Genomic DNA, 72,089 nt, shown 5'->3' on the forward strand with positions numbered 1-72,089 from the left:
TGCTCACAACTTCCCTGGCACATGAGGAATCTCCAACCTCATGCTCAACTTCTTGCCCAGATTCTTCTCCACAATATCTATCCCAAGCCTCCATGCAAGGGATTAGTACCAAGAAAAATCTCTCTCCTTCTCTACGCAATTGTTTCTTCTACTTCGATAAACTGGTCCAACATTCTTTTCGACCTTTTTATTCGTTATAAAAAATTCCAGCCTCTTCTTTTCGGGTGTTTTATAACGCCCATTTTAAAATACTTCAAAGTACCCCTTCAAAACGAAGTTATCCTTCATCCCTCTCAGGTCCTCGATGCTACTTCCTTCAATCTCAGGTCCCTGCACCTGCCCGGCTCTGATGAAGATGCTCCAACATCCAACAACTTATCTTTTAGACTGTACTAGCTGTATTTTTTTCGGTCTGTAATAACTTTTAATTAATTCTGGTCTGTAATAACTTTACATTTTTTTTGGTATGTAATAACTCTGCTTACTTTGATCCCCTCCTTTTTGTCTATGACAAAGGGGGAGAAAAATCCTGTCTCCATTATTGGAGAAAAATACTCTCTTTTACATTTTTTTCAATAGTTTTATGATATTATTATTTCTATGCATAATGTCTTTTTGACAGGGAGAGCATATTTTGTCATCATAAAAAAGGGAGAGAATGTTGAGAAACTCTGTTTTGATGTCACACAATATGATACACTGTCTTATTTGATTTCATATGATATGATAATATGTCTTATTGAAAATGTTATATAATGACTGGATATGTTTTGCCATATATCTAACGAGTATTTGATGCAAGGATATCTCACTCAAAAAGGATGGAGACCTCTTGTTCAAGTACAACTATGATGCAATCATACTCCTTGAAGAAAAAGCTTGTTGAGCCATGCACTCCTAAAGACCATCTAAAAGAGATCGGCTTCCATAAGTTGAAGATTTTTTTCTTTAGAGTAATTTGTAACAGAACCTTCAGAAGGATGCATATTGCATATTACATACTCACTCATAAAAGTTATTTCATAAAAGTATACGATAGTTTCAAAAAGCTCCTTTTTGAAAACAAATAATTGTACCTTCTTACAACCCTTTATGAAAAAGGTATTTTGACATGATTTCAAAATGTAATAATTATACCTTACATCATATACAAGACAACATGAAAAGAAATGATTTCAAATATAGGAAAAAGACAAAACATGAAATCGGCTACACAAAGAAAACAAATATAATATTGGTTTTGAAAAGACTCTAGTTACCTTCTTTAAAGAAATGATTTCAAATATAGGAAAAAGACAAAACATGAAATCGGCTACACAAAGAAAACAAATATAATATTGGTTTTGAAAAGACTCTAGTTACCTTCTTTAAAAAAATGATTTCAAAAATAGGAAAAAGACAAAACATGAAATCGGCTACACAAAGAAAACAAATATAATATTGGTTTTGAAAAGACTCTAGTTGCCTTCTTTAAAGAAATGATTTCAAAGATAGGAAAAAGACAAAACATGAAATCGGCTACACAAAGAAAACAAATATAATATTGGTTTTGAAAAGACTCTAGTTACCTTTTTACAAACTCATAGAATGTCGACTTACTTGAAGTCATCATTCTCTTTGTATAGCATTAAATACCTTCTGTAAAGAATCCTTGTTAAATATCCTTCTCAAGAATGTCGACTTACTTATAGTCTTCATTCTCTCTGTAGACTTTGAAAAATACAACATAAAGAAAACTCTTGACATGACTATGTACAAATAAATATCTCAAAGCATTTATTGTACTTACACTCATTTAAAGTAAAGAAGTACCTATGTACCACAAATCATTAATTAGGATAAAGACAAAACTACATGACAGCCTACAATCCAACGTTCAATGTACTATTGTAAGAAACAGACTTTTTACATAAAATATGTATTACCTAAAATATTACAACGACTAGTGTACCCTATATTTTACTTTTATGGAAAAAAGACTTTCTCGAATTTCTCTAAAGATGTTTTTTGAAATGACATGACATTTCACATCTCAAAAATGCTACGATTTCAAAAAGCCAACGACTATTTTTTTAAGCTATAAAAACACACTCAAATGAACTATTCAAAATAGAAGGGAATGGAATAGACAAGTGAGCTTACAACGAGAAAAATACCTATTCGATATTTGAAAGAGAACCTAGAAAAAAAAAGAGAAAAAGAAAGAGAAAAAGTCAAAATAACTCTTTGACAAAGAGTATCTTCTGAGTGACAAATAGAACATTCTGAGAATCCTTCATTCGTGCATTCATATCATCCTGAAGGTTCTATAGGAAGTATTGTAACTGTCTGTTATTCACTGTATTCCTTCTTTATTGAAAGAAGTAGACCTCTGAGAAAGAGGGTGTTGCCCTTCTCTGTTGAGAGAAGAAGACCTCTGTGTAAGAGGGTGTTGTCCTTCTCTGTTGAGAGAAGAAGACCTCTGTGGAAGAGGGTGTGCCCCTTCTCTATTGAGAGAAGAAGACCTCTGAGGAAGAGGGTGTTGTACTATTTATCCGGTGACTCAGATGTTATAGTGGAAAGCTCAAGTGGTTTGCTTGGGGACTGGATGTAGGTCAGGGTTTTGACCGAACCAATATAAATCCTGTGTTTATTGTGTTGTGCCTTATTGCTTTATTTTTTTATTATATCAACTTGCATCATATTTCACTATTCACCCCCCCCCCTCTAGTGGAATTTCAGGGCTGAGCCCCATTCGCCTCTTCCACTCATTCGCTTTCTGTTTTGGGGCGTCTAAAAATTTCTGGATGCACCTTTGCTTTGAGTGACCCCAGGCCAACCACAAACGGGTTAGTCTGGGCACCCTCTCTTTTCACGGTTGAGCTGGTGTTATCCTTGGGTCGAACCCATGTTGGGTTCGTGGGAGTCGGACACCCCAGCTTGCCTTGACACTGTCTGGACCGAATGTGGTCCAGACCTGTCAAAGGTGTGTCTATAGCTTGTTCGGTTGGGACATTTTTTTTTTCCTTGGTTCAGCGTGAACCCTGGTCGAACCCACCTAACCGTATGGGTATGGCTCGGTTTGCTTCTAGCCTGGCATGGTCTGGACCAAGCATGGTCCAGACCTGTCAAAGATCCCAACTTGTTCAGTCGACGTCATGCCCTGCACGCCCTTTCCTTTTGGGTTTCGGTTTCGGACCTTGCTGCAGTCGTGCAGTGATTGGGCTGCAGCTGGGTGCAGGCAGTAGGTCTGCACCCTACCTCCTTGTGGTGCTGGCCGAATGCCATCTGGGTCTGGACGCACGGTCCAGACCGTGCTCAGCGTGAGCACATCCTCCATGGTCTGGACCAATCAGTCAAGACCTGGACCGGCTTGAGTAGCTGAGTCATGTTGGGTCTGGACGCCCCGTCCAGACTCCTTTCTTTTGCGGGTTTTAGCTTGGAGCGTAGTGGGACTATACAGTCCAGACCTGGGGCTGGTTTGCATTGGCTGAGCCCCAGTCGTGGCCTCCCCTAGACCGGACCCCATTTGGTCCAGGGTTTGGGCCTTGCCGTTGCGGGACAGCATAGTTGCTGTCCCAATTTTTCCTTCATTTCGGCCCTTGCTGGACTGCATGACAGCATAGCTGTTGTCTACCTTTCGGGTTTGCAGCGTTGCTCGAACCGGGTCTGTTGCGTGTGCTTTTGCTTCACGGCTCTGAATGGTCGGTGGTGGAGTGGGTTCGCTTTTGGCTACTTTAAACCAGTTTGATAGAAGTCCTTCCTTTTGCCGCATTCTTAGCAACCTCTGAGCTGCAGCCCATGGGGCTGCAAGCGCGCTTGCACGGGATCCAATATCCCGACGATTACATTAGTGTTTTTGACTATTTATAACTTGTGCGTTATTGTGTACTTGTGATCCGGGTTCCAATGACCCGGCAAAGTCATAAATGATGACTTATCACGACATAGACGAGGATTATGGGTATTGCTCAAAGTAATTGTGTAGTTTGTACATGGTGGAGGTTATTCCCACCGATGCGATGTAGTTGGACTCCCACTTGGATGGATGGGCCTAGTTTTGCATAGAACGCGAGGTGCCTATAAGTGATAGCTTTTTAAAATGTCTTAAATATAGTAAGGTTGTCGTGCATAAGAACCTATGGCACTTGCCAAATGAAAAAAAATATAGTGTTGGCAATTCCCTTGTCATACGTAATTGACATTGTGACCCTTTGTTAAGGCTTTGTGTAAAATTAAGGTTTTTACGATAGTGAGAAGTTGATAGCACTTCTCTTGCCGTACATGGCATGGCTCAACTACGTGTTTATATATGTAATCATCATGAGTTAAGGGTTGCAAGGTATGGTAATGAATTACGTAGTATATTGATAACCCATCAGTATGGGTAATGCGAATGTCGGCTCTTGTGCGTAGGTTTGTGTGGCATAGAACACCATATATACATATTTTTCGCAAACCGAATACCTGGTTGAATACCTTCAAGTGAATGAGGTTTTACTTAAGTATGAAACCCCAGGCTACATCATCGAATTGATGCTATCATCACATTCGTTGTTTTTGAATGCATGATTCAGTTTGACAAAGGTTAGTGTACTTTTCCCTACGTATGAAGGGAGTTTGAGGCACCCTTATGTTGAAGCTGCAGTCTTATGAGACTTATGCAACTGTTAGAACCCCTTGGCGAGTCCTGTTTTGGGCGATGGCCCCACTTAGCGAGATGAGCTCGCTTGTAGTTGTGATGCATGGTTTATGAACCTTGGCACAACCTCTGAGTCACACCTTACCATGACAAGTGTTTCTAACTGTCTCATCATAGCGTGCAATGGTTGGCATTATCGCTTGACTAGTTCTCGCACTGGTGACATGGTGCACATACGTATCCATGTGTATCTTTACACACTTTACGATATTACATCAATAACTTTTATGTTTTGTGATGCATACCTCTTCCGGTTGCCATAACTATCCTTGGTGGTTCTTTCTGGGCCAAACCCATTTGGTCCAGGGCATTCAGTCCCAGTAGTGTGTGGGTTGCGGGACAGTACAGTTTGTTGTCCCCCTCTGTCCCTTTCTTCAGTTAGACCCTTGCGGCGACTGGTTTGCTTTCACCTCGTCATGGGTGTTGCCGCAGTTCGGCAGCATAGCCCAAGCCGGGCATGCGTGTGTGCGCTTAGTGTCTTTTTCATCGGTGTGGTAGGTAAGATAGCCTACCCCTTTTTGGGAACTGTTCCAACACAGTTGTTGGATTCTCTTCCCTTTCGTCTTGTTTTCCCACTTCGATAGAGAGCTTCGGACTCCAGCCTATAGGACTGCACTAGTGCCTGTGACACAAGACTTGATGATCTTGTTGCCTAGGTCTGTACAGTTGTCTAGACCAGCGGGCCGCGTAGGTTCGCATAGTAGTATCACCTTTATGGTATTTTGGCATCTTCGTTCCTGAGTCGTGCGGTTGTAGCATTTTGGCTGCAATCTACTTAGTGGTGCTGCGAGTTTTAGGCAAGAGTTTGGCCCTTGTTACAGTCAGATTGGGTCGTTGTTGCTGCTGTTTTGGGGTAGCTAGCTTTCGAGCTTCGTCCTTGTAGTTTCGTAGTCCTCTGCATGAGATAGCTAGTTGACTAGCCGTACTTTCCATTTGCATGACTTAGTTGCCACTTTACCTTTTCACAATGACTGTCTCTGTCGCTGCCTTGATAGCAATAATAAGTAGTTAAATATGTATTTTGTTACGCATGCATTGTTACGTTAAATGCATCAGAGTTAGCACTCTCCATTATGTGTGGTTTGCCAAATGTAAAGCATGTGAACGCTTGTGTGTGATATGATTCACTGTAACCGTGTGCGTATTGGTTTGCATAAGATCAGATTATCCGGAGGCTTTGGTTCGATGATTCAAACAATGTGTCTTCTCCTATGTGTTCATGACACTTGGCTATTGCACACCTTTTGAGGTGCTTGTCCCTCATTGTATAGCTACGAGATTCACGAGATTTAAGTGTTTGTATGACAATACTCTGTGTATCCATGTCGTAGATCTCCTTAGCAAGTCATCTTCGGGCTGTAGACCCACTTTGCGAGATGGGCTCGCTTACATTAAAAATACATGTTTTGTATGCTTGTGCACACCACTCGATCGGTTCGAGAGTTGCTTTGCCATGGCCAAATGTTTCTAGTTGTCTCATCGTGAGGCACGTTGTTCAGCAATGTTGCATTAGCTTGTTTGTGTACTTGTCATATTCAGTACATGCATGACTACTTGCACGTGAGGTTTACTCGCTTAGTTCATATTATTGCATTGAGTTATGATGCATACTCCCACTTGATTGATCAGTACACACTTGTGTTGTTTTGCCTGGTTTGTGGATATGTGAGTGCCATTGTTAATGGTTTAGAGACAATGCTTTATGTAATGGAATATTGATGAAATATCATATGCATATGAATGTGTATTTGCTTGTACACTTAACCGTCTCTCAGAAATGATATATGCAATGCCTCTGTGTTTATATTTGTGCAAAAGATAGAACTTGTGATACTCTTACCCTTTGCACTTGGCACATCCTGACATAGATGTTGAGTAGTGCGTACTCTGAGGAGGTACATTGCTTGAGGCATCAATAAGCGCACCACGTGCCCTTACCTCATGAAATGGAAAGACTGAACACCATAGGGTATGAATAATGATATGACTTGATATGAGCTCAGTTGGAGTCCCCGGGCAGTGGCCCTTGTGTCGTGTGGACTCTTGTGTGATATACCCTAAAACAGAAATAAATAATATGGTGTTATGACTACTTTCACGAGCAGTGTGCTCTGTTGGCTGCGTGAGGCTGAGCACGTGAATGGGCAGACGAAGTCCTCATTTTTGTGTACTCTGCGGGGACCACGAGGCAAATTCCTCGTTGTGAGGTATGATTGAACATGAGCCTTAAGAAAGATAAACCTGCTTCGCCCCATTCACAAAACGGTTCACCTTGAGAGTGGGTGAATGGTACAACCCTGAGTGACTAGTCGTTACTACGACATGTGTTTTGACAGGAGCTATAGCGTCCTTTGGCCTTTAGTCACTCAGAGTCAGGGAGGTCGAGGTTACCTTTTTAGGACCTCACTACTGCAGTAGTATGGATTGCAATCCTTGCATATGCGAGTGTTTTCTCCTAGCTGTGTGCTGCTCGCATGAGGTTGAACTCGGTCTGTAGCTTCCCTGGTTACCACACTAGAACGTGAATAATAGACGTTGAGTGCATGTCTCACAGAATGCGAGGTTCCTTCGCGTACCCGAAGGAGTAATCAGAAGAACATAAAGACTAACCAATCAGTTGACTTATTGTAGTTGCTACTTTACTTAGTCTGTGCTTCAGTTGCCTTTCTTGCTCAGTTGTTACTTTGGTTGCCTTGTTGTTCAGTACCTGGTACAGTTTGTTACTACCTTGAGTGCCTGCTTTACAGTTATTTCAGTTGTTACTATAGTTGTTTGCTGCTTAGTACTCGTTACCGTTCAGATTGGCTGTTCTAGTTACTTGTTGGATGGCTGCTCTAGTTGCTTGTTCGTTTCCAGCACTTGTTACGATTACTATAGATTGTTACCTTTCAGTTGGCTTGTACTTGTCCCTTTCGCACTTACCTAACACCATTCACAGCACATTGGTTATTTATGTTCCTTGATGCATACTTTACTAGTTAATCTAGAATGTGGAATGAATTAGCGTAGTTATTACTCTATGAGTAGTTTTATACTCTTGCTCATGCTGTAACTGCTTAATTATTGTAATGTGTATGCTATGTATTGTCATATATAGCTCTGCTTCATTTTCCACACTTTGGTATTTTGAGTTTGGTTTGTCTCACCAGCTCGAAAGAATACTGACCCCGTGTTATGGGGATACAGGTTGCTTAGGCGTGCGATGGAGCTCGATGTGCTACAGCGGACTCTGAACCCACACTTCTGATACTTGTTGGATCTTGGCAGTTTGGTTTTGTATAAGGGAAAAAAGATTTGTACACTTGTAAATGTATTTAATGAAAAGTTGTTTCATTTTAGTTGTTTCCTTATTGTTGTTCTCTGTAGCTCGCCCAGAGTTTCCACTTGTCTTTCCCTTTCAGTTTTCCGCACTTGTGCTCTCTGATTTTCAAAAACAAAAATCCCTAAAAATCCAAAGGATTTTCCGAGTAGAAATTCTGAGGCGCCACACTAACACCCAAGAGTGTTAGCTTTTACAGGTCCTGCACGAGCATAAAGAGGTGATTGGATGGTCGATGTCGGATCTGAAGGGGATAGACCCCTCCTTTTGCATGCATAGGATTATCATGGATGAGGGTGCTAAACCCTCAAGAGACGCACAAAGGAGGTTAAATGTCCATATGAAGGAGGTGGTGAAAAAGGAGGTAGTCAAATGGTTGGACGCCATGATCATTTATCCCATCTCTGATAGTCAGTGGGTGAGCCCCACCCAGGTTCTCCCCAAGAAGTTTGGGCTCACTGTGGAGTTGAATGAGAAAGGAGAAAGTGTCTCCTTGAGGACTACCACGGGATGGCGAGTATGCATTGATTATCGAAAGTTGAACAGTGCCACTAGGAAGGATCACTTCCCGTTGTCGTTCATCGACCAAATCTTGAAGAGACTCGTAGGTCAGCAATATTTTTGTTTCTTGGATGGTTATTCATGATAATCAGGTGGTCGTTCATCCTGAGGACCAAGAGAAAAAGGCGTTCACCTGCCCATATGACACCTTTGCTTATAGGAGAATGTCGTTCAGGCTCTGCAATGCCTCTGCAACATTTCAGCGGTGCATGATGGTGATCTTCTCGCATATGATGGATGGCATCCTTGAGATTTTCATGGATGATTTTTCAGTCTATGGGTCTTCCTTCGATGATTGTCTCCAGAAGCTATTCTGAGTGTTGAAACATTGTAGGGAGACAAATCTTGTGCTTAGTTGGGAGAAGAGTCATTTCATGGCTCAATTGTTCTTGGACATAGCGTGTCCGAGAAAGGGATTAAGGTCAACAAGGCCAAAGTGGAGTCCATTGCTAGATTATCTCCACCGACCTCTGTGCGCCAGGTGTGTTCATTCCTAGGGCATGCAGGTTTCTATCAACGGTTCATCAAGGATTTCAGCAAGATTTCTAGACTGTTGTGTAACCTGCTGTCGAAAGACCAGCAGTTTGTTTTTTATGATGCCTGTCTGAAGGCATTTATGTCTCTAAAGGAGGTCCTAACCACAGCTCCCATCCTTCATTCTCCCGATTGGTCAGTGCCTTTTGAGATCATGTGTGATGCATCTGATTACGCGGTTGGAGCCATTCTTGGCCAAAAGATAGAACGAAGGTCTCACATCATTTATTACGCTAGTAGGACCCTCTCTGATACGCAAATACATTAATTATACCACCATGGAAAAGGAACTGCTAGCTGCAGTCTTTGACCTTAAGAAGTTTTGTTCTTATTTATTGGGTGCCAAGGTCATTGTTTACTCAGATCATGTTGCCCTACGATATCTAATGAGTAAAAAGGATGCCAAATTGCATCTCATTCGATGGATCCTGTTGCTATAAGAATTTGATCTCGAGATTCAAGATAAGAGTGGATGTGAAAATCTTGTAGCAAATCATCTGTCCAGACTGGCTGTGGAGACACCCACTGATTAGGGACAGATTGACGATTCATTCCCGAATGAGCAACTCTTTTATGTCAAGTGTCTGCCCTGGTTCGTGCATATCATCAACTTCTTGGTGACCGGAGAGTTCCCTGCGCATTGGAACCGTAATAAGAGAGATCATTTTGTTGTGCAGGTGAAACATTATTTCTGGGAGAAACCAGAGTTGTTTCGATTATGCTCAGATCAGATGATTCAGAGGTGTGTTCTCGAGGAGGAGTATGACTTCATTCTATCCTTATGTCATTCCTTGGCTTGTGGAGGCCATTTTTTCAGCTGGAAGACTGATGCAAAAGTCCTCCAGTCTGAATTTTGGTGGCCGACACTACATAAAGATGCCCATAATTTTTGTAGGTGGTGCTTGCGTTGTTAGTAGATAGGATGCATCACCAAGTGTGACATGATGCCCTTTCTTCCTATTTTGATTATTGAGATTTTTTATGTGTGGGGCATTGATTTTATGGGTCCTTTCCTGCCTTCGTTCGGATTTGTATATATTTTAGTGGCGGTTGATTATGTCTCCAAGTGGGTCGAGGTTGTGTCCACCTGGACCAACGATCATAAAGTGGTGCTTTGATTTATCAAGCACAATATCTTTAGTAGGTTCAGAGTTTCAAGAGTGATGATTAGCGATGGAGGTGCGTACTTTTGAAATGTGCAAGTAGCTTCCTTACTTAGGAAATACTTTGTACATCATTGAATTGCCACACCCTACCATCCGCAGACCAGTGGCCAGGTTGAGGTCTCCAATAGGGAGATTAAGCGGATTCTTGAAAAGACGGTTCGACCAGACCGCAAGGACTGGTCCCAGTGCCTCAATGGTGCCTTTTGAGCCTATAGGACTGCTTTCAAGATTCTGATTGGCATGTCCTCATACCGACTGGTTTTTGAGAAACCATGTCATCTCCCTGCTGAGTTGGAGCATAGGGCATATTGGGCTATCAAAAAGTTCAATTTTGATATGGTCCAAGTTGGCGCTGAGAGAAAATTGCAGTTGAGTGAGCTTAAGAAGTTGCATAATGAGGCCTACGAGAGTGCCAAGATTTACAAGGCTCGAACCAAGCATTTCCATGATCAGCACATTATGAGGAAGCAGTTCGAGCCTGGTCAAAAAGTTTGGCTTTATCATTCGCATCTCCATCTTTTTCTAGGGAAGCTGAAGTCTAGATGGGATGCACCATTCATAGTCCATAGAGTTTTTCCATATAGAGTGATAGATCTTTTGGACCCTCGAACGGGCGGCATTTTCAAAGTCAATGGGCAGCGGCTAAAGCCCTACATTTCTGATATTGTGGTGAGGCAAGACATCGAGGTTGTTGACCACGTGCATGCATGAGGCCATGCACATGTATGTTGTATCTTTAGTGGGATTTAGTAGATATTCATAGATGGTGTTTTCTTTATTTTGCTTTGTTTTCTTGTATCTCATGAGTATATTGTTAGATCAGGTATACATTTTTGTGTAATCATAGGACATACATTCATATGTCATATCAGGTAGCTTCTACTCTTTTCGCTCATTTATTGTGTTCTCATGTGCATTTACTTAGTTTCATATAAGCATGGGGGAGTGTCATTGGGACAGTGCCATTCAAGCATAGGAGAGGGTATAGTTGCACACCCTGATTTTTCTGTCTACGTACTTGCACATTTTGTCAACTCACAAAAATTGGGCTTTTAAGGAATGAGTTTGAACTTATATGAATGTTTTGAAAATTCTAATGGTTTTAGAGAATTTTTAAGCCCCACAATTTTTTTTTCTGACACTGATCTAGAAAAACATGGTCATTGAGGTGGATTTCAAAGAAATGACGATAGATGCATGTTAGAGTTTATTTTGAATCATAAGTATGAATATGCATAGTTTTATTTTTGAAAAACTAAGCAAATGAATAACATTGCAAAAGAGCTCAAAAAGTGAAAAAGCGCATATATTTAGTTGTTTGATATCTTCGTATTCTTCAATAGCTGGGCTCAAACACAAGTTGAAGTGTTTGTCTTTCATGTTGAAAAGGATAACGAAGGAAGTCACTTCTTGTCTACATTGATATATGTGGCCTATTTTGTTCGAGCAAGTAGAGCTTGAGGGGTGTTTACATTTGGTGCCCTTAAGCCATCTAGTTTGGGAGCCACCAGCCCAAAAGTTTGTTACATGGACTTTATAGAGAACCTAATAGATATTGACATCATACATGGTAAGAAGTAGACTATACGTAAAACTATAAAAATTGAAGGTCTAGTGACTCAAGCAATTAAGTTCGAGGGATACTTTGTACCTGGTGCCCTAAGGTCATCTGGCTTGGGAGTCACTGACCCAAAGCTTGTTACACGGGTCACGAAAACTGGAAATTTGAAATAATGCTCAACAAAAGAAAGAAATAAGAAAAAGTGTGAAAAGTTGAAAATCAAGAAAAAGAAAGCATAAAAAAAAGTTCACTGCTTAGAAGCAAGATTGAGAAAACATGTGCAGAAAACATATGAGTGAGGATTAGTAAATAATAACATGTGTTTATTTGACTTTCTAAGAATAAAGCATAAATAATTATGATATTTAGAAAAGTGAAAGAAATATTTTATTCTGTAGTGGCCTGTAAAAGACTCTAATTATGTTTTGATTATGCAATGACATGAAATATTTGCGAAAATGAAAGCTTTAATTGCCTAAGGCTCGTGAAGTTGAATATCTTTATGCATACATGACAGAGATGTTTATGAGTAGCATCGCTGCAAACCCTCACGAGACCTTACTCGTCCATTGGGGTAACCCAGGGGTTGAAAGGGCTTGTTGCATATGCTAAATGCAACCGTGATTCCTATGAAAGTGAGTTAGGATTTTGCTTTGAGTAGTCTAGTTTAGTATTTTTACATTTTGCTTCAGTTTGCTTGAGGACTAGCAAACACCAAACATGGGGGAATTTGATCATGCATAATTTTATGCATAATTTCATATATTTCTATACATGATCATGTGCGGTGAACGGTTAAAAATGCTTATTTACAAGGTTTTCACATCTTCTTGTCAAAAATTAGAAATTGAGCAAATTGGAGCCCTTTTAAGTGATTTAGAGAAAACAATTAAGTTTTTAGAAATTAATTCTTTGAAAGAGAGATCTTTTTGAAATAGTGCAAACTTATGAGACTCTTTTTAGAAATTATTTCTCAAACATAATTGTATCTATAAAATCTCACGTTAGAGAGAGAGATCCTCCCACCTTGGATTCCACACCTCTCCCTCTCTCTCTTCTCCCTCTACCAGCCGGTTCTTCCTCCTCCTTTCTTCTTCTTCTCCTTTTCCCTTCCTTCTCGCCGATGGTTTCCTCTTCTTTCATCAAAGGGTGCAGCGTGACGACCAGATCTTGGAGAGACCACTCTTTTCACAACCAGTCCAGCCGAATCAATCCTCGGTTTATTTTCTTTCCCTTTTCTTTTCTTTTCTTTTGTTATAATTTTTTTCATAGTGTAGTGTGCATAGCATAACACATCATTGTCATTGATTCATTACAACACCAGCATATGCATATAGATAGTCTACGGTTGCATCTGAAAACAAAAATGAAAAGAAAAATCAGAAAAAGAAAATAAAGCATATCAGTAATTTTTTTTATCGTTTCACGTTGTCTCTTTGAAGTTGGGTAGATTGTCGATTCTAGCGTAGGGCTTTATGTATTTTCTTGAGTCTTAATTGGATCCAGATTAGCAGTAGGATAGGTTAGATTGAGTTTGGAACAGTTGATGATTCATTGTTTTTCTTTTATATATTCAGTGTTTGTTAGCGTCAGTAAATAATGTTAGATTTTGTCTATCGTCGATATGCATGCCTCTATCTGATTACCCCTGTGATAAATAACATAGATTAATTTCTGGGTATTCTCGTTTATCAGTCAATTAGAGTGATACTTTTTTTATTTTGAAGAATTTTCATTCATCAGTTAGAAACCATAGTTGTTTAAAACCATCTGTTATCGTTTTTTTCTTTTCTTGAATCCATGATCAGTAGCTATCTAGCGTAGCGTGTTTTTTTTAGTAAGTTATCAAGGTAGTAATGAGCTTTTCTCTGTTAGTTGGATAGGTGGTCTGTTAAATTCTACAAGTTTCTAATGTGTAAATTAGATCAACATAGGATACCATAGTCAATTGATTGGTTTAGCAAAAGTTGGGTCTCCAGGTATTATTTTTTTTATTTGTTTAGTCGTAATCTAGAGTTACGTTAGTTCAGTGATTTTATATTATTTAGTTCTTTATTGATTCTGGTTATTAACTGTTGGGTTTAATTTTTGTCATTTTATTATGTCAGATTGTTACTTAGTTATGACATTCATCTCGTCTAGCAGAATTCACGACAATTTGTGTATTTAGCATGTTCCATAGTATAGATAGTGCTCTCGGTTAGCTTGATTCCCTGTACATTGTTTTTGTTTGGTATTAGCTGGGTGAATATTGCCTAATCGTTAAAGTGTTTGATGTTCAGCAGTCCATCAGTTTTAAATTGAAGTTGATCTTCGACTAGTGCAATCCTTTGAGTCCTCCTTTCAAAATTAGATTACCATTCGTTTACTAGTTCTTGAATTATTAGTTAGGTAGTATTTGATTTTCTGCCTTCTAGTAGAGGTTGTTATAAATATTCATAGCAGTAGTACATATTATTTAATTCAATTCTTCTTATGCTTTTTTTCCATATTTGTTGGTAATTTCCTCATAGATTCCTTGTTGTTGTGCTTCATGTTTTTGTGTTGCAGGGAACTATTTAACGTGCAAGGAGACCCTTTCTCGAGCCTCAAAGAGCCCTCTGAGATCCCAAAAAGGCACCACTCAAGGGACCCTCAAACCCTCAAAAGTACCCTCAGGGAGCCCTCAGAGGGCCCTCAATCAATCCATACAAAAGTATTCAACCTACAAGGGGATCACATAAAGGGACACAAGGACTCAAGCACTGAAGGCACTTTTACTTTTCTTTTTAGCTTAGGATTTTTATTTTATTTATTTATTTAATTTATTTGGGTTGTAATAAGGTACTTTAATTATTTGTTAAGCCCTTTGTGTAGGGCATTACTCTCTTGTTTATTTTAATTGATTAATTCTTTTTCTTTATTTTGGCAATAAAGAGTAGTTTAGCTTGTTTGTTTGAATACAAGTATTTCCCATTCCCTGTGATCGACCCAGACTCCACCACTCGTGCGAGCCGGTTTTTATATTTTTGGTGTCTGGCTTTCACATTGTTTTTATATAAAATATCATTTTAAAAACCATTTTCCAAAACTCACATCATGCACCATGGCCTATAAGCCTACTAATTTGGTTGTTAACACTCACATTTTGTGTAAAAACAGGGATTGACCAATAAATGATTTTGACTACCAACCTTCAATGTTGCTCCATGCATGTCCTTTGCTATTGTCCTTGAAATTCTTTGAACATCCAGTACTTCAAGTATTAGTGAATTAATCCAACGGGGCTCTGCTTGTTTGGTGGGAGTTGTTAGTTCACGTTACCTTGTATTGGGATGTTGCAAGTTCAAATGTCAATGGTATGATGTATAACTAGTGGGGGTCTGCCTAACCCCAACTTGTTTATAAAATAAATATGAAAAATGACTGTATTGTATGACAAATATGACATGTTTCCCCAAATACACTAAAATTTTTGAAATATGCCCGCTATCTAAAACCACAAATAAAAAACTTTTTAGAACCTTTTGCCCTTCGCACTAGTGAACCTCACGAAGTTTACGCGATATATCATTTTGCTTATTGGCTAAGGCAAAACCTCACTTAAATTTTATATTCAAATATGTTTTTTTCAGTCCTCGAGAAGCATGCAAAAAATTATGTTATTTATGTGGTATTTTTTGTTAATCACAAAATCACAAGTACCTTAGTAAAATCGCATATTTTTTACCAAAGTCTTGGAAAATCATGTGAACCTCCCTTCTCTTTTCTTTAATTATCACTTAAATGTCTGTTCACATCAATTTTTTTATGGTCTTCATGAAGTGCGTAAAACAAGTTTTGTGAACCTCATTATAATTGTAACTTCGTAAATACCTTAGTAAAATTGCATGTTTTATACCAAAGTCATTGAATATCATAATTGTCACTTAAATGTAAGTTCACACTCAGAAATGAAGTCCGCAATTTAGGTACTAGCTTCATAAATCATGTCATTGTAAATATGCTCTTTGTATATAGATTTCCTGAGGAATTTATGGATTTTCTAATACATCACAAATATTAGAGATGAATACAACATGAATTTCCTTCTCATTAGCAGATTTTTAAACAAACATTAAATGCGACCTCCATTTCATTGTATAAAACTAGGGTTTTTTTGCACTCCAGGGTTATTTTCGCATAAACTATGATTTTTTTGTCCCCAACCAGTAGTCACCAACGTGCATCCCCTTGACAACAATTTTTGGCAATTCATTGGTGGTGATTCATCGACAAAAAATTATTGACCTTTAGTTTTTTCAGTAAGCACATCTTTAACGAATGAAGCTTTATTTTTTTTTAAACAATGACTTGAATCAGTTGTTGTTTTGAATCATTGGCATGGGTTACTTATTTTATAGAATAATTACATGTTTTTTGAGTTATCTTTGCATGTTCAATAGCCTATTCTGTTTTTTTATTAAATCATTTGTGTATAAGTATTCGTTTATATGTATGCATATCTTGTATTATGCAGCATCATTTTTGTCCGTGGCCAAATTTTTTTGGCCTTGTTTCTGCGACTATTTTTCGATGATAGTTAGTGATGGCCTTTGAGAGGGTTAAAGTATATTGTCGTACCTATCACACTAATTGGAGATCTATATTCGTCTAAAAAAATAGTATCTTTAATGAATTTATGGCTTTAATGTCTCGTAAATCCAGTTATGTAGAAAAGTTATTGGGCATCCAGTATAATTATTCTATAAATGTAAATAGTTGGATAAATGTTTTGGATGGTGATGATGTAAAAGTGATTTTATTTAGTGATGACATATACTTAATTGTTTGTTTTAAGGCTAAAGAAGATGTCATTGGTTGCAAAGTTAAACTAGTGGACGATTAGCAAGACTTCTAGGAAGTCAGAGTTCGATCATATGGTATTGGTGAGATAGAAAAGCAATGGACAATTAGCAATTATAGTTGATCAATTAGCAATTGTAATTATATGAGCAAATTTATTTTTTAATGAATGAAATGAATGCAATGAACGTATGAGTAAGTTCAGTTTTGAATGAATGAATAATTGGATGAGCAAGTTTATTTTTTAATGAATAGATAAAATGAATACAATGTATAAGTATGATATATTTTTTAATAAATAGAATGAATACAATGTATGAGCATGTTCATTATTTGAATAAGTGCAATGTAAGAGCAAGACATATTTTTGAATAGATGAAATGTATGAGCAAATTTATTTTTTGAATAAATGAAATGAATACAATGCATAAGCATATTTATTTGTTAAAGAATGAAATGAATGCAATGTATGAGTATGACATATTTTTGCTAATGTCCATACTAACATTACAAAGTACAATATATGAGTAAGTTCAGTTTTAAATGAATGAATAACTGGATGAGCGAATTCATTTTTGAATGAATAGATAGAATGAATACAATGTATGAGCATGCCATATTTTTTAATGAATGAAATGAATGCAATGTATGAGCATGTTCATTTTTTAATGAATGGAATGAATGCAATGTATGAGTAAGACACATTTTTGCGAATGTCTATACTAATATTAAAATGCAACGCTTGCATATTTTTTGCGGTATAAAATTAAACATACAATATATACAAAACATTAAAACTAGAACACACATTTAAAGTACAATTACAAAACAATTTTTAGAAGGTTCATAAAACTTGTTTTTGTGCACTTCGTGAAGACTGCCAAAAAATAGGTGCGAACATACATTTAAGTAACGGTTAAGATAAATATAACTTCACAAATACCTTAGTAAAATTACATATTTTATACCAAAAAAATAGGTGTGAACATACATTTAAGTGATTGTTAAAAATAAATGTAATATCATAAATACATTAATAAAATCATATATTTTATACCAAAAAAATAGGTGCAAATATACATTTAAGTGATAGTTAAAGATAAATGTAACTTTGCAAATATCTTAGTAAAATAACATATTTTATACCAAAAAAATAGGTGCAAACATATATTTAAAATGTAAATTTGCAAATACCTTAGTAAAATCATATATCTTATACCAAAAAATAGGTGTGAACATACATTTAAGTGACTGTTAAAGATAAATGTAACTTCGTAAATACCTTATTAAAATCACATTGCGAACATATATTTAAGTGAAAATTATAGATAAATACTTTAGTAAAATCACATATTTTATACCAAATCGCAAATATGAGGCACACAAATATGACTTATGCGAACTTTCTTTAATCATAACTTCACAATAACATAGTAAAATCATATATTTTATAAGAATATCGTATATCTAATTGTTCTGAGAGACACAAATTTATCACTAATAATGGAGTAAAATTGCATATTTTATAAGATTGCATATTTGTTGTGGAATTCTAAAAAATTACAACTATTGATTATTGTTCGCAATAATTATTTGCAAAGTTTACCACATGCTATAATTCACCTATTAAGACAATGACAAACTCATGATATACATCCTCAAGTTTGATAATTCATAAAGTTTTACAAATTTAAACTCATTAAACATAAAAAATTTAATCAGTGGTAAGTTTTGGTGCAGTTAAACATGAAATATTTAAACTTATAATTTATATTCTAAAAGTTTAATAATTAATAAATTACAATATTAATCAATGTATAGTCCCTAGAATTGCCCACAATTCCATATCATCCGTCTCTGCAGCCTCCTCTCCTCAACCACCACCTTTTTGAACCTTGAACTATATAGCTGTGTATGGTCAACTTTGAACTATCTAACATAACATAATGAGACAATACACATCCATGTAGAAACCAAGGCTGTGAAAGAGGCCAAACAATTAACTCTCAAAATTTCAAGATGGACGGTCGGCATCATGTCTTACAAGCCTACCAATTGGGTTGTTAACACTCACAAATTGTGCAAAAACAGGGACCAACCAATAGATGATTCTGACCACCAAACCTTAAAGATGGACGGTCAAACTCATATAGTTTATCCATCAAACCAACCTCTTGTTAAGAGCAGTGGCTTAAGTATGATGCTGCTTTTGCATATGCAAGTCTTAATAAGCACTAATTATCCACGATGTCTCTGATCATTGTGTAGGATTGACCCGTGAACATTATCATTATCAAATTGATGAGACGTCACGAATTAGCATGTGTCCCTTGCTGTTTGCCTGAAGTTGGGTGTACTTTCTAGTAAGCAAGGTATGTGGGGTTTTACGCCAATAAACTCAGTGGGCAAGGTGGTTTGAGCTTTGGTTTTGCTTCCAAGTTGAGAAGATCAGAGCCAAACTCGATTCAAAGTAATATTTTACCTAAACGGTAAAGATTCATGTCAGTATATGCCCAAATCCAAATCCAATTAGTTGTATTGGATAAAGAAAGCAGAATGCAAATAATAATCAGATTCGGATACGATAAGTATCGGTTTTGCATCTGAATCTGATCCGAGTCCTAATCCATCAGATAATCCGACTAGTTTACATGTAAAATATGACTGATTGGGTAATTGGTTTTGGTTTAGATATTTGCCAATTTTGCATCCGACTCTGAATCTGATTAGGCTAGACCCTATTCTTCCCCCCCCCCTAAAAGTCGAATCTGGATCCTAACAGATCAGCAGTTAGCACATTACAAGTTGCACAGTTGTACAAGTTGGGGAAGATCAAGATGACCATATAATTTAGGTGACTTGAGAGATATTGAGAACACTCCAGTCTAAGTTGGACATCTGATGGACCCACCAGAGTTCGGACCCCATTCCCAAGTCAAACCTTTTGCATTGAAACTCAATAAAAACTGCCGCAGTTGGTAACAATTGCCCAACCACACCAAACCCGATTCAAAATAAGGTGAATCAAGCAAGTAAAGAGAACAATAATCTCTCTCTCTCTCTCTCTCTCTCTCTCTCTCTCTCTCTCTCTCTCTCTCTCTCTCTCTCTCTCTCTCTCTCTCTCTCTCTCTCTCCAATTATCTAACCTTACTTAGGGGTGTCAATGGGCAGGGTTTGACCCAGACTCGAACTGTACCAAACCCTATCGGGTCAGGGTTCGGTGATAGAATCCGGTTAATATATGGAGCCGGGTATGGTTTGTGAAATTTCATACCAGACTCTGGCCCAACCCGAGTTCCAATTAAGATCCACAAATTTTCAATGTAAAAATAATAAAAAATATAATTTTACCGAGTAGGGTATGGTTTCTCTTATGGTGGGTCCGATTAGACTCGGGTCTGGACCCGGTACCATCATCTTCTCAAATCAGGTTTGTGTCTGGTTTCACCTGGGTCTGAACCAAACCCGACCAGTTGACACCCCTAACCTTAGTCCTTACCCAACTAAAGTTAGTTGAAACTGGTACACTGTAATCTCTCTCTCTCTCTCTCTCTCTCTCTCTCTCTCTCTCTCTCTCTGCAAATAGTTTGGTTTAGGATTGGACGAGCCTCTTACGATATACAACATAATTTGAATCTGGAATCAAATTCAGACTCCAATGGAGAGGTCCCTTACCAGATCCAAATCCAATTAGCTTTCTGGCATAGTCCAATATTACATGTTGGACTGCACATTTTCAAGGACTAATTGGGTGCAGAAACCCCGACCCTCTGTTTCTATCCTTTTCTCTCTGCATTTCCATCCACGTCTAATCTATTGGCTATTGCCCCTTCTCTCCTATTTCCCCTTCGTATAAGCTGCAGATAATGTAGGATCCAACATTGTTCATCCTCGTGTTCAACAAAGCCCGCGAACTCTCTCCTTCCTGTGATAAGTAGACGCAATGCCTCCACATTGCTTTCCTTTCCGTCAAATATTGGTTCATAGATGTTCCTGTTGGATGATTTGGTGAAGTTGGTCGTGTCTCATTTTGGGTGGATCTTTGATGGGTGTCGACTACCGGGTCCAACAGAATCCTCTGATTCTCTTTGTAGGGTTTATTGGTGGTTGGTGATTGAAATTATTTATTTTCTCACGGGTTTGATGCATTTCGTAGCGGGATTTCTTGGGTTTTCTATTTAACGTTAGAAAAAGAGAGTATTTGTGGACTTTTGGTTATGCGATTTGTGCTTTTTGGGGTTCTGTCGGATTTTCTTCCCCTTCTACGTTTTTAGTCCTTTTGGGTATTCTTGTTTTGTTGGGAATGAGGATTTAGGGATGAACCAATACCTGGATTTGTTGAAGGGAGTGAGAAATGGATATGTTAGCAGTTGCAGCAGCAGCTGGGGCTGGATGCTTGGCCAAGTATTGGCAGGATGTGTTTGGAGAGAAGGGAATGAAATCCAGAGCTTCTGGCGATGCCATTGCTCAATCGGGGAACTTTGGCATCGAGAATTCGGGGTTCTTATCATCGTTTGATGAACGGTATAGTCAGAAAAGGGTAGTTGATAGTGAACAGAGCTCCCAATTAAGTAGGCGGAGTCAGAGGCAGTTTGGTGATGAAAGTGGAGAACCAGAAGCATTGGCCAGTCTAGATGTTTATCAACAAGTAGTAACACTGAGTTCATATCCTCATCTAGAGAAACCGAGTGATTACAAGAATACTGATGGTATTGGAGATGTTCGGGATGATGTATCACAGGAACTGCCATCGACAAGCGGCGTGGATAGTGAATCATTTATGAGATTGGTGAGGCATAAAGAACATGGTTGGTCTAACTTGTCTGGCTCACAGCAAAAAGATAGAGATAGATGTGCGAAAAAATGTGCGGAAAATGATGGCAACAATGAATTTGATGATGCAAACAAATATGGTCCTGATTTGAATGGGACAGAAAGTATGCTGCCACAGGAGGCTTCTCCTAGGAATACTGATGGGCATTATAGATTTGGTAGAAGTAAAAGCTTATACAATAGGAGATGGTGTCATGGATATCCTATGAAGCCAATGACAGCTCTTGAAAGCTGTCTGGTTGCTCAATTGTACAGGGAACCCATTGAAATGGAAGAATATGTTTTCATCTCACCTCGATCACCATCAGCACGAGCATTGCGACCATTTGAGGTAACCAATGGGAATCGAGTTATTAGTATAGCAAACAATGAAGGCCAGGAGCTTGGTCTTCAAAGTGATGCATGTGGAACTCGGTCTGGGAATGGATTTGACTTGCCGGACAATGGTTGTACCTTAACTGGAATTCCACTTCTTCCAGCTGCAGTATCAGAAGACTTGCAAAAAAAAGAAAAGCATCAGAGACAGAAGGTTCTCCCTGGAAAGCAGAATGTTTCAAGTACTAGGAATTCTGAAAAGGACTCACGCTCACAAGGTATGACTGCCAATGCTTGCAAATATTTCAGTTAGTTTTGTAGTCAATTGGTTCTTCATGCCTTTATGCAACTTCCGCTTGTTATGAACTGGAGGTCATTAATACTACCCGAAGGCTGTCTCTCCCTGAAAAATCTTTTTCATGTGTATACATTGGTAAACCGAATTGGCTTCTCTTATTGTGTGTGTGTGTGTGTTTTATGTGTGCTTTCTCAGATGTAGCAGAGCTGCAGAATTAATGGTTTCTGTTTCTGTTTAGTCAATCATACCATAGTGAATGTGTATTGTCATAGTTTTTTTTAGTAAGAAACATGTTTAGATTTAATTGTTCTGATGCATAAATTGTTCTTTGCTTTTGGGAAGATTGGTGCATTGTGTCTGTTGATTATTAGACTCCGTTAAAGACCTGTCTACACATCAAAATCACTTAATCTAATGCATCTAATGCATGTCCACAACCAAAAAGATTATTGAGATCACATCTGTGTGGCCAGATCATCAAACATTCAATGCCAATACTAGAAAGTTAGAAAAAATCAAGAGGATACTAGAGAGTATGGGAACCTCAACATTTTGGGTACGTTTTATATGGGAAAATATTGGTTACCCTCGAGTGCACCATACCCTCTAGTAGAAACCACCTATTCCTTCATATTTTCTTGGTTTTTTTGTGAATCAAGCCCTATGGAGTCACCATATGGTACGACACGGCAATTCCAAAAAATGTGGGGACAGGGACATGTCTATATATATAAAATATTACATAAATTCAAATAAATTCAACATTTAACTAAACTAGTAACAGGCTAACAACAACTTTTATTCAAAGAATCAAAATTCAAGAACTGAGAAGCAACAAGCTACAACGAACAAAAAAGGGGCAGGGGGTTGTCGCATCTCTCTCTCTCTCTCTCACTGGAGTAGGGTTTGACCCAAGGTTCATGTCCAGATCCCATACCCGTGTAGGGCCGTGTCAACACGGGTATGGCTACTGGTTTGCCATGTCTATGTAACATAGCCGAAGACAAATTGTACAAGCAAAAGGTCTTGAAATTGCATAAACATGAACCGTCATAGCGCTCACTTCACAAAAGGGTGTATGGTAAATATATCAAGGAAACAATTAATGCATGTATACACATGCTTACAAATAAAGCATGAGATGCTTTGATCAATTTATTTTATATATAAATCTCTCTCTCTCTCTCTCTCTCTCTCTCTCTCTCTCTCTCTCTCTCTCTCCACATGCATACAGTTTTTGTGCCATGCAAATCCAATTTTTAAAACTTATGCCTGTCACAATCCTTCCCCTGTTCCAATAATTTCTCACTATCTTGTCTCAGCTGCTGTGTTTTTTTCAACCAGCTCTCGCCTAGACTGAACCAACTGCCTAGTTGGTGAAGATGCAAGCACAAATTATTATTTTTTCCAGTCAGGTTGTTCCAAATATTTCAAGTTGTTCAGATCATAGGAATTCTCTGAACTATGTATTTGATGCAATAAAAACATGCACAACATGAAGAGTTTCCATCTATGTCACATGGACACTTCACTTAGCATGTGTATCCCGAGTCGATACGACATGGCACTTGGACACTTCACTTAGCATGTGTATCCCGAGTCGATACGACATGGCACTTGGACACTTCATAGATACAACATGGCACGTCATGGACACAGTCAAACCAGTTTCATGCACAGTCAACATTGTGTTATTAAATTTATCTGTTCTTTTTATGATCTTATTACTTATTTCATATTGACTCGAGTTCTTTTTCTTTTAAAATTTGTCATCAATTACATTACATTTCAATTTAACTTAGTTTCATTATTTGATATTCCTAATTATAGTGATTTAAAATTGTTATTTTACACATATATACACACAGACATACATCTATATGTGTGTACAGCCGTCCCCGTGTCCTAATTTTTGAAAATGATCGAATTGTACCAAGCGTATCTGCATCGTATCCCACTCCCACATCCGTCTCCATGTGACGTGTTTCCGTTTTCTTCTCATCATGGCCTTGGGAAAACAGTGTTAGGTGAGTCATCACAATGACAACTATCAAACTTGGACATGTATTCCATCTGGCAAGTATGCAGGATCATCAAAAGGACCACTTGTCAAACCTTTGTCATAATAACCTATGGATAAGATGCAAATTCTTATGTACAGGTTTTTCTATGAGGTAAGAGTCAATACAGCGCATATGGAGGCGCATATAGAAGTGCACTCTTGGACTTGCTTTAGATTATGTAATTATGATCCAAGTCCTAGGAGTATTTCATCAACTTCCAAGATTTTTCACGTGGTGGCATTTGTTCAGTCATTTTCCCTAGGATCTATATTTTCATAAAAAAAGGATGTGCCTGTCTGGTTGTGGAACATATTCGATGAGAAACGGCAAGCATTTGTCTGAAGACATACCATTAATTTGGTTTTCACATGCTTTTGTATCTAATCAAACATTGATTATTTTTTTCCTTACAGTTTAAACTTGATTGCAGATAGTAATTCCATAATTTGTATCCACCTGTCATGATCGATATTCTCATGAGCAAAAAGGATGTGCTTGTCTGATGTGGAACACATTCAATGAGGAAGTGGGCAAATGCTTGTCTGTAGACATACATCAATTTGGTTTTCACATACTTCTGTCTAAGGATCAAACATCGATCATTTAGTCCTTCTAGTTTAATCTTGATTGGAGATGGCTACTCGGTAATTTGTAATGTTTACCAAACCCTAGTTGGTTGAGGAATCAATTCGAATTACTCTCACCTCATGGGGAAGTGTAACCGGTCCGATCATCTTAATATGTTGTACCAAAGTATGTTCAAACCTATGTCACACGGACTTGGCTAGGGAGGCGCCGCACCCGAGTCGACACGCCCCGACACGGGTGCGGCTTCGGACACGGCCCGGACTCGGTCAACGCCGAGTCGGACTCGGTCAACGAGTCCAGGCCGAGTCCGTCTTTTTTTGGACTCGATCAATGTTGACGGAGTCCAAAAATTGTCCATTTTTAGGGTAAAAAACAAAAAAAATGATCTTTTTATATATTTTTAAAAAAATGTATATATATATATAGCATGAGTCTCAAACATAAGCCCCAGAAAAAAAAAATCCGGGGGGCGCTGCCCCCCCCTACGGCCCCCTGGACCCCCGCACCCGTGCCGGGGGCAGCCCTCGGACCCATGTGACAAGGGCAAAAGTACAATTTGTAAAGTTTATAAAAACACTCATGCTGGTGCCAAACTTTAGAGGACAATATCCACATATATGGACATAGGATATATATATATATAGCCGAGTCCCCGTGTCCAAAATTTTTAAAATTGCGCCGCACTCGTGTCGCACCCGCACCCATGTGACATAGGTTCAAACCCTTGCCTTCTGCCAAAGCTATACAGGTTTTATAGCTCTTATAGCCAACCTGAATTGGTCTTTGTTTCCACTGAAAAAAAAATGCAAGCTTGTTAATACTTTGCATGTTATTTGCGTTTGTGTTTAAGTTATTCATAAAATAAAACTTCATGAGCATGTGTAAAAAGTAGTAGGATAATTTGCTTTATGCAGGCATGAGCTATGTCACGTGGACACTTCACTTAGCATGTGTATCCTGTACTGACACAACACGACACTCGGACAATTCATGGGCACGATAGAACACTTCATCAACATAGTCAAACCAGTTTCACGCACAGTCAACATTGTGTCATTAACTTTATCTATTTTCTTGTATGATCTTATTTACTTATTTCATATTCACTTGAGTTACTTTTCTTTTAAATTTTGTCATCAATTACATTTCATTTCAACTTCAACTTAGTTTCATTATTTGATGTTCCTAATTATAGTGATTTAATTTATTTATTTTTATACACACTCACACACATTCTTGCATCTATGTGTGTGTGCGGCCGTGTCCTGTGCCTTAATTTTTGAAAATTATTGTATCGTATTAAGCGTATCTTTTTCGTGCCCTGCACCCACATCAATATCCATGTGACATAGGGCATGAGTATAGCATGAAGCCAGAACTATTATGCTATGCAGCCTAACTTCATAACTTAAATGTCGTATCTTCTTATTGTGTGCTCATTCTGGGCCACCTAACAATGTTGTCCTACCAGGATCAGTTGATGGCATTCTTCTCTTCTGTTTCGGGATTGGTGTTGGTGTGATGTCAACCATTTTATCAAACAAGCGTGAAGTAGATAAGCTGAACGAGTTGCTAAAGCAAACAGAAAACTTAGTTCAGGATTTGCAAGAGGAGCTTGAGATGAAAGAATCATTAACAGTGAAGGAGCTGTCTACTGAGCCATGCACATCCTCAGAAAGGAATGTTCACATGGGTAGTAATAAGAAATCTATCAAGTCTTCCCGGGGCAAAGAACCAGAGGAATCCTGCCATAATAATGAAAAGGAATCCGAAATCCCAAAGACAGGAGTTGATTCTGAATCTATGAGTAAAATCGAGGCAGAGCTTGAAGCAGAACTGGATAGACTAGAATTGAATATGTCCAGTTTCTGTCATAAAAGAAGGCTTTCTGGTCTCAGTGAGGTACAATTTCTTCTGCTAAGTTTTTCATTTGATGTTTATTAACTATGAACTTGCAAAATTGCTTTATTTCTTCAGGAATCATATTATTTATATATATTTTAAAAATATGCATACAAATTACCACATGCAAGCAACTGCAATAAAGAGCTTTAAATCAGATTTGATTATTTTGAGGGCATTGGACAACAGGGGATACATGTAGATTAATGTAAAGAGAAAAACAACTGTTAAGAAATGGAAAAAGAAGCCTTGCAAGCTGGAAAAGATGAACAATAAGGAAATAAAATATCGAAGATTTCTTTTAAAGCTTACATTTTAACTAAGCCAAGATGTGTTTACCGTCCACTATCACATTTATGTCTGAAAATCAAGATTAGCTGCATCATAGGGATAACCATGCTCAATTTTTAAGCATTTCTCATAACAATTAGAAATTTAAATAATGATACATTATTTCACGAAAAATTCAGTGCTGTTATAGATTCAGACTTCTTGTGAAAATATTGTGAACTATCACAATGTAATCATGAGAAAACAGGTTAATTTTAAAATAACATAACAAAATTGTGGCCTATTGATTTCAGATTTCCTCTCATAAGTTCCCAAGAAAATGATTATCTTCGAAGTCTATAAGAAATTACCTTTCAGATATAATTGCTAATAAGGATATTGGTAACTGTGATTCATTTGTTTATATATTCAATCATAAGCTTTTGATATTTTATAAACAATAGAATCTTGCAATTTTGAGAGTAAATTTTAATAAACTTGAGGATGCCTATATCTTTCTGGCGTGCCAATGCTATGGTGTTAGCAGTGCTACATGCCATAACCTATGTCACATAGGTGCGGGTGCGGCGATGTGGCACTTTAAAAAAACTTGGGTGCGGGAGGGTATATATATGTATATATTTAATATTTTAGTATATATATATATATAACTTGGGGGGCTTGAGGTACCCTACCCCCTATTTTTTTTAATGGGGGGAGTCGGGGGGGGGGGGAAGCTCGAGGTAACCCCCCTATTTTTTTAATGTGGGGCTCGAGGTACCCCTTTCATAGGTTTTTTTTTTGTCCAAAATGGACTCGGTCAGAGTTGACCAAGTCCATTTTGGACAGTTATGACCTTGGGTGTGGTTGACCGCACTGGGTGCCGCACCTGCGTCGCGTCGACACAGGTGCGGCACCTTATTGGGTGAATCCCTGTGACATAGGCAATAACAGTTGCAGTTTTCACAGACAGAAGGTTGTTAGCCATGAGTCCAGAAACCAGCAAAGAATGTCATAAATGACTACCACCAATATCTCATGTTTTGAGTATTACTAGTACTGGAAATTGTCAGTGTACTCTCATGATACTTGCTGCCTCTTCTGTTTATTTGACCAAATCTTCTGCATGCTTCATTTTTGTTAAGCTTCGACTAGGATTGAATCTTCTGAAAAATCTCCATGATGATGTACCAGTCTCTAAATCTTCAGATGAAGTGTAGGCTGACTCCTTTTGTACCTTGAAAATTATCAGTCCCGATTACAGAGGTTAAGGAAATAAAAGAGCTCTCGTCTGACAAGAGGGAAAAAAGGAATGCATAATCTACTTAGCTTTGGATAGGTAGACAAATATTGGACCAAGCTCAAGATTCAATATGTTGGTGAAATTCACAATCCCATATTTCAGTTTGAGCCATAAATGGTGTCAAGTGTGACATAAACTGGATTTAAATCATCTAGTAGGGCTAGACTCTTCATATGTGTTCTTCAGTTTGTTCAAGTGATGGCATGCAAAGTAAAACTGCCAGGGTGAGACTTCAGGAAACAATGAATATATGCATGTCCTCATTCAACTCTCTCTCTCTCTCTCTCTCTCTCTCTCTCTCTCTCTCTCTCTCTCTCTATATATATATATATATATATATATATATATATATATATATATATATATATATATATATATATATATATAGGAATGCCTCTGCTTTAAGAGGAATCCGGATAATCTACTGTAGCACTCATTGCTATCTGATCTTTCACTGTACTGCATTGTCCATTATCTTCCTCTTTTTGTTGTATTTGCCTGCAGTTGTGCATACTTCTATTATTCCTGTCATTATCTTAGTTGCTTGCATTATGTACACTCTTGCCACAAGGAATCATGCTGTATACATTTCCTATCAGGTAGCTGTCCTCTCCCTTCCCCAGCCAACAATCCATCCTTGTCATTTCTCCATTGCCTTGTGGTCTAAGAATGTGCTTTTCAGTGTGTGTGTTTGTGTGTGTACATGTGTCTGTCACTAAGTTTTATGCCTCTGCCATTGTGGAAACTCTTATTTCAATAGGAGAGCGTCCTATTGGGGCCTTTTTCTTTCGTTTCTGTTGATGTTGATTCTGTTTGTTATTTTCTCCCTACTTAATTAAGATAAGTTAATGGATTTGGTTCCTGAACCCCCTTTTGCTTCTCGTCTCTCCAAAACTCAACATCCCACCCTCTTCTCTCCAAAACACAAAACAAAATCATCCATCCCCCCAACCCTCATTTATTCTTGCTTTTCTTCACTTCCTATCTACTTGCCAATGAATTTCTATGTTAGGTTGCATAATCAAGTGCCAATTTCTAGTATTTTGGTTTTTCATGATACCCATGTTTGTATCTTGAGAGTTTGCTCAAAGTGTGGCGTAGAGAATGAAGTTGAACAGGGGTTATTTTCTCTATAAGCTTCAATTTCTGATAGCAGTTTTGTCGTTGTACTGTTTCTAAATCGTGACTAGGGCTTGACCATGATAAAAATTGTTTGATATCATGATAATGTGGAAAGTAGGGCAGAGAAATATGAAATCATTGAGAAAAATATAAATGGATGTCTTTTGGTTGAGTTAGAGTGGACTCTTTTAGAATCCTGCATTGATAATTCGCTTCTGAGTCCAAGATTTTTCTTTTTTGGTCATGTTGAATTAATAAATTATGCAACTCAGGAAGTAATCAATTGAGTTTGCTTGGATTTCAGTTTTGAGAAAAGAACTGCAATTTAATTTAATGTAGACTGATCTTTTGTTTAATAGTAATTTGATAATGTAGTTGAAATTTTGTTAATGAACTATATTATCTTGTTGATTCAACTCTGTCTAATATCAACTTAGTTTCATGACTTCCAGCAGTATATCATAGGCCCTTTAGACAGATCTTTTTCTGTGTCTTGGTTTGTTTGGCTAGCGCAATCAGCCATGTTTCATCTATTTTGGTCCGTCCTTTTTCACAAGGAAATGCACAGTACAAATTCACAATGATCTCATCATCAAACTATCGGCAACATCTGATGAATTCATTATTTTGAAAACAATGCTTGTTGTTTTTATGATCTTTATGTTGTTTAATTCAATTTTAGTCTGCGGTTGTTTTACTTTGTCAGCAAATCCATTTTTGGATAGTTTTTATTATTTTTCTTTATTTTCTATTAATTTTATAAAAACCAGTTCAAAATCAAGAAGCTGGTTTTCTGAGTTGAAAATTCAACCTCCAAATTGATATACTCCACAAAGGCTGCCCGAGTGAACTACCAAGGCAGTTTCTCTTGCCTGTGTTTTTAGACAGCCAACCTGCACTTCCTGCAGAGGGCTGCTTTGCCAGTATCTCTGCATATGGCTAGCTAGCATCAAGCAATTTTTTTATAAAACTCTCTCTCTCTCTCTCTCTCTCTCTCTCTCTCTCTCTCTCTCTCTCTCTCTCTCTCTGTGTGTGTGATATTGCTTCTGCATCGCAGCTTGATCCAGATTGCCTGGTAGACGTTGTCCAGGGAGAGCTAGGGGCAGACGTAGTAGCAGCAGAGCGTGATACGAAAGAGACTAACCTGGATGCCTCAGATTCGTCAACGGCTGTACATAGAGCAGACTATGCTGTTTCTCCTAGAGAGCTCAGCCTGCTGCTGCACCAAGTCATTCAATCAAGACTCGAAGAACGGATTGCAGAACTCGAAATGACACTCCAGCAGAGCCAGAAACGATTGGATGCAGTAGAAAACCAGGAGAGGAAATCTTTCAGGTTACAGACAGAATTCTCAAGCAGCGATATCTCCACGACCCCTATCGAGAGCCCCACATGGGCTTGCCAGCCACGAACACAGCTGGATTTCCATGCTTCGAGCACCCGATCAATCACAGATGAACAAGAGGGCAACAACAACAATAATTCTGCTCCTCTGTATCTGAATCTATCCAGTGATGCGCTCGATGCCTATAATGATGCCTTTGACGAATTCATAAGGATGGCAGAATCAGAGGAGGAAGGCTCACAAACAAGGAATTGTGACTTGCAAGCCTCAGAATCAAACGCCTGCAAGGATCAGTCTAACATAGGAGAGGAAGATGATGAAATAACAAGACTGCTAATCAAGCATATATTGGAGACGAAGGGTTCACTTGCAGTGAAAGATGCCCAAAGGTTGCTTTTCTCCATGGATGATTTGCCATTAGAATAACAAGAGGAAAATAAAAAAGAGGAAAATGAAAAACCACTGAGAATATCACGTATTTAATTCAAAGTACAAATTTGAATGTTTTTTTTCTTGATAAACAAGCTGGGGTTAGGCAGACCCCTACCAGAGTATATTAATTATATTCAAAATGGGCAAAATTTACAAGTTTACATGTCATTTACAAAAGGGTGCCAATCTGGTGATTAATCACACCAAATCTGATCGGCAGAAGAAGCTATATGAGCAAAAAAGAGACAAATCATTGCTAAATCGGGGGATAAAACCAACTTGGCTCCTGTTAAAGCTAAGAAGCTTAGATATAAAAAAGGATGGAACCAGGTCGGTTCTCCCTAGACCTTTCAGTTGTTGATTCAGAATAGTAACGGTATCCTTCCTTGAGAGTTCAATCAAAATTCCTGCAGAACTTGGAATAAACTGCAAAATCTTTTCAAAACACTCCCAACCACGGCTAGAAATTGAAGTGCTTCCCATAACCCAGCCAGCTTGCTTAAAATTGCCATGGTGATGCTGAAGGAGATTCCGAAATACCATTGACTGACAAAAAAACTATAAATCTGGGGCGGGTCCATCTCATATAAAGTTGCCAAACCTCAGCAATAGGGTGGGTGCAATGTTTCGGGACTCTCATCATGTGGAGTCTGATTGTTTGGATTCAATCGTTGTGCATAGCTTTGATCGAACCTTTGAGGGATCCAAAAACGAATCCATTTCTTCAGTACCACACTACAATTCGAAAGACTAGAGAATTAATCTGCTTGGGATCCCCATTTAGTCAATTCACTTTCCACCGATTGGCATGGAAGCTGTCTCCTTCCAAAGATCTTGACTATAGTGCACAAAATCGGACGAACTGATGGGCATGTAAAAAAGAAGTGGGCTTGAGTTTCCCAATCGCTCCTGAGTAAGAAGACAATTGAAAACAGCTATGTAAAGGGTGAGCGCAGCTCTCGGATAGTAATAATGACCGCAGACCAGTTTGGCCAAATTGAAGGGATCACCTTTATTTCTAATCAGCTCCCAGGCCGCTTTAGAACTGAATTCTAAAGAAGCTGTCCACACTTCCGAATCCTCTGTACCAGGATCCCACACTCGCTCCTCAGCTATTCAGTATGCCTCCAAATCTAACGGCACTAATTGTCTCTTCAACTTGCATTGAGGAAAGGAAGAACTGCCCAGCATATCTGCGACAGTTGTTTGGAAAATATCTGGGCTGAATGCCGGCCGGCTCAAACTATTCGCTAAAAGCAAGAGAGGCATCTGATTGATCCAAAGGTCTGTCCAAAACCCGAACTTCTTACCATTCCCCAACTTCCAATCAATGCGTTGCTTGATGGCCGGTGCGAATCTCTCCTCAAATATTTGGAATGCAGAAGTTTAACCAAAGGGTTATTACGGTCAAGGCCAGTTTAGCTAATCGACCAAGATTGCTTTCAGCTAACGGACGAATACCCAACCCAACTTCTAATCTAGGCTTGCATATATCCTCCCAGTTACAGAGACCGATATAGCGTCTATCATGTGTGTCATACCATAGGATTTTTCTGAACAAGTTTCATAATTTATCAACAACAGAGCTTGGAAGACGGATATCCACTGGCTGGGAAAGGCTGAAAGAACTGATCGGCCATAGAGATGAACTTGTTGCTCCAATTGTCAAGTCTGCTCTGGACTTTGGCCACCAACTGAGAACAATAGCTAGGTTGTGGGAGAGCTCCAGTGAACAAAGGGAGGCCCAAATACTTGGAAGGGTCGCAGGCAGACACTAGAATGTTTGCCCATTGGACTCGATAGCGAAGTACGAATGAGATTAATTACAAATATGGAAGATTTTCAACATTAGTTTAAAGTTTTAAAGTTTGCAGTTGAACATCATTCACACATTTTCACAAAAAACCCACTTAAATCATAAGAAAAAAATATATACACCTTTCGGCAAAACACGAGGATATCCACACACAATTGCTAAAAATGTCGAAATGACTTGCTTATCGTGTTTATCACAGTGAAGTCGCAGTTATCTCACTTCACTGTTCCTAGCATTAACTGGCCATCATAAAAAAAAAATTATGTCATATGTCAAACCATTAAAACAATTATACTACAAAAGGTGCCAAAATTTTGTACCATAAATTTGCAGAGAAAGTGTTCGGCACTGTTACTATTTAACAGCAGAGAATTACGGAACAATAACAAAAACAACGAAGGGAAAAACATATTATCAACGCAAAAAGACCCATCAAACAAGGTCTACTCTTCTTTTATGATTGTTCTGTCGGCCAATCTCCACATTCAGATCGGTCATCGTCAAGCACTTCACTTGTCTGCACTTGCTGGTGGAACATTGTAGCCACCATCATCAGTGCCCTGGCTAGTGTAATTTCCACCACCAGGGGCACCATAGCTCATACTGCTGCCTCCACCATAGCTGCCACTGCCATAATCGCCAGCGCTGCCACCATCACCTCCTGCAACACCGTAGTTACCACCACCATACCCGCCTGAACTGCTACCACCAAAGCCACCATAGCTCATATTGCCACTTCCACTGTAGCTGCCGCCACCACTACCATAATTCTCAGCATTGCCCCCACCACCTCCTGTAACACCATAGTTGCCACCTCCACCGTATCCACCTGAACTGCCACCATAACCACCGCTGCTGCCTCCATCACCATAACCACCACCATAACCACCACTGCCACTGCCATAACTGTCACCACCAGCACCACCACCATAGTTACCTCCACCTCCACCACCATACCCACCACGGAATCCCCCTGACCTGTCTGTTGCATAATTCACTCGAATCAATCGGCCATGAAGATCCTACACGCCAAGAAATAAGAGTAGCCAGCGTTTAGCTTCACCAGCAAATACGAGGTGTGACACACACCGAGTAGGAGATAAAACAAAAAAACCATGAACTCCATAAGCTTCCAGGATAAATATTACAGGTTTTCTGAACATAAAACAATACTGAAAGCTGCCAACCCTACATTTCCCACAAATTAACTCACATAAAACAAAATTCATTCAAAGTCATACCTTTCCATCCATGCCAGTCATAGCAGAAGAAGCTTCTTCACCCGATGTAAAGGTTACAAAGCCAAAACCTCGAGATCTACCAGTTTCTCGATCCATGATGACCCTCGCTGAAAGTACATATGTTTAGCCAATGAGGAAAAAGGGAAAATCTTATTGTTCACTGACAACAGAGACCAAAAGATTTATACCCTTTCAAATCTTCATGGAAGAACCAACTTCTAAGTTTTTAAAAAAAAACATTGTTAGCCTCCCAAAATCTTCTCAAGGATATTTTCCAGAAGCCCATTTCTGAATGTTTGGACCTAATTGGAACCTTCCAAAAGTATCAAATTTTGAGGCACATACACAAAGAACAAGTCTATATTCCCACAAGCCAGTAAGATGTACCTTCAATAACTTCTCCATAGCTGGAAAACGCCTCTCCTAGACTAGTATCATCGGTACCATATGAAAGCCCTGAAATTAACCATTAAAAAAACAAAACACGCAGCTTGGAAAAATATGTATTTATCTAGGGGTGGACATCAGATCAGCCCTGGGTCAGAGCCAGTATAGGGCGGTGGCCTGAGGGAACGCCTAACATGCCACTAGCCTGGCCACCATAAGGTTCAGCGACTTCACTTTTGTGAAGCTTCCTACCCTTTCCCCACTTGATATTACAGAGCAGAGTAACCAGATCATTTGGTCGACCACCATTGAAAAGTGATGGGTGCCAGATCTGCTCGAGCTGGTGGCCCAGGTCTTATCAGGACAAGTCCCTAATACTACCTGAGCCCATGTTCGTGTTACCACACCCAGAATTGAAACAAACCCAATTTGTTCTTTGGGCTAAGTGAGGCCCATGTCTAATCAGGTTTTCGAGCAGCACAAGAAATCCAAATCCAACCAGATGTCCACCTCCACACTGAACTTGATTAAACTTCAGAAAAATAAAACAAACAGAATACCTCCAACAAAGAGTTTAGAAGATGACATGTAACGTAGGAATTGGAATATTGATGGATTAGCAGAAGCAGAAGCAGAAGCACCAGATCCAACATGTCTGATTACAGTTTGTTTCAGTAGATTGCCAATCTTACTAGCAAGAGCCATTGTTCACTAACCTGTATTACAGGCATGGATAGGGAAAATTGGTGATGACTATGAGTGACTATACATAAGACAATTTCTAATGCAGTTTTTCTTTAGCAACAGCTATTACAAACTAAGTATCAAAGACGATGTTTAACTAGTAATAACTGCAAGTAATGACACATGAATCCAAACAAATTAATGGCAAACACTATAACAAATCATCCCCTTCTCCCCTTTCGAAATTGCTATGCTGCGCAGTTCAAACTCCTTTTCAAACCTCTAAAGACATCAATTTAAATCCCCAACCTTTAAGCCTCCATATGACATGACAAGATCGTTATTTCTTTTCTATTTTATGTTATTCAATTCTTTTACAGGATTTTCCTATTATCACACTCCAACTATTGCGAACACTCAAAACTAGAATTCACACCATTGTTTTGTATAAATGTATGCATTTCAGACATGAAAATATGAAATTATGATAGATTCTCAAAGGGAGTGTAAACAATGTATTATTTTTTCTCTGAATCTTCTTCTGCTTGCACCAATTAACATCTCATGGGACAATCTAAGGATCCAGGTACAAAATCTATATGCTATTATTTTTACAAGGAATCACCTGATGCTGGCCTCAATTACCTACTGAAACCTTCACCCGGGTCATACACATCAGCTGTTAAACACCACCAAAAATTTACAAACACCAAATATCATCCTGAATAAGAAATGACAAATAAGCTTGCACAAGAATGCACATCCCATTTAAATGGATATACATCCTACAAAAAATCACAAAGATTTTTTTCCCCTTTCTGAGATAACAGAACCAATGTTTCATGTTCTAAACAACAAAAAACGAGTCACCAGTATTGGTCTCAGCTATTTCTTGATGAAGGTTTTATTCAAGAGGTTAAACAGAGAGGTTTTCACTGAAAAATCTCAAGAAAATCTTGATATTTAAAAAATGAAAATATAAAAATACAGAACTAACAATACACCAACCTTAAACTATGTGTAAAGCTCAAGACAAGACATTGTAATTCAGCAGCGTGTATGGTCAAAGAAGTAGACACATAACAAACAGACAGTTGAGGCGACTTTTGCAAAAAAGTACACTAGCAACATTACAAGAGTACATGAATAATTACAGTAACTTCTTTGTTTTTCCAAACTGATTATGCAGCCAACTGGACATTTTTTAGTCGATTTTAGCATTTTTTTACAAACAAATATAAAGAAAAAGATGGAAGTTTTTATAATATAAAGAGAGAATTTTTTCAAATTAAAAAGTTGAAAATATAGCGATAACATTGCAATGCTTGAATTTTTTTGGTTTTCTTTGCAAAACCTTTTAAACTGTAGTATTCTCAAAGGATTGACTGATATTGGTGACTGCTCTTTAGTCTGAACTGACACAATCATGGAACAGGATTTTCATGTACTATGCCAATCTATGTAGTCAAAATCCCCGACTAGTCCGCCTAGTCGGTCAGACGTAAGTAAAATGCTTAGGCTTTGCAATTCCTAGTTGGGTACTTTAAAAGGTGTCAATTTTTTTGACTAGGCACCGACTAAGGCGCCTAGTCGGCAACTAAGCTGCTTCCGCCTAGGCACAAGGGCAGTTTAGTCATTTATTAATCTTATATATATTATTGTTTTTTGTATATATATAATTATATATACGTGTGTGTTTGTGTGATTTGTTCTGTGAAATCATGAAAACATGCTTAGTTATTCTGTGAAACATTGAAAGCATGCACAATTAATTTTGATTGATTATGTTTTTTATATATGTATGTGTTTGTTTCTGATGATTTTTTTCTATAAAATCCTGAAAGCATGTTTAGTATTATTGTGCTTCTGTGAAAGGTTGAAAGCATATTTTGTTGATTATACTGAATATGTTATGAATAATTGAAATATATATATATATATATATATATATATATATATAAATATATATATATATATATATATAAATATATATATATATATAAATATATATTTGTGTGTGTACAATTATATATATATATGTATATTTTGGTTATGTATATTAATATATTTTGTGAAAGCATGTGTAATTTTGTACTTGTGTAATGAAAACATATTATTAGTAAAAGAATTAAACATATTTTTATGTATATTTTGTGTACTTTTTATATTTTAATTGGGGTACCGACTAATCCCGCCTAGTCCTCGACCTAGTTTTTTTAGGGGCCTACCGACTAGGCACCACCTAGCGCTTTTGACTACATAGATGCCAATGTGGGAAGGGCTAGGATGAACAGATTTTTGGTGCTTTATAATATATTTTAACACAGATATTTGAAGTTTTGAACTAAGCAGCAGAAGCTGAGGGCAATATTATCCCACTAGCAAGTGTTCATGTGGCTATTTGACTCCATAGCAATGACTTTCTCTCAAGAAAGCATATATGCAGAAGCATCACATACCAGTCATGCTAAGCACAGAATGACATTTTAAAGAACAATGCCATGAGGAGAAATTGGAAAGGAAGAAAAGAAAATAGATGCACAAACAAAATCCATTTTCTGTGAGACATGTCTCAATAATCAGAGCATGCCGAAGTCTGACGGTATATGAACAACAGCAGCAGAAACAACATGAAGAAGAGAAGTTAAAAGAATAACTTGGATGAGTTCTACAAAAAAGATCTTGCAAAATTCACACAATGTTAAACAAGGTCCATCACAAACAAAACTGAAGCACGGAGAATAGGTATAAGGTGGCTCCGGAACAGAAATCTAAGAGTGCTATAAATTCTTCAATTTTTTATTTAAAAATGCTGTATGGTTCATGAGAATATGCCACAAGGTTCAGTAAACCTAAAGAATAAGATACAAACATGAAGCAGACAGAAGTAAGTCAGAAAGATGAACAACAACAAAAAAGTCATCCTAATGTACACCTTGTAAGACCAACATGTAAAGATACAAAGCATAACAATTTCATACCACCATTAATCCAAGAATACCGTACAAAATTCCGAGATCGAGAGTGCAATCATAACTACATACACACCCATAAATTAACTGAAAACCACACAGTAACTAACTTGACAGAAGCGATAAGCCCTAGTCGAACAATCACTCAACCAACCAAGTCTTCAACCTTTTACTACAACCACCTAAGATGCAGTAATCAATATCTTAACCCGTGTAAGGTTATAATCCTCACAGCAAGATTTTTCTATACACTCAAGATCCCATCCAAAGATGATCCTCTGCCAGTAACAAAAAAAAAAGATAATAATCATAAAAGTTTTTTTTTAAGATGGCAAAGGCATGCTTCAACAACGGAAGTAAAACCCTCAATACGCGAAAATAAACACGAGCACTTCATTATTCTGCAGCTCATACATAAACAAGAGAAGAATACAACGACCAAGTAAATACACAACTATCTATTAAAAACCCTAATAACAAAACCATTTGCAGCATTTCTCAACGCAATCGAGAAAAGCAGAGCACAAAAAAGATAGAAGTTAGGGATTAGGTTTTTAGAGAGACAAGGAAGAAGGGTGGAAGACGAGAAGGAGGCGTACCTTTCCGAAGGTTTCCCCTCTCAAAAGGAAAAGGATGGTCTTATTCTTCGCTAAAACCCCGAGGGTTTTGGGCGTCGCAGAGGAACGGAGGTATTTATATTAGCGGAGGGACGATCTCGGCTTTCCGTAATCGCCAGAGCATCATGGACCGTACGATGGAATTTGTGACGGCTGTCGATCGCGACCAGAGCCCAACCGGGGTTTCCTCCTTCATGAACGTTAATAAAAAAAAATGCTTGTGTTTTATTTCAATAATCATGCAATCATTTTTATAAAAAGTCCATACTCATGGATGTAAATTACTATAAAAGAGGCTGATGAGATATATAAATTGGACTCGTAAAGATTTTAAGACAATAAAGTAATAACAAATAAAAAGTGAGGCATATAAAAAGTCCATACTCAAAATGTATTTTTTTTTCCGTTAAAGTTATACATTTCACATGATATTTATCACATTGTGTTCAATATCACCATAAAATTTTGATAAATGATAAAATTAGCATATTTTTTATGTTGAAATTCATATTTCTCTTCATAATTATCACTACAGTTGGTTACGAACAAGGACCAAGCAGACGAAGGATGAAGCATGTAAAAAAGGTCTAGACCTAAGCTGAATAAGCCTTGAGAATGCCTAGCCAAACTTATGGTCGCTATTTTAAGATAAACAATTTATCCTTTCCAAAGTGATGGCAATGTATTATGGGCCAACCTACATGTGAAGCTGATCCTAAACCTTCAACAAACGTTTATGGGCAAACAAATTGGTGGGATTGGGAAAATCACAAGGTGAACACTTTGATGTTACATCCAAGTATTTCTTTATGGGATTTCCCTCAAAGCCTACCAAAATTTATTATTCTCTATGTAGGTATAAACGATTATGGACTTAGTCCAAGAGGTCATTATCATCGTCATCAAGCCTTATCCCACTAAACAAAAAATAGGCTTAGAATATATATGAACCTACTTGTGTTCAACCTATAGTCTAGCTTTGCGATTTTTTTATAGCAAAAAAAAAACCACGGTTAGATTTTCCTTCCAATTTAGATGCAGTAAAAATTGGAAAGTTGTATATTTGCTGCAAAATCCAAGACTGGCAAGAAAGTCTCATCGAAAAGATTGAAGTTGCTAGAATCAAGGAAAATTTTGAAGACGAGCTATCGTGAATAGCTTAAATCAAGGAGTAGATAGAGAATGGTCATCGTTAGGTTTTGTAATGTATATATTTGTTGATCTCTTGATGTAAAAAATAATAATAACAAGAACTTTCTGTATGCCTATGTATCTTTGATATCAGCTTCTTAACATGGTATCAGAGCACCCTGATCCATGAGGAGTGCTGCAGAGGAATGACGTTTTTGATAGAGTTGCTTTCGCCCTTCACCAATTCTAACCATCGTGTGACTTCGATCATCATTCATTCCGATGATATCAAGGTTGTGGCTGTTGTCATTGTGTTGTTGTTCGATTTGGTTATCATGACATCAGACGAAAACAACAACCAAATTCAAAACAGTGTACCCGATGAGAGTGTCCCGAACTCATATTACTTGCATCATTCAGATAACCCGGGTACTTGTCTCATTTCCCAACGACTCACTAGAGACAATTTCTCCCATTCCATGTGTATGGCGTTGAGTGCCAAAAATAAAATAGGTTTCATCGACCGAATGATCTTAATCCCCAATGAACTATGAAACGGATTGGGTGGACCCTAATTTGCAATCTAGTCAATAAGACAACCGGGCTTGATGGAGTCCACACATAGAACCCACGTAAGGGGCGGCGTCTTCTTCTATTTTTGGAGACACTTGAGGGACATGAAGGTGAGGTTACGAAGGTGCGAAGAATAGAGAATGTGGAGGTATGAGGCTGGGCTATTTTCTGGAGGTCAGGACTCCAGAAGTAGCCTAGTCAACTTAGAGTCCAAGAAGACAATAATTTTTCAAAGCATTTTTAATATTTTTATATAACTTGTGTAAAAAACTTATGAGGGCCTCCTATGCCTATAAAAGTCCTTGTATTACTCCTTATGAAGGAGAAAATAAAATGAAATCAAAACTCTCTCCAATTCTCACCCCCCTCTCTCTATCTTTCTCACTTTATCTCTCTCTTCTCTTTCTCTCTCTTTGGTTACTTGACCTTCCATAAATCATTGAAGCCTAGTTTGATTGGTCTTTGGGTGTTGCCCAAGGTCCAGCCAAGTCGGTGCATCCCAAGCTCATTGTGTCATTGTGCTTCAACCTTATCAAGCCAACCCTGGGTGTGTTGATCTTATTCCAACGACTTCAATCTTCTTGGGATTACCCTCATATGGTTCATGAGGTCTCTGTAGATCTGAGTCCCTGTCTCCAGTCACCCAAACTGAGTGTAAACAGGTTGTAACCAAGTTCAACTTGCCTCAAAACCAGCATGTCCCTGTCCTAACCTGAATTTTTCAGCAACTTTAAAAATTTGTATCTCTCTGTTCCCATCTCCTCTGACCCTAAAATTTGAACCGAACTTACCTTAAGGTGTCTAAAACCATCCATCCAAATTTGAAAATTTTCTATTGCACCAATTAAGAGAACCATTTTTTTCTCAGAACCTATATGTACACAATCGACCTATCTACCTGAGTTGATCAGGTCCAATTTTAACCCTTTCTATGTCTGAACCCCTCAGCCCACACTCACATCAATTGGTATCAAAGCAAACCCTTATGCAACCTAAGAAAACCTATGACCAAACACCAGAGATGAATCTTGAGTTCATCAACAAGTTCGTCGAAGAGATCAACACCAATTTCAGTAGTGTTGAAAACCGAATGTCCATTCTCGAAGCCAACATCCAACAAATCACGAACACGTTGTAGCAACTCCAAGGAAGTATCCAAGCCGCACATCAACAATTCATATCCTCTAACAACGGAGGAGGATCATGTTGATTATGAAGACGAGAATACGCAAGTCCATTCTTGGATCCTACTCGAGGAAACATAAAATGTGCCCAAGAATGCAAAATTTTGGCATCTTCCTTCCGCGGTCGGTGAAAATTTTGTTTCCTACTTTCGTAAGAAAAACCCACAAGACTAGTTGTATAAGGCCAAACAATTTTTTGTAAGCCAAACCATAGCCCCCAATAAAACAATTAGGATGCGCCATAGCCCACCTCGTTGGTGAAGCTTTAAGGTGGTACTGATGGCGTGAACAACGCTATGGAACACCTACTTAGTTCAATTTTGAAAGAGAACTCCTAAAGAGGTTTAAACCCTCACCCAATGTGAATCATGATTTAGAAATGAAAAACATTATGCAAAAGGGGTTTGTTCAAGAATATCAAGTAGAGTTTGAGAGCCTATGTACCATGTGTGAAAATTGGTTTGGAAATGCTTTGATAGGTGTATTTGTGGGAGGACTTACAGGTTGAGCTCATTGCTCTGAACCCCAAGACCCTAGATGAATATTTCGTAAAGGTTAGAGGAGGGCGGAGGTTGGAAGAAAGGTTATGAATGTCTTTCCTTGTAAAAGAAATAGTCAACCCATCAACGGGTTGAAAAAGCACCAACCAAGTAAGAAGGAGGGAGCCAAAACTCAATTCAATTTCAAGGTGAAGACCGAATTTATTAGCAAGAACTAAATGACAGATAAGCACAACAAGGGTCTATGTTATAGTTATTACGAAAAATGGGTTCTCGAACACAAATGCAAATCACTAAGGATGTACGTAGTGTGTGAAAGCGAGGATGAGAGTGAAGAAGAGCAACAGTGTGTCAACAATGAAATGGACAAGAAAAATGAATAAGGACATGAAATCTCTTACCATGTTCCTGCTAGCATCTTTGTTCCAAACTCCATGGGGGTGAAAGGGTGTCTGAATAAACAGCATGTGGACGTGCTCATTGATACCGGGTCGACCCACAACTTTGTGCGAGAAGACATTATGCAAACTATGGGGTGCCATGCTAAGGAGCAACCCCTTTTCGATGTTATGATTGGGGGTAGAAGTTATCTCAAATGTGCTAGCGTGTTCTTCGATGTAGAGTTGGATCTTTAAGGATCCAAATTTAAATTAGATATTTACGTGTTGCCCATGAAAGGTGTCAATGTGGCGCTAGGAATGAGTTGGCTTAGTAACCTTGAAAAGGTTAAGTAGAATTTTTGCAAAATGAAGATGTATTTTGACAAGGCCGAGAAGACCCCTATAGGCTTTAGGGAGGAGATGAAGTGGACTAGGATGCAACTCTCAAAATTTATAGATCTACTCAAAAGGCTTTCCTTTGCATGATCCATGTGAAGGATTAAATAGGTGACAAAGAAGTGGAGGTTCTCCTCGAAATGAAGGGGGTTCTTGTCGAATTCGAGGAAGTGTTCACTTAACCAACCTTCCTACCTCCCAAAAGATCCCAAGATCGTCGTATCACCCTTATTTTGGGTGTTGGACCGGTCAGTGTCAAGCCATACCAATATGCACATTACCAAAAGGATGAGATCAAAAGATTTATCCAAGAAATGCTTGATAGCAAGGTGATCTGACAAAGTTCCAGCATATATTCTTCGTCAGTGCACTTAGTGCGAAAGGATCATATAAGGCGATTTTGTGTCGATTATAAGGCCTTAAATATTGAGATCATGAAGGACAAGCATCTGATTTTAGTCATAGATGAATTATTGGATGAACTATACGGGGCCCAAGTGTTCACCAAGATTGACCTTCAAGCCGAATATTACCAAATCTGAATGGCTGATAACGATGTCCCAAAGATGACATTTAGGACTCATGATGGTAAGTTTGAGTTCCTAGTATTTCCTTTGAATTGACAAATGCCCTAGATGTAATGCCCCATAATTTTTAATTTGAAATAAGTGAAAATTTACAACTTTTTTTTTTAAATACAATCCAACTCGAATGAGAGAACCGTTGCACAACGAAAATAGTTTTGGTTTTTAAATAGAACAACCTTAGGTGGGTTATAAAAACTAATAACAATATCGGATAGGGTCTAATTTAGATTTGGACTTGGATCTAGGTTCCCACACAGAATGATTTCATCAAAAATCTAGCTCCACAAGAATTAAAGTAAAGATGTAATATCATTCTATTATAGATTAAATGTATAAAAAACTATTGAACCATGTCCATACATAAGAGATAAAACATCTCAATCTAATTGAGATACAAAAGGCCTAGGATTAACAAAAAGATAGAAATATGGTTCCTGGCCTAACCACCACATCTCGCCATTGCACTGCCATTCATTAATCACTTGTATCCCCATAAAATGGGGCCAGACTCTTTTGAGCAGGTAAGTTTGAACCAATAACAAAAATATTGCACATGATATAACATTTATTAGAGTCAAGATATCATAACTTAGTAATTTATCATATCATGATATAAGAGAAATGAAGAGCAGGCATGAATCTCAACATTAATATGAATAACAATATATATCTCAACATCAATGCAGATAACAATTATGTATCTCAACAATAAATCATAAGTAACATTTCATGAGTCAATGCATATCTTGTTTTTTTTTTCTTAACATCTTCGGGTACTCGAGTATAATCATCGTATCTGATGAGGTCACGACAGATGTTTGTTATGCTACATGACTTCTTTTTCTCAAAGTTCCTAACAGATCGAATATCCAAGGCGGGTGACCCATGGCCAAGAGAATTCTCATAATGGATAGACGTTCAGTAAGGATGGCAATCTAGGACTATCTGTAGTAGTAGAAGTGTATCACCTACGGCACATAGATAACCCTGATCTCTCTAACTTCGAGTGACTGAAGACCAAAGGGATGCCATCGCTCCTATAAAATGTTCAGCACGACATAAATGAATCTACATGTGTTTGTGTTACTCAGGGTTACACTTCCTACATTCTCTAAGGTAAATCACAAGTATGAATGAGTTAGAGGGTTTTTCTTTTTTAATATGATTAACATTTTTATGTACCATGATTTGTGAGACAAACAGGGCTCATTAGCCCAAATACCCTCTTAGGGAAATAGCTATAACATGATATTGTTATGTACCCAGCCCAATCATATTGCTCTGACGCCTTTAGCCCAGATGAGCAATTCGTCGATGAAGGCGAGTTAAACCATTCAAGGTGTGGGCATATGCATGTATTATGGTACGCCCTTGCGCACCCCATGGGTTCTTAACAAACTCAAGTTCACACTCGAGCTATCAAATGAATGACATGGCTCACATGCATAACAATATCACATGCAATAACAGAAAAATCCACACAAGTGTTCTCATTGACACTGAAAAGGTTCCTTGAACCATACACTCAAATACAAGCAAATCATAGTGCAAGTATAGTTCAAACATACATAGAACATCAAAAATATCATGTTTTACATTTATTCTCTCTGTCTAAATAATTTATCAATTTAGGTCATATAACATTTTATTGCATGTACTTACATCATATTGCATACTTAGTCATGCATTTGCATGATATATTAGTCCATTGCATGCATTTACATTATGTTGTATACTTAATGTAATGCCCCAAATTTTCAAAACAAAACTTTGTCCAAATTTCATAGATTTCTTTTTTTTTCTTTGCAGCAAAATTTAGAAAAGGCTTTAGCAGCTGAAATAGACAATAACTAATCGTCAGTTTTAGAAAATATTGGGCAAGTCACAGGTATGTGGCCAATCACTTATTGTCCACCAAAATATTTTATTTAAGCAAACCAAAATGAGTTATTTGTTACAAACAATATTGCTTGGTAAAGCTAGATAAAACTAAGTTTGTAAACGAAATATCCAACACAGTTTGGAGAAATCCTGGATCTTCATATCGACATGCTCCATATATCCCACCGCAGGTTCAGTACCTATATCTCCCATAAAATGAAGTTAGAATCATTTCTGGTTAGGTAGAAAAGTATTCCAATTCTAACAAGTAATATGTTGAAGACATAAAAGGCAACTTCAATGTCATAGTTGAATTCATCGTAACTCAAGTCTCTATGACTTAGCGTATCGATATCCCATGAATTAAAGTAGGAGCTCCTCAATCCATGCTTAGTCATGCGTATACAATTTGGGTCCTTTGTCTGATCAGTCCAACATTGTACTGATATCAATACCTTACACAAGATGATGCATGAGTAGCACTAATGTACATTCATTTATTCATTCATCGGTGTACCTATAGCTAATGCATTATTTCGATAATTATGAGTTTACCCCTTGGCACGCAGGAGAACTTAACTTTGGTGTCAAACGAAGTCGTCTAAGTGTTTATTATGCTATATATTTTTGTATGCCCAGAAGCCTGAGTGACCTTGTTTATAGCGGGGCAATAGTATTCATGTTGGGATAAACCCTACTGAGCCATTTTGGAAGTATCCTTCTACTGCAGTAGAGGGGTTGAATCCTAAGATCTTAGGGATAACCCGACCTCCTAACCTCTGGGTGACTAGGAGACTGCTTTAACTCTTTGGTTCATAAGATAATGTATGTCACTCAAGGTGGTACCACCATCATCTACCTCGATGAATGTAAAGTCCTAGAGGTGTCCGATGGCATAATCTTTCTTATTAGGACATTGAGTGCCACATAGGCAATCCAGTGCATTTTGCACGAAGGGAATATGAACCCAACCCCAATCAATTTTCTAAAGCATGGGCCAATTCCTATGTGGACAAAGACTACCTTTATGTTTTGTTTATATGCATGCAAACATTGCTCTTAGAGTCTACGACCTTCACGAGGGCTTCACCTCATGTGGGTGGATAACTAACTCTGGCACAACGGTACTTACGAGTATTATTCTTATACAATGTTTTATAGAGACATGTATAATCAAGGATCACTTTGGATCGACTGCTCGATATATTTAGCCACAATGATCACTGACCTAACAAGGCGCAATGGCCCTTATGAGTACGGTGCCCTTGAAGGTGGAAATGGAATGAGCCATCTAGGCGGGGTTCCAACAATAAGGGCATCAATGTGCCATCCATAGTAACTTAGGTAAGTATTTTGTCAAAAAATTTGGCAGCATATCACATGTTTAACAGAAAAAATGTGACGTTTCTTTTTAGCTCGGAGAGCATCTTGTCAAAAATTTTGGCAGCATCTCCCCTGTTTAACGGAAAAATCGCTACGTTCATTTTTTGATAGATGTGCATCGTTGTGTATACGTTGCAGCTTTCATGGTTTATTGGAAACCTAGGCCTTACGTTGATGACTTAGATGTTTATGTAAATATGGTTTTGTGCAAATTCAAAAATATAACAACCCCAATTGAGCCTTGAAAAATTTATAGATTTGTTTTTTAAACAATTACGAAAAACATCCCAAGGACCCGGGGTGCATCACAGATTTAATATCCATTTCCTAAACCATTCCAAGCATAGAGTCAACTGAAAATAATAAATTAAACTTTATTTATTTAATCAACAAGTCAAAAAGTTCAAAATTCAAAATTGACTTCATCTAATCTTATACACAAGTCAGAACCCAAGCCACCAAGTCACAAAGCCTCAAGTTCTCTAGCCAACAAATCCCACACATCATTGAGCCTCTGTGCTTGAAAATAGTTTTTAAAAAATGGGTAAGAACCTAAGTCCTCATATGAATTCCTCTAAAAATCCAATAGTAATGAAATAACATAAGTTAAATCATGCATAAATTTAAGAGGAAATCACAAGCAATAATTTACCAGAACTGTAACACCTACAAATTTTGTTTATTTTAACTTTTAAATGTGTCTGTTATGAGTTGTAGATCTTATAGAAGATCAGATTTAGTGATTTCGGTTATGAGTTTATTCAAAAAATGTAATTTTTAAAATTGACCACCCTCTATTTTGGATTTTCCAACTTGGACAAGGTTCAAAATTTGGTTGTCTAAAATTAATCAGACTATTTTGGATCCAACCTGATTAGGTTGGATATAATCTATGACATTTGGATCAATTTAGGGATGCATTGGATTGGATATAACTCATGATATTTTGGATATAATCCCATTTGATGTCTTTCGAAAATGAGCAAGTAAGAAGCTGGTAGGATATATATATATATATATATATATATATATATATATATATATATATATATATATATATATATATATATATATATATATATATATATATATATATATATGTATTATAATGTAACCGCAACTCTATTTAGAAAATCTCAACATCTTGTACCTTTGGTCGCAGAATTCTGAGTCATTATCGAATATCAAAATGAATGATCGTACGTAACTCTTAGGGTTACACTGGGTTGAGAAAAAGACTTGGTTGTGAATGTGTAACCGCCAAAAGTTTGATTTCTGCCTTTTGAAATAATAGATGTTTTAAATATTTAAATCTTACATTAAATCTCTTTTTTTAAAGACTAGGCAAGGATGCACAAATCTGCATCTTTAAGAGTAAGCGTAAGCCTATGCACATTTTAGTATGATGGCAAAGTAATTGACATAAAGCGAGACTCGATGTGTGATACCATACAATGAGCTAAATAAATGGCGTAAGCAATTCACAATGTACAAAATTATACATCAGCCAAATAAACTACATAAGCAATGCACTATGTACGAAATCGTATATCAACCAAATAAATTGAATAAACAATAGTCAGTGCACGTAATAGCGTGGTAGCAAAGAAAAGATAGAAAGCAGTAAATGTGAAAGCAAAAGCATGGCATCAAAGTAAGGACATAAAGCAGTAAATGCGAAAGCAAAAGCTTGTGCACTAAAGTGCGACAACAAAGTAAAGATAGAAAGCAGTAAATGCGAAAGCAAAAGCCTAAGCACTAAAACGCGGCGGCAAAGTAGAGACAGGAAGCAGTAATTATAGAAAGCAGTAAATGACAGAAAGCAGAAGCCTGTGCACTAAAGCACGATGGCAAAGTAAAATCAGTAACGACAAAAAGCATTAATGACAGAAAGCAGTAAATTTTGCACTAAAACAAAAATAGTGCAAAATTTAAAAAATGCTTGGAAAAGAGGTTGCCTTAGAATGACCCTCTCTTAATGGTGTTCCTTTTTTGGGGCTTAAGAGCCCAAGGGGTGGTGGGGGTGGGGGGTGAGTTTGAGGAGCTGAGTTAATTAAAATTCTGGTGATGAAAAAAATTTGGTGGAGAAGGATAAGGAATTCATGAATGGTAAAAATGGAGGGAAAAAAGGAGGAGAGGTGAAGCCATGTGAGGTTGTGTGTTCGAGTGTGTTGTTGGTTGTGTGAACAAGGTCTAGAACACCTTGTGGCTGCTGTTTGAGACGTCTACCTAATCGTGTTTGTGCCATTGAAGCTGAGTTGGTTTTCGTTTCATGGCTGCAAAGGAGATAAACAAACCTCTAACATTGTTTTTTTCTCATTTTGAATATAGTAGTTTCGGCAACTTATGAATGATAGTTTGTTATTGTGATTGTTTGTTTAAGATCATCTGTAATTTTGAATCGTCGAAATTGAAAAGTGTTTCTTGCCTTGTTAAAATTTTGGTGAAGTTGGCTTATCTGGTTTTGCGTTTACAACTTCTGAGTTTCGAGTTTGTGGTTGTGACGTTTCTCAATACTTGAGTTGTCAATAGGTCAAAAATTAATAATTTTTGATATTGACTAAATTTTGTTGTCAATCCATGTTCATATGATTAAATCAAATACCACCAAAATGATATACATTTCAAGGGCTATTGAATTAACTATTTAAGTGTCAAATTCTATTGAGTCTTTGGGTCTGTAGGCCTTCCGAAAGGTTATCATGTCACTGAAGCCCAAGCCAGTGTAAGAAGTTCTTACATTTTTTTATAGCTTAATTAATTTCAAAATCTAATGACGTAGGACTTATAATTTATTTTATTATTTTATTAATAAAAGATATTAATAGTGTTATCATTATAAAATTTTACTTTTGCAAGTCAAACTGACCTTCAAAAAGATTTTGAAAATAACGCGCTTTTGTTTTAAAAAATTTGCGAGAAAGAGACTTGCCTGTCGGTACGAGGTTCAATCGTTCCTGACGCCATAACCAGAGGTAATCAAACCAAGGATCAATCTAGTGTTTTGCTTTGCTCAACTATCTAAATCAATGTTCTATTTCTAAATGCACGAAGAATCAAGCATGTGCTATGAACTTTGGAAAATGCAGATTATAAACATGATGTATGCTTTGAATATTTGGAAATTCATTGAAAAAAGAAGATGATTGGAAAAACATTTTCACACTTGGGAAACCTTTTTAAGGAAAATAAAACTTGGAAAATCGTGAACTGGTCTTAGAAAAGCTTTGGAAATTTCTTAAAAAATAAAGGGGTTTTTGAGAAAATCGATTTTGAGAAAAAAAGACTTAGAGAAAATCATTTTTTCTGAGATTGAATTAAAAAATATCAAAAGGGAAGGGCGTGTGGCCCTGTGAAATCTTTTCATGATGCAGTCCAAACCTAGATGAATGAATGAATGCAATTTGAGAAAATATTTTCTGAAAATTTTATGGAAAATCATTGATAAAAGAAATTTTTTGTGCCTTATAGAATTTAGATGAAATATATTTGCCATATATCCCTGAATATGGCAACGAATATGTATGAAACATAGTTCATTTGATTCTAAAAAGAGAAAATACTTAGAAAAGTTTTGAAAATATGCTACGGTTTCTGAAAATGCCTAAGAGTGTAAGTCATTTATGGCTAAAAAGAAGATGATAAATCTGGATATTGTTCGTATTCTGACTATGACCATAAATACAAACTCAATCGAGTTTATTAACTCTTTAGAAGCGAGTGCACGTGCCATTTATATTGATCATGGTGGATTTGAATATGCATGAATCATCATTCATCACACGAATCATATTATTAAAAATAAACTATATGCAATGCAGTTCTAATTTATGCAAAAAATTAAATTCTTATTCCAATATTTACAATTTACATCAATAATAAATTGAAGAAAAGAAAAGAGAAATATAGGAAAATACAATCTTGAGTATCCTTGCAAAATTATCAAACTTATTAGTGCACAAATGTTGGCTTTTTGGGATTTATCCAATAATATCTGGAATTGAGGGATTTATCCAGATATAAGTCATTTTCCATACTTTCCTAAAATAAATATAACAAAAGATGATGCAAAATTGAATAAATATTAAAAAAAATAACTTTGAAATTTGGAATTTTGAAAAAAAGTATCTAAAATACCCTTGAAGATTGATCTTTATTGCAAAATAGGGTTAAAAACACGGTTTTGCAGAAAAGATTTTTATAATTTATTTAATCCAGGGATCAGATGAATTCAAAACAAAACCAAATCGGGTGGAGAGCACTCTAATGTGATTATGAACATGATCAAATCCTAAAATTATAAATTTTTTCATGAAAATTTTGAAATATTAAAAAAAATCAATGTTTGCCCGTGTTTCAGTTGAATCATAACTCCGCGAGCATCCTGTTTTTATGATTTAGCTAAGTAATGTATTAAATGAATTTCAAAATTTGTAAAAATCGACATAGACACTTATAATAACCATAAAATTAAAATGCAATAAAAAAAATATATTTTTGGTATTATTTTGATATGAAAATTAAACTCCGCCTGTGTAGTTATACACTGCCGGTCCCAAGCCCGGATAAAGGAGGAGGGTTGCGGTAGGCCTGTGACAGCCAGCATAAAAACTTTGTCATATCCTATGAAAATGAACCAATATGAGAATTTCGTTGGGGCGTTCCCTACTGAGCGACGCGTTGTACTCTCTAGGCCCGGAGGCAGTGATAAATGTGCAAGGGTTGCTAGGTCGTCGCCCAGAAGCGACGCGTCACACCGGCGCCCGGGTGTGGTGTCAAATAGGCAAGGGTTCCCTCACTTTGTTGGACGGGTGGGGGTAAAGAAGTTAGTCCAAGACCATAAAATTAGGTTAGCCACTTGGAACATAGGGTCTTTAACTGGTAAGTTGGTAGAGTTAGTAGATGTTATGTGTAGGAGAAAGATTGATATTTTATGTCTTCAAGAGACCAAATGGGTAGGTGAGAAAGCTAAAGTGATAGAACCTTGGGGATATAAGATTTGGTATACAGGAATAAATAGGAATAGGAATGGAGTAGAGATTGTTATGAGTCGTCAGTTTATAGATAATGTAGTTGAGGTCCGTAGGAAGGGTGATAGAATTTTACTTATTAAATTAGTATTAGGTACGGATATTATTAATATTATTAGTGTTTATGCACATCAAGTAGGTTTAGATGATTCCATTAAGCATCAATTTTGGGAAGATTTAGATGGAGTAGTACAAGAGACATCCTATGGAGAAAAGCTTTTCATCGGCGGTGACCTTAATGGACATGTAGGCATTAGTAGGGATGGATTTGAGAATATCCATGGAGGCTATGGTATAGGAGAAAGAAATGAAAGTGGAGAAAGGATTTTAGATTTTTGTTTGTCCTATGACATGATCTTAGCAAACACTTGGTTTAGGAAGAGGGAGTCTCACCTAGTAACATTTAAAAGTGGGGTTAATACGAGTCAGATAGATTTTTTCCTACTTAGAAAGAGAGATAGGGGTTGTTGCATCGATTGTAAGGTTATACCAGGAGAAAGTGTAGCTACACAACATAGAGTCTTAATTTTAGATCTTAGAATTAGACAATGCCGCAAAAGGGATAGACATAGGATAGATCCTAGAATTAAGTGGTGGGCACTGAAAGGAGCTAAACAAGGAATGTTTGTAGAGCAGGTAGTTAAGGAAGTTGATTGGTGTCTCGAGGAGGATTCAGAATCAATGTGGAATAAGATAGCGGGTGGTATGAGAAAAGTAGCTAAGGAGGTATTGGGTGAGTCTAAAGGCGGTGCACCACTAGGTAAGGATACATCATGGTGGAACGAGGATGTCAAATTAGCTATTAAGGTTAAAAGAGAGTGTTATAGAAATCTAAGTAAGAGTCGTGATTATGAGAATTTGGAGAAGTATATGATAGCAAAGAAGGAAGCTAAAAAAGTTGATCGAAACGCGAGGGCTAAGGTATATAAGGAGGTTTATGACAAGTTGGATACCAAAGAAGGCGAGAAGGATATTTATAGGCTTGCAAAGATGAGAGATAGGAAATCGAAGGATTTGGGTATGGTTAGATGTATCAAAGATGAAACGCAAAGGGTTTTAGTCAAAGATGAGGAGATTAAGAAGAGATGGAAAGATTATTTTGATGAATTTCTTTTTTGGTTCATATCGCTGACCCCAATTGTTTTGGGATGAAGGCGTAGTTGTTGTTGTTGTTGTATTTTGATATGAAAATTAAATAAAAAGATGAAAATATGCAATTTTGGCCATGGGGGTATACCTGTCACAGTGTCAGACCTGAATTAGATATCAAACAACATATAAAGTTTATAAAATTTTACAGGGAGAAACTAGACAAATTAACAAAAATAACCCTTTTTACATACATGAAAAATCATCTTCAGTTAGGGAGATATGATTCAGTCAATATGTACCTAATTCTGGCCTATATGTAATGATAAGAAACATACATATTCAGTTTTGGGTGCAGGAAAATATAGCAAACAGTTTTCAAAATTTATAAATTTTTACAGAGACATACTAAATATTCTGATAGAAACAACCCTTTTTTATGAATCATCGATCGGATCTCTGGTTTGGGATAAATTGTTCCGACAAGTTGGCTTTAATTCTAAATAATGATTGACAATTACAGAAATACAGATCTGATTTTTAACTAAAATAAAACAGAAATCTACCGTAGAAATTTATAAAAATTTTAAATATTTAAGTAGACATCATGAAAAATACGATCATCAATCTGATCTCGAACGAGGAAGATATGACCTCAGAAAGATGCACTTGGATTTTCAAAGCATTTTCCCGACTCAAAAAATAGGTTCTGACTTTGATTTTTGAACACAGAGTTAAAGACCTCTAAAAATCTCAATTTTTTTATTAAAAATGTAGGTATATGCATAATTTCACCATAAAAAATTCAGATTTTATTAATGCATATAAACTAGCAAAATAAATACATTAACAGACAATCAGATTTATATATAATAAATCTAAAACCCTAGAATAAAATAAAATTGATTATTTATGCTAAAAACATAAAAAAACATGTAAATAATGCAATGAATTATGATTTGATGCTTAAACAACTAAAATAAATATGAATATGATGAAATAAACAAAAAAAAATCAGGGAATCATGGTTAGAAATTTTATTTAGCCATTAAAAGAAGGATTTGACCTATAAAAAGGTTGAATCTCGATCTTTTTCGGGCATTTAACATAATAAACTATTTTCTAACGAATCTAATTGATCAAAAATGTGAAAATAATCATGGATGGTCAGTGGATTATCATCTTGAATCGAGGAGCATGGGCCTTGAATGAAAAATTGAAGAAGAACCAACACATAGGGGCGGCAATGGTGAAAATAATAAAAAAATAAAACAAGACAATAAAAAAGAGAAGAGGAGCTTACCTTGCTTGCACCAATGGAAAAGGAGGAAGGCTGAGAGAGAGGAGAGAGAGCCACACGAATTTGAGCGAGAGAGAGAGGATACCCTGATCGACCCCCATGGCCCTTTATTTATAGCCTTTTTAGAACTCTTAATTATAGTGTTTTATTTTTTTAAAACTCCTCTTAATTAATCCAATTAAGGGGGTGGTTTTCTAAGAGAATCTTAACCTAACTAAAACCCTAATTTAGTCCTAATTAGTTTGAAATAACATCAAATGTTGGTTTTCAAATTCCTACTTAAAAAGTTAAAAACCAAAGTTAAATATCAAAGTGAAAATGGAGAGTTAAAATCGTTTTTGATTTTTTCAAAACTTCTAATCCAGGTAGAACACTAACTAAAACCCTAAAAAAACATAAATATCCTCAAATGTGGTGCCACCTACTGTGGGCCCCATTTGATTTTCCCGAAAATGATTTTAAAGACTTAAAAATAAAGATTTTAAAAGAAGTTAAAATAAAAGCTAGATTTTGAAAACAAAAGTTTTTAAATCAACTAGAGTCTTAAATGAGTTGAAAAACTCTCAAATGTGGCACCATCTATGTGGGCCTCACAGTTGGGTTTTGAAAACATTAAAATAAAGATTAAAAAGGATTTTTAAAATAAGGTTAAAATCACCAGATAAAAATCAAAAGTTTAAACAGAGTCCTAAACTAACTCAAACTCCAGACTAGAGTCCTAAAACAACTAAAACTCTTAAATATATTTTTTTTGAAAGACAAATAAAGACTTTTTTAAAAAGATTTTCTCAAGAATTAATAAAAATGAAGTCAGCGTTAGAGTCCTAAATCAACTGAAACTCTGAGATAGAGTCCTAAACCGACTAAAAGTCTAAAAAAAGGCCAAATAAAAGAAATGGGCAAGGGTTAAGGCCACCTCCAATAAAATGAAAGATTGAAAAGGTTTAAAAGGTAAAAAGACAAAGTCCTAAATCAACTAAAACTCTGAAATAACTAAAATTTGAGAAATCTAAATGAAAGAAGTGATTTAGAAGCGACTTCACCTAGATGGGTCTTATCTGAGAACTGAGATCAGTTAAAGAAATTGAGTTTAAAATGAATCCAGATCGCCTTCTAAGGAAAATATTTTGAAATAAAGGAATCTAAGATCTTAGGGGTTGACAAATATCGATTTAAAACCCAGGTTTTTGAAATTCATTTCGAAAGAAAAGTTTTAAAATCGAATCTGGATTTGATATTTTGAAAAAAAAAAGTGATGGATCTCAAAACTGACATGCAATGACATAAAATGCAATGAAGTGAAAAGAAATGATATGTAAAATGCAGACCTTGGATGAGGAATTTGAAGTCTCGGACCCTTGGCAGAGACAAGGAACTGAACATTCCTGTTCGGGGATGAAAATTGATAATTGAATATTGGATCCGACACTGGATCCGATCCAAATATGAAATGGGTCTTAGATATATCTAAAATTTTCAGGAAAGGAACTGATCCGAGCTTCAATTATTGGTTATACCAGCTGGGGGAATGATAAAAATGAAGTTTCAGAAAAAATGATCGAGAAATGATTTTGCCCCTACAGGGCATGGAGTGACACTAAAATATGATATTTGAACTGGTTTTGACTAGTTTAAACTGAATTGAACTGGTTTCTAGGGTTTTTAAACTCAGGTGAACTAAAAAGATATTGACTCAACTGAAGCCCTGGTATGGATGATTGAGAAATGACACAATTCTCAAAGAAATGGTGAGAAATGCACACTAAAGTGAAATGGGTAACGAAACTGCACTGAGTTTGAGCTAGAATAAAGATCAGTAATACTGAGATAAATTAATTCTAAAGCTCAAACACTAGCTCAACTGATTGGATTTAGTTCAATTTAGCTTAAATGAGCTAAAATGGGCTCCTAGACTGCGGGAAATGGAATTGAACTGGATCTGGGCCACTTGAACTCTTGGTGAGCTCAGGTTAGACTCAGAGGAATAGGGTCGACTGAGATTAACCGACTCAAGAACAATTGACTACAATTTGAGCTGGAATTGAGCTCATTTTTGAGAAAATGAACCAATTTTAGCCAAAATGGTCAAAAATGAACATGATTCGCTCATCGTGAGCTCAGGTGAGCTATAAATGACTGACAATCTAACTATTCTGAGCTTAAAAGTGAGCTAGGTTGACTCTAACTAATAGGGTGTCTAAGGTGACCTAGGGGTAAAATGAGAATTTTCAGATAAAAAAGGGCTAAATGACACCTATACTAGGACAAACTTAGGGTTTAGACTCCTAAGGGGATTGACATCTGTTAGGAGGGTACCAAAAAATGAACAAGGAAAATTTAGGGTGTTTACAAATAGATATTAACCTCTTATATTAGCCTAAGCACATCTATAAATAGTGGTCCTCACAAAGAGGATTAACAAGGTTAGTTATCTCTCTCTATTGAAGTGCATCTCTTTTTTCTTCTTCCTCACATTTCTTTCTTCCTACAAACCATTAAGGTAGTCCAGACCTGTATTAGGTTTAATTCAGCTCGAAATGAGGTACAAGTAGAGGAAAAAATGACAGTATCATTGCAGAAAGCGAGTTTTCGATAGGGAATCTTTACTTTCATAGTGTTCGGTTTCAGAATGCATTAGCATACCTTCTTTTTTATTCAGGGCTTGAATCTTCATGTAATTTATGCCTAAAACATCTATGGCTATTAGATCTACATGAAAAAGATTTTTGAAAATTCAAAACGGTATTTTGAAAGATCGGTTTTGAGAAAACAATTTGAAAAAGACTAATTTTGAAACCCTAAAAAGAAAAAATCATGTGAATAGATAGATATTTATTTGATTTTTCAACATATATATTGGATGTAGAAGCATGGTTTTGAGTGTTTTTTCATATATTTTGACGTTGTAAACATATCTCTTGCATAGATCTTGGTTAAAAATACGCAAAATTATTTTGAAGAAGGTTTTTGCCAAAAACGTTTTAGGGTTTTTGATGTTTTATGATAAAAAAAGCTAATTTGATCATATATGGTAGATTATGACATGTATAGCATGATTAAATAACATGTTACTGCATAAATAATTCATGATTCCATGTTGTTTTTATGTTTCTTGTGATTTTTGCATAGATAAAATTTTATTTGAGATATTCCATGAAGGTTTTGTGATTCTTGGTTTATGGATGTTAATGCTTTAGTAAGAAATATGTTTAGAGAAAAAAAAGTCATGATTGTATGAGTTTCACCATGATTCTTATTCTTGCTTAATAAATCTTGCATGAGTTTGAATCTTGATTATTCTGTCCTTATTTTTTGTTTTGATTAGTATTAAAAAAATTAATATCTCTATAAAGCGTAGGTTAAAAAATATAAATAAAAATATTAGCATGTTCTACACATCTAGAGTTCGAATTTAGAATCTTGTTTCATTCTGTTTGGTTCAGCTTTGAGGCCGAAACGTCTATTGCAATAAAGCATAGGTTTTTTGTCCTGTCAAAAGGACTGTTCCAACTAAATATTTTGAAAGATCTAAAACACTAAACAAACCCAATCAAAATAAATTATAAAAAATCTGGGTGAAAGATAACATTGTAAACATCCCAAATTTTTCAGGTACGTTCCGGACACCCTCATTTCGCAGATGTCAAACCCCTAGAGGGCGATGTAGAGTCTCACCCCTAGGTTTATCCCAGTCTAGAGGTCAGTTTACCCCCCATTTTGTCAATAAAATTATAATTTTACCCCTGAGTTAGTTCTTCGTCAGTCAGACTTAGCCAAACTTATCTTCAGTTCAGAGAAGTTAGAATATCTATCATTTCTAGCTCCACTAAGCTCACGATGAGCTATGTCAGTTCATTCTGACTAAATTTAGTACATTTTAGGCAAAACGGCTCATTTTTAGCTCAAATTTTAGCTAAACTATCCCCGAGTCAGTTAAACCCAGTAGATCATATCCTCATGAGTCTAATATGAGTTCATTAGGAGTTTGAATGGTCTGGTTCTAGTTCAAAACCACTCTCCACATCTCAGAACCTTCATTTTAGCTTATTTCAGCTCAATTTAGCTTGTTTGAGCTCAATTTAGTCCAAATTAAGCTAACCCCAGTCGGTTGAGCTAGTGTTTTAGCTCCAAATTTAGTTTATCTTAGTATAACTAACTTTCAATTCAGTTCATTCCAATTCTAGCCTGTTCAAGTCAGTTCAGACTAGTTTAGTATCGTGTTTTCTACCCCCTGTAGGGCAAAAACCCAAAAAATAAAAATTTCTTCAGAACACCGTTTCTATCAATTTTGCAAACTGGGACAAGTTTTAATTCAAACTCAGATCAATTCCTTTATCTATTATTTTATCAATATCTAAGATCTAATCCACATTTCAAATCAGATACTGGATCCTATGTCGGATTTGATGTCCATTTTTCATCCCGGACCTGGATTTTTCATCTAATTCATTCTATAATCCATATCGAGAGTCCAATTCAGTTTTCTGAACCTGAAATATCTCATTGGATATCCAAGATCCAATTAATCATTTCAGCTCCATTTCTATTTGGATCCACCTTCTGATCCATTCAGAAGAATAAAGTGGACCAATTTCTGATTTCAAACTCGGATTCCTCTGATATCTGAGACCCAATTTTGCTTCTTGGATTTTGATCCAGATCCAAGATCCAATTCCCTTTCCAGGATTGATCCAATATCCAAATCCGAGATCCAAATCCAAATTTCATCATGAGCCTGGATCTTTTATTTCAATTCATTTTATAAATCCATATCCAGGGTTCGAACATCATTTCAAACCAAATTCTTTCATTTTTATCTTCAATCGAGATTCAAATCCACTTTGTTCAAAATTTTAAATCCAAACCCAAATTCAAAATCAAATCTTTATTCAATTTTCAAAATCAATTTTTGAATTTCAAATCCAAATTCATCGTTTTACAAAATCTTTTGAAAATTAATCTGGATCCAACTTTTGATTCAATTCGGATTTCAAAAAAAAATCAAAATGGATCTCAGATCCAATTGAGATCCATTATTTTTAATTATCAATCCCTCTTTATTTTTCACCATTTTATCTCCCTTTTATTTTCAAATCTTTCATCTTTAGTTTTGAGAATAAAAAAGAAAAAAATACATTTTCTAAAGGGGCGCCACTTGGCATTTTCAATTTTAAAATCCATTTTATTTCAAAATCCTCTTTCTTTTATAAAAAAACATTGATTTTAAAACCCACTTTTGAAATCCCCTTTGCTTTTAAAAACCCACATGGGCATCACTTGTAAAGTGATGCCATGTGTCAAGAAATTTTTCAAAAATCCAACTATATCCATTTAAATTTTTTAAAAAGACCCACATGGGGGGGAGGGAGGGGGGCTTGTGGCCTCTCAAGGTGCCATGTGGCAAGGACCTTCTAGAGGCCTTGCCACATCAGCCCTAACCCTAACCTCCCTCTATTCTCAATACCCAATTTCCATTATAAATAGACCCCTTAAGGGGGGTGATTTTCACAACTTGAAAAAATAGAGAATTCCTTTGAAAATTAGAATTCTCTCTCTCTCTCTCTCCCTCTCTTGGGATTGGCACCACCCTTGGAGCTTCTCCTCTATCTCTTCCTTATTTGAAGCAAGGTATGCCTCTTCTTCTAATTTCATTTCTTTTTTGCTTTATTGTGATTTACATTTTGTAATTTTCATTTTTATGAAAAAGCCATCAAGAAGATGGAATTTGATCTTCTATAGATCAAAATCCTTTTCAATTGGCAATATCAAATCAATCTATGTTGTATTTCTTTTAATTTTTACTTTGTTAATTCTCTATTTAATGATATATTATTATTTTCTTTCTTCTCGAATTCAAAAATACATCATCTATGTTTAATTTTTCATTTTATGCTTTGATAGATTGCATACATTCATTCTCTTTTCTATTTTTCATGCATTTTGATTCTGGCCTCATTTTAGCATCTTAATTTTGGATGTTTTCCTTGCATTTTCAATCTAAATTTTTTATGGATAATTCATGACTGTATCTACTTGAATCTGTAAAATTTTTATATTTTTTGGGTATATGTGCACCCACTTAAAAATCAGGATTTTGATCCTGTCATTCCACACCATTGAGATTTTAGCAGAATCAGAACCGACTTGCCAGAGTGATTTCTCCATAACCGGAAGTGATCTCTTTGATACATACAATATGATGTCTCCAACATTGAATATAGTTTGTTCATGCCAATGTTTAGCAATTTCTATGGTCATTTCATATATGATTTGGATCAGAAACCACAACCCTGTCACCCTGCATCATTTTAATGGCTCAGATTTTAATTTATTTTGTCAAAGTCATATCTCTCTAATGGGAGATCATTTTCTAGATCTGTAAAAGGGGTTCTTCTCATCTTCATGTCTAGTCTCTGCAAATTTTTAGTAATTTTTATGGTAGATATTTATTTTATTTGCATTTAAAACCGAGACTCTGTCTATTTGCAATCTCAGGCATTGCTGAAACCTAGGATTGACTTGTTGTAATCATATCTCCAAATGGGAGATCATTTTCTAGATCTGTAAAAAGAAATTTCTTCCTTAGAATGTTTAGTTTATGCATGTCAAGTTTTATAAATTTTCATTGCCATTTCATATTCCATTTAGATAAAAAACCAGAACCCTGTCGTTTTCCTTTGTCAGGCTTTGCTAATAGTTTGAGCCAACTTGCTTAGATAAGATCCCCCAAATGGGAGATTATTTTTTAGATCTGTAAAATGGATTTTTTTCCTCTGCATGTCTAGTTTATCTTTACAAAATTTTAGCCATTTCCATGAACTGTTCATAATCCATTTTGGTTAAAAATCAGAACCCTATTATCTTGCATCATCAGGCATTATTTAGATCTTATCTCATCTTGTTTAGATTAACTCTCTATAATAAAAAATCATTTTCAAAATCTATAAAAATGGTTTTATTTTATTTTGTGTCTAGTTTATCTCAGTCAATTTTTATAAACTTTTATGCTAATTTGCTATTTCAATTCTGCTAAAAATCAAGACTGGTTACAGAACATCAGGTTCTGTAACAGGTTCATTTCCTGAGATGGAAGAGTGACTTTCAGAAATAAATTTAAGTTGTTTTCGGATTATGTTGAACAACTTCTCCCACAAATTTGAGAAATCGAGTTAGTTTAGCCTCTGAAACACCTAAATTACAAAAGCTTATCTGCTAAATCTTATCTCCTACTTCTAAATATAATATTTTAATGTTTCATTCATATCTCAAGTTTTAAAAATGATTTTGAAATTCTGTAAAAAGAAGATGCTTCTGTGATGTGTTCTGAATTCATGGATTCATTTTGAGCATGATTTGAGTTGTTTTAGACTCTCACTCACCCAAAATGCTCTGACAAGTTCTCATGTAAGTCCTGATTTTATAAATTCCTGTTTTAATTGGATAAAAAACCCTAATTCAGGTTTTTCTCCAATCGTTTCTTAAAATTTTCAATTCTAGAGTATTTCTAAGGTTGCTAGGGGTCTCCACATCAATTTTCATAAATTTCTATGGTCATTTGACTCTTTATTTATTGTATTTTTTAAAACCGATTTTATAAAAAGCATTTTTTTGTTAAAATGGAGTTAAATTGGGAATTTTAACATTTTAAAATTCAATTTTCAAATATAATTCGTATATTTCATAAATTAAAAATGTTTTTTATCAATTTAGAATACCTTATCTTCATTTTAACAAGTTTTGGAGTTTATTTGCTTTTTATTTTATTAATTTTTAATATCTGTTTTATAAAATCTTCAATTTCAAAGTTAAATTCACTTTAAATTCAAATTTGAAGGTGAATTTATTATTTTTCAAAGCATACACCATATTTTCAAAATTAACTGAAAATTCATAGCATAGGCATGATTCTATGTGCATTTAGGATTTAGAATAATTTCTTAGGCAAATTTTAGCAAAGCAAAGGCATAAATTAGATCCTTGGTTCAATTATCCCTGGTAAATGCACCAGGAACGGTTGAACCTCGTACTGACGAGCGAGCCTTGTCTCTCAATTTTCTTATATATTTTAAAAATGAAGGCAAGTTATTTTCAAAAGGTCAAGTGGACCTTGCGAGACTTCTCTTCCTAAAAAAAAAATTTTTTTTACAACGATCACAGGAGTGGCGATCGAGATGGGACTCATCTTTATTTTGATCGAATTGATGCCTTTGCCTTGCTCAGATTTGTCTAAGTTATTATTCTTCAAATGTCAGCTTCATTTCTTGCAAAACTTAGAGGCCTAGAATCAAACCCAGTTGACATAATGCATTTAGATTTAAGCATGGTTTGGTAGGACCAATTGAGGAGATTTATTCATGTTCACTTAGACTTAGGTCTAATATAACCCTCCTCAATCTAGGGATTGAATGCAAACCTTGTGTGCAAGTGTATGCTTCTTATAAATTTTTTAAAATTCTATCTCTTTAGGACTTTTCATTAGAACCATCTGATTTCTTGCATGCTTGATCATTTTTTTTCAAAAACATCCCTCACCTATATTGTCTTGGTCTTCACGTTGCTAGGCTTTCTCACTGAACCAGAGTTCGGGATAAAGCCTCACAACTGGGCCACTTATTTGGGTTAAAAACCCCCTTGCCACGTACCAAGGGCCATAGTCCAAAGTATATCGACAAACGCTTAAGGATGTTGAAAAAACATTACCTTATAATTGGAGATATTTTTATGTCACGTACTTCGAGCTTCAACTTGAATATATCGACATATCTTGATTGGATTCAGATGATCTAAACCTTAAAGTTAGGATTGGGGTCCTACGAGCTCTTTAAAAAAATTGCATGATAGACCCAGTCTCTAGGGAGTGTTGTTTGTGCATCCTTGTTTGTATAGCTTTATGATTATGCAATTCTTATTTCTTTATTTTCTATATTTTCTTGCAGTTTCAGAATAATTTTCTCAAAACCTTGGATAGCCTTTTCAAAAACTTCTCCTTATTTTTGAAAAAATCTAGGTGTATATTTTCTTCATTTCTTATTTTATATATCAACATCTCTCCTCTTTCTTCAAAATGATTTTTCAAAACCTTGGAAATCTTTTTCTAAATTCTTCTCTATTTTTCAAAAACTCCTGGTGCATCTTCTTTCTTTTTGGATTTTGATTTCTTCATTTTTTCTCCAGTTTTGCCTGCTATTTTTTTCAAAGGAGTCGGGTATTTTTGCTTTCCCTTTTTTTGGATTTTGATTTTCCTGCCATCTATTATTTCCAGGTCTTTTCCAACTTTATCGCCTTCTTTTCCTAATTTTCCTCATATTTTTCCAGTAAATCTTCTGATCATTACAGTGAGAAATTGTTCACCCACCTTCCTTTTTGTTCATATTTTCATTCTTTGGTTCTCTCACATGGATCATTTTGTCAAGAGACATCCTTTTTCAAATATAGCATTTTTTTCATGGTTGATGACCTTGCCAGGGTAATAAGGCACATTTTAGTTGTTTATTTTTTCTCATGGAATAACAATACAATTGCCATAATTTCAGTGATATACCCAATCCATGGTAATGGGATATCCTTTCAAAATTGTCAACCTGATCTCATCCTTTTCCTCAAAATTGTTGCCTTAAAAAAATTCTATCATTCTAATCATCTTGTTTGTCCTACAGAGAGTACTGGCATTATCGAATGGTCCAAACGAGATTCAAGAAGAAAACAATGTTGCCTCAGTACAACATCAGTAGCAGCGAGCAAGGAATGGATTTTCCAAGGTTGATTAACAGATAAGACCAGCAGGGCAATGATGATGTTGACCCAGCCATATGCAAGTTATTTCAAAAAATGATGACCAAAATGCTATCTGAGCAAGCCGCGGTGAGCTCAGAGAAAGGGCCTTCCAAAAAGAAAGTCAAGGGCAAGCCCCTAAAAAAACACGTCAAGATTGCCAAGAAAAGGATCCAGCACGACAGCTCTTCAGAAGAAGAGGATTTAGTGGAAGAAATATCCGAAGAGGAACACGAAATGTTTCTACAAACTCCTCTGCCATTTAAAAAGATTATTCAGATTCAAGAGCCTAAAGTTGTTGATCAGTTGAAGGGTCAGACTCCAGCAACCGAGGATCCAATTCAGCAGCATCTCAAAGAAATGACCCGCATGGTAAGTGATTTGCAAGCTCGAGATAAGGACAAAAGAGTCTACACCAGTGAGGACTTTTACGATGGCCAGAAAGAGGACGGCAGTTTGAAGGATCTCCCTAGGAAATTTATCAAGTTTGATGGATCAAGCGATCCTAAAGCTCACTTTGCAATGTTCTTCGTTGAATGTACCAGATTTAGAAAGGAGAACCGAGCTTTATTCCTATGATTCCCTCGTAGTGTGGAAGGAACATCAACAAAATGGTACGTTGAGCATGTCAATCCCATCGAACTACGAGAGTTCGATAAGGTCGTCAATCTGTTTTTGGAAAGATTCCTATTCAATACATAAGCCTTCCCCACTTTGAATCATCTTTGCAATTTGAAGCAAAAGGATAGTGAAAAGGCTAGAGACTTTATCCACAAGTGGAGATCCACCTGCAACAAAATAAAGAGTCCAATATCAGAGGAAGATGCATTGTCAATCATTTTGAACATTTTTTCTCAACCTCTAAGGGGCCTCATTTCTACCTCCCCATCGCGATCTTTCATCAAATTAACAGAATGAGCAGAAAGACTCGAAATGGGGATATAAAATGGTGTGTATGAGAGCCTCACGCTCTCAAAAAGCTGTCAAGACTCCAAAAAGAAGACACCTATCACCATGAACACCACTAGAGGCGACAACAATGACAATAAGGGTGGTAGCAGCATGGGAGGTCCTAAGCCAGACAAAAACAATAATGAAGGCAAAAGGAGAAACACTTTCAAGCGAGACAGTAAGCCTTTCCAGTCGAGCTCTCCTCAGAAATAAAAAACTCAAGAAAAGCTAAAGCATGGCAACTGGAGTTTTAACCATGACTTTACGCCCCTAGATCAGCCACGCGAAGAAGTCCTTGAGTATATGTTGGCCAAAGAGATGATTAAGCTCCCAAAAGTCGTTGATCCTCCTGTCATTAGGGGAAGGTTTAAGAATCAATTCTGCGAGTTTCATCGAGCATTCAGGCATGATATCGAGCACTGCTTTGTTCTCAATAATATCATTCAAGACTACATTGATAAAAATCTTCTCGTGAAAGGAAAAGAAGAGGACAAACCGGCTAGCTCATCAATGCCTTGAGAGCGATGATGCCAATGCTCCCTCATTTCTTTCATTTTGCTTTTATCATTTTGAAGGGACAGTGTAATCCCAGTTCCTGTTATGTTCTTCTTAGTTTGTCATTTCATTCCTCAGTCACTTGTTAACATTTCATCAATGAAGTATCAATTTTCTTCATATTTTCTTCCAATATTTCTTTTCTCTGCTATACTGGGGCATCTTTTATTATGAAACTCTGTTTTCACGACAAACGTCTTGTATGCAGGCAGGACCAAACAAGATCTTTCATCATCCACTTTTATCAATTTTCATTAATTTCCTTTTTTTTCCCATTCAGGATAAGGGACAATCCTGAGATCATTCATAAGGGTCTGTCCAAAATCGTAAATCCTTTCAAAAAATTTATTTTGCAAAAATCTCTCTCAGAATCAACGAGAGATTTCAAAGCAACAGTCTTTTTCAAAATCTTGGGTTGAGTCTTTTTGTAAAAATGAGTTCTTACTAGTCTCTTTTCAAAATTCAACCTTCAAGTTGAGTCTTTTCATCAAAAATTATTTTTTACCAATCTTTTTTAAGATCAATCCTCGGGTTGAGTCTCTTACCAAAGCTGGTTTCAAACAGGTCTTTTCAAATCAACCCTCGTGTTGATCTTCTTTTACAAAAACTGGTTTCAAACCGGTCTTTTTAAATCAACCCTCGTGTTGATCTTCTATTTACCAAAACTGGTTTCAAACCGATCTTTTCAAAATCAACCCTCGTGTTGATCTTCTCTTACCAAAATTGGTTTCGAACTGATCTTTTCAAATCAACCCTCGGGTTGAGACTTTTACAAAAACTGGTTTTCGAACCGGTCTTTTCAAAATCAACCCTCATGTTGATCTTCTCTTACCAAAACCAGTTTTGAACCGGTCTTTTCAAATCAACCATCAGGTTGAGACTTTTAGAAAAATAGGTTTTCGAACCGGTCTTTTCAAATCAACCCTCGTGTTGATCTTCTCTTACCAAAATTGGTTTCAAACCAGACTTTTCAAATCAACCCTCAAGTTGAGACTATTATAAAAATTGGTTTTCAAACTGGTTTTTTCAAATCAACTCTCGTGTTGATCTTCTCTTACCAAAACTGGTTTCGAACCGGTTTGTTCAAATCAACCCTCGTGTTGATCTTCTGTTTACCAAAACTGGTTTTGAATCGGTCTTTTCAAAATCAACCCTTGTATTAATCTTTTCTTTACCAAAACTGGTTTCGAATCGGTCTTTTCAAAATCAAACCTCGTGTTGATCTTCTCTTACCAAAATTGGTTTCGAACTAGTCTTTTCAAATCAACCCTCAAGTTGAGACTTTTAAAAAAACTGGTTTTTGAACCAAACTTTTCAAAATCAACCCTCGTGTTGATCTTCTGTTTACCAAAACTCATTTCGAATCGATATTTTCAAATCAACCCTCGTGTTGATATTCTCTTACCAAAACTGGTTTCGAACCGGTCTTTTCAAATCAACCCTCGTGTTGATCTTCTTTTACCAAAAACAAGTTTTTGATTCGGTCTTTTCAAATCAACCATCGTATTGATCTTTTCTTACCAAAACTGGTTTCAGATCAGCCTTTTCAAATCAACCCTCAGGTTGAGACTTTTACAAAAACTGGTTTTCGAATCGGTCTTTTCAAATCAACCCTCATGTTGATCTTCTTTTACCAAAACTGGTTTTGAACTAGTCATTCCAAATCAACCCTCGTGTTGATCTTCTTTTACCAAAACTGGTTTTGAACTGGTCTTTTCAAATCAACTCTCGTGTTGATCTTTTGTTTACCAAAATTGGTTTCGAACCAGTATTTTCAAAATCATCCCTCGTGTTAATCTTCTCTTACCAAAACTAGTTTCAAACCGGTCTTTTCAAATCAACCCTCGTGTTGATCTTCTTTTTATTAAAACTAGTTTTGAACCAGTTTTTTCAAATCAACCCTCGGGTTGAGTCTTTTATAAAAACTGGTCTTTTCAAATTAACCCTTGTATTGATCATCTTTCTCGAAATCAACCATCGTGTTGATCATTTTTCAAAATCAACCCTCATGTTGATCATCTTTTTCAAAATCAGCCCTCATGTTGATCATTCTTTTTCAAAATCAACCCTCGTGTTGATCATCTTTCTCAAAATTAACCCTCGTGTTGATCACCTATTTCAAAATCAACCCTCGCATTGATCATCTTTCTTAAAATCAACCCTCGTGTTGATCACCTTTTTCAAAATCAACCCTCGTGTTGATCATCCCATTTCAAAATTCAATCCTCAAGATCAAGACTTTTTCGAACTCGACCTTTGGACCAAGTCCTTTTCCAAAACCAGTTTTCAAACTAGGCTGCTTTCAAAATCCAACTTTAGAGTTGTCCTCTTTTAAAAAATCAACTTTCAAATTAGTCCTTTTCCTAAATCGAGATTACACTGGTTGAACTTTCTAAATTCAGTTTATGCTGGTCGAATTTTTTAAATTCAGTTTACGCTGGTCAAGCTTACTAAATCCAGTTTACGCTGGTCGAACCTCTTAAATCAAGTTTACACTGGTCGAACCTCTTAAGTCCAGTTTACACTAGTTGAACCTCTTAAATCCAGTTTATGCTGGTCGAACTTCCTAAATCTAGCTGGTCAAACTTCCTAAATCCAGTTTGCGCTGGTCGAACTTCTCAAATCCAGTTTACGTTGGTTAAACTTCTAAAATCTAGTTTACACTGGTAGAACTTCCTAAATCCAATTTACGTTGGTCGAACTTCCTAAATCCAATTTTACACTGGTCGAACTTTATAAATCCACTTTATGCTAGTCGAACTTCCTAAATCCAGTTTATACTGGTCAAACTTCTTAAATCCAGTTTATGCAGGTCGAACTTCCTAAATCCAGTTTATGCTGGTTGAACTTCTTAAATCCAGTTTACGCTGGTCAAACTTCCTAAATCTAGTTTTACACTAGTCGAACTTCCTAAATCTAGTTTTACACTGATCAAACTTTTCAAATCCGGTTTACACTGGTCGAACTTTCCAAATCCAGTTTATATGGGTCGAACTTTCAAAACTCAGCTTTTGAGTCAATAACAATCTTTTCAAGGTCCAATGCTTAGTCACAGATTCATCAATCTGATCTGACATCAAGTAATTCTTTCACAAAGGATTCCAGGATATTTTACCATTTTTTACTAAAACTATTTATTGATTTCAAAAAAAATTTACACAAAAGAATCACCTCAAATTACCTCTAGTATTCTTTCTCAAAAGGGTGAAACTTTTTGCAAAAAGAAGCAAATTCAATTCTTTTTTTGTTGGTCAACCAAAAGGATGAAGGAAAAATCCCTGATATGATCGCAAAAGAAAATTCAATGATGTTGAAAAGCCAGAAATGAATTGATATTGATCGTATCTATGGCACATTTTTAAAGGTGATTCTTCTGGCAATAGGGCAGTGAAAATATTCTGCGCGATAAAAAAATCCACTCAATTTTCCCAATCATACAAACATAATTGATTATCTGCAAAAGAGATCTCTCAACTGTTACGACAATAAAGTCGTACATGATACTTCAAGTACAAGGTTTTGATGATGAGCAAGTGAAATCAACTGCATTTCAGCTAAGGCAATGACGAAATTGAAGAATTCAATGAAAAATCTTTGAAGACTAGTGTGCAAATGTTAAATTCATTAAAAGTCTTAGATTCTTGTAAGATCCTTACTTAGAGTGCATATTTAGGTTGCATTTTACCTAAAAAGTCTTTAGAAATTTTTTTCTAAAAGAACCCTTCATGAAAATCTTTTTATAAAACTCTTTTCTTAAATTTTCGTGTTTATTAGTCGACCAATAGACTCACCAGTCGACTAATCCTTTCGCGCCATATTTTCTAAAAAGTCATTTTTGTCAAATTAGTAGACCAAAGGTATTATCAGTCGACTGGACAGAATGTCTGTTTTCTGGAAAATTTAGCAGCAGTCGACTGGACAAAACATATGTTTTCTGGAAATTTAGCAGCAGTCGACTAATGCTTTTATCAGTCGACCAGACAGAATGTATGTTTTTCAGAAGATTTTAGCAGCAGTCGACTGAAAGGTTTTTCAGTCTACTGATGATATTATCAGTCGACTAATTTTATCTCTAGTCGACTAAGTTTCAAAAGTTTAGATTTTCAAATGGCTCGATGAACAGATCAGTCGACCGACGATAACTGTCAGTCTACTAATAACTAACTATTAGTCGACTAACTACTGTTTCAGTCTACTAATTTTGTCGTTTTTCCTGAAACTTCAAAAAGGCGTGTCTTTTCATTTTTCAAACATTTTGATTGTTCAAAATGGACTATTTTGACACCCTTTCATACCCTCAACGTATGGAAACTTTTAACTATAAATATGAGTGCATTTTACACACAAAAGCACTTCAATTCAATCAATTTGAATCAATTACTCTTTGCTTTTCACTCATATTCATTTTCTCACTCACTTGATATTTTCACTTCAGTTTTTCACTCAAATTCCTTTGAGAGATAGTGAATTCGTGAGTAGAGTATTTCAACAACCTCAAAAGTTAATTGCATCTCATTTGCATTCAAAAGAAGGGCTCATAGATTGTATTGTAAGTTGTTACTTATTTTCTGCAAAAGAAAGGACTCCTTGGTTTAAAGGAGTTGTTTGCTTTCAGTAGGTGTGTTACTGAAAGTGAAACCGGATTTGGTCTGTATGATCTTATAGTTACACAAGGTTCATAGTAGAAATCTCAAGCAAGTTTTGCTTGTAGACTGAATGTAGGTCGGGAAAGACCGAACCAGGATAAATTATGTGTTGTTTGTGCGTTTGCTTTTCAAATTGTAAAATCCGTCAATATTCCGCAGACAATTTTTAAAAGCACTATTCACCCCCCCTCTAGTGCTCGTTGCCTCGATCCTACTGCACTTTCATTTGGTATCAGAGCAAGTTTGCTATTATTTTGATTTGATCATCATCTAGCATGGCAACTACAATATCTCAGCACAAAGAAGGATGCTCCTCTGTTCGTCGTCCTCTCTTTGACGGAACAAACTATGGATACTGGAAAGTGAGAATGGCAATATTCTTGCAATCCATGGATCTCGATATTTGGAGAGTTGTTTCAGATAAATACCAAACTCCATCAACTGATTTCAGTCGATGGACCGATGAAGAAAAGAAGACTGTTTCACTTAATGCCAAGGCAATGAATACATTATATTGTGTCGTTGATAAGGTAGAGTTCAATCGCATCTCCCAATGCTCTACAACAAATGAAATCTGGAATACTCTTCTCGTGACTCACGAAGGTACGTCAAAGGTAAAGGAATCTAAAATCGCCTCATTGGTTCATAAATTTGAATTGTTTAAAATGAAGCAAAATGAATCTATATCGGACATGGTAACAAGAATGACCGATATAACTAACACTCTGAAATCCCTTGGAAAAGAATATTCACAAGTGGATTTAGTCAGAAAGATCCTAAGGTGTTTAACTCCTGAATGGGAGAGAAAAACCACAGCTATTGAAGAGGCAAATGATCTAAACACTCTCACTCTTGAAGATTTGGTTGGTAACCTAATGGCATATGAAGTCCAACTTCAAGACAGACAAGAAGAACCCAAGAAGAAATCTCTTGCTTTTAAGACTACTTCTGACTCTGAAAATTCAGAAGAAGATGAAGATGAAGATATAACCTTCATTACAAGGCAATTCAGAAGATTCATCAAAAAAGGAAGATTTTAAAAAAAGGTAAAGAAAGCGGATTCTTCCAATCCCAATGAAGTCAACTGCTTTAACTGCAAAAAGGCAGGACATATCAAAAAAGATTGTCCTCTTCTCAAAATCAAGCCCAAAGACCAATTCAAGAAGAAAAAGGCATTTCAAGCATGTTGGGATGATAGTGACTCCTTTTCCGATGAAGAATCAAATGAAGAAGTTGCCAACATGTGTTTTGTAGCACAAGAAGATTCGGTAAGTAAATTTGACTATGATGATTTATTAGAAGCATTCAATGATTTAAATGCTAAATTTAAGAGTCTAAGTTCTAAAAACAAAGAGTTAAAAACTGAAAATTTAACTCTTGACTCTCAAAACAAAGTGTTACTTCAAGAGATAGAAGATCTTAAGAAGGAAAACTCTTGTCAAGCATTTGAGATAAAAGAAATTCGAACAAAAATCAATCTCTTACAAAAAGAAATAACTAGTCTAAAAGAAAAATCAAATGATCTTCTTTCTATAGTGACCAAATTCACCAATGGTCAAGAGAATCTAGAAAGACTTCTTGGTTCTCAAAGATGCTCGGTTAATAAAACCGGATTGCGATATAGCTTCTTTGATACTCAAAATAGACCAAACTATATGGTGAAGAATCAAAGACAATATTCTCAACCATTTATTCATAGAACGAATTTTTTCAGTTCTAATAGAAATGCATTTAATCATGAAACTTATAATGCTTATAAGCCTAGACATGATTATTCTAGAAATGCTAAATCTTTTTATAGAAAGAATATTTATTATCAAAGAAAACCAAAATCCAAATGGATATGGGTTCCTAAGACTAACTCTCATGGACCCGAAAATAGAAAGGGGTCAAATGCT

The 72,089-nt window shown here is 36.4% G+C and overlaps 2 protein-coding genes across 2 annotated transcripts; one reads left to right on the forward strand and one right to left on the reverse strand.

The window, feature by feature from the left end:
* Positions 1–20,402: 20,402 nt before the first annotated feature.
* Positions 20,403–31,206, forward strand: LOC149813121 (uncharacterized). Its single transcript, XM_089991313.1, has 3 exons — positions 20,403–22,072; positions 26,215–26,645; positions 30,398–31,206. The coding sequence occupies exons 1-3, from the start codon at positions 21,001–21,003 to the stop codon at positions 31,109–31,111; spliced, it is 2,217 nt and encodes a 738-aa protein (XP_089847439.1). The 5' UTR covers positions 20,403–21,000; the 3' UTR covers positions 31,112–31,206.
* A 2,019-nt stretch (positions 31,207–33,225) lies between these two features.
* LOC149813122 (uncharacterized) lies at positions 33,226–38,877 on the reverse strand. The gene is made up of 5 exons (XM_089991308.1): positions 38,817–38,877; positions 35,122–35,277; positions 34,562–34,630; positions 34,175–34,281; positions 33,226–33,955 (listed from the first exon to the last, which is right to left on the reverse strand). The coding sequence occupies exons 2-5, from the start codon at positions 35,264–35,266 to the stop codon at positions 33,443–33,445; spliced, it is 834 nt and encodes a 277-aa protein (XP_089847434.1). The 5' UTR covers positions 35,267–35,277; positions 38,817–38,877; the 3' UTR covers positions 33,226–33,442.
* Positions 38,878–72,089: the final 33,212 nt, after the last annotated feature.

The sequence above is a fragment of the Nuphar pumila genome, chromosome 16, assembly GCF_984573655.1.
Source record: "Nuphar pumila chromosome 16, dmNupPumi1.hap1.1, whole genome shotgun sequence".
Taxonomy (NCBI): Eukaryota; Viridiplantae; Streptophyta; class Magnoliopsida; order Nymphaeales; family Nymphaeaceae; genus Nuphar; species Nuphar pumila.

What these genes read in the sequence shown, in the direction of transcription:
- LOC149813122 (XM_089991308.1), bottom strand. Translation starts at nt 35,266, where the DNA reads ATGGCTCTTGCTAGTAAGATTGGCAATCTACTGAAACAAACTGTAATC. An exon ending in TTCTAAACTCTTTGTTGGAG is followed by an intron (nt 34,631 to 35,121) that starts GTATTCTGTTTG and finishes GGTTAATTTCAG; the next exon opens with GGCTTTCATATGGTACCGAT. An exon ending in CTATGGAGAAGTTATTGAAG is followed by an intron (nt 34,282 to 34,561) that starts GTACATCTTACT and finishes ATGTACTTTCAG; the next exon opens with CGAGGGTCATCATGGATCGA.
- LOC149813121 (XM_089991313.1), top strand. Translation starts at nt 21,001, where the DNA reads ATGGATATGTTAGCAGTTGCAGCAGCAGCTGGGGCTGGATGCTTGGCC. An exon ending in AAAGGACTCACGCTCACAAG is followed by an intron (nt 22,073 to 26,214) that starts GTATGACTGCCA and finishes TTGTCCTACCAG; the next exon opens with GATCAGTTGATGGCATTCTT. An exon ending in GGCTTTCTGGTCTCAGTGAG is followed by an intron (nt 26,646 to 30,397) that starts GTACAATTTCTT and finishes TCTGCATCGCAG; the next exon opens with CTTGATCCAGATTGCCTGGT.